Below are 72,089 nucleotides of genomic sequence, written 5' to 3' on the forward strand. Positions count from 1 at the left end.
ATTGCGTCCGATCTGGAGGAGAAACAGAAAGATGAGCTGATCCAATGCCTCCGAAGAAATCATGATGTCTTCATCTGGTCGACACATGAGCTGCCCGGAATTTCGCCGAGCATAGCGCAACACGAGTTGCATGTCCGACCGGACGCTCGGCCAGTGAAGCAAAGAAAAAGGGACTTCAGCGCCGAGCAGAATGCCATCATCCGGGCGGAGGTGGAAAAGCTTTTGAAAGCCGGCCATATACGCGAGGTGCAGTTCCCGATCTGGCTGGCTAACGTAGTGTTAGTCTCCAAGCCAGGCAACAAGTGGAGAGTGTGCATTGATTTTCGGGATCTCAACAAAGCTTGCCCGAAAGATTTTTATCCTCTGCCCCGGATAGATCAGCTGGTGGACTCTACGGTCGGCTGCGAATTAATCTATATGCTCGACGCCTACCAGGGCTATCACCAAGTGTCGCTCGCCCGTGAAGATCAAGAAAAGGTTAGCTTCGTAACGACCGACGGTACTTATTGCTATAATGTAATGCCGTTCGGATTGAAGAATGCGGGGGCCACGTATCAGCGCTTGATGAATAAAGTATTCAGAGAGCAGATCGGGCGGAATCTAGAAGTTTATGTGGACGACATTCTCATTAAGTCCGGCCGGGCGGCCGATCTCTTCAAAGACATGGAGGAAACCTTCCGAACGCTGCGCAAATATGGAGTCAAGCTAAATCCCCAGAAGTGCTTGTTCGGAGCAAAAGGAGGGCGCTTTCTGGGGTACATAGTGACCGAGCAGGGAATCGAAGCAAATCCCAGCAAGGTGAAAGCTCTACAAGATATGCCGCCTCCAAGAAATACAAGGGAAGTGCAGCGTTTGACCGGTCTGTCCAGGTTCATCTCCAAAACCGCCGACCGGAGCCTTCCTTTTTTCAAGATCTTACGCAAAGCTACAAAATTTTACTGGGACGAAGAATGCGACCGGGCGTTCAAAGATTTGAAGGCATTTCTGAATTCTCTCCCGATATTAGCCAAGCCGACTGCGGGTGAGCCACTTCATATGTACTTGTCTTCAACCGAGCATGCAATCGGCTCAGCTTTAGTGAGGTCGAGCGGAGAAGAGCCTGTATATTTCCTTAGTCACATTTTAAAAGATGCTGAATCTCGCTACATTGGGCTCGAGAAGCTGGCTTTCGCTTTGGTCCTGGCCGCTCGGCGCCTTCGTCCATACTTCCTGGTGCATACGATCATTGTCAAAACCAATAGCCCGCTCGGACGTGTACTACTAAATCCAGAGGCATCCGGACGGCTCATCAAATGGACGACGGAATTAAGTGAGTTCGACATCCAATACCAGCCCCGCTCAGCGATCAAAGCGCAATTCTTGGCCGATTTCATGACTGAGGTGCAAAGGCCGGAGCCGGAAGCTATGTGGAGAATATATGTGGATGGGTCGTCCACTCGGCTCGGAAGCGGGATTGGAATATTGTTGCTCTCCCCTCAAGAAGAAAAGATGCACTTATCCGTTTGGTTAGATTATAAAGCTACCAATAATGAAGCAGAATATGAGGCCCTCATAGCTGGCTTGCAGGCTGCCCGGCATGTAGGAGTCGGTCGGGTAACGCTTGATTCGGATTCGCAGTTGGCCGCTCAGCAGCTCTCTGGTACCTTCGAAATTAATAATGCTCGACTCAAGCTCTACGCTGAAGCCTTCGAAAAGCTCAAAGCCGATTTTAGAGAAGTTATTGTTCAGAAGATACCCAGAGCAGAAAATCAAGCGGCCGATGAGTTAGCCAAGCTCGCGAGCTCAATAACGTCGATCGCCATTCAGCAGCCAATTGAAAAAGTATTGTTGGTGGTGCATGTCGACCGGATGGCAGGCCTCACGATTCCGAGCGACTGGAGAACACCCATCATAGAGTTCCTCCGCTCGGGCGCCACACCATCCAATGAGTATGAAGCTCAGCTGCTAAGGAGAAGAGCCGGTCGGTTCACACTCATCGGCGATCAGCTTTACAAAAAGGCTTTCTCACGCCCATTGTTGAAATGCTTGAGCTCGGAGGACTCGGCTTACATCCTACAAGAAGTACATCAAGGATCGTGCGGAGGGCATCCGGGCGGACGATCGTTGGCCAAGAAGATCCTCCTGGCCGGGTACTTTTGGCCGACTTTACAAGCGGACGCCGCTCGGACCGTGTCGACGTGCCTTTCATGCCAGAAGTACAATAACTTCAACCACCGACCGGCAGAGGAAATGAAGGCATCTACAGTCTCGTGTCCGTTCGACCAGTGGGGAATGGATATCGTTGGTCTATTTCCTATGGCGACCGGACAGCGAAAATTTCTACTAGTGGCGGTAGATTATTTTTCCAAGTGGGTGGAGGCCGAGCCGCTAGCCAGGATCACCGAACAAATGGTCAAAAAGTTCATATGGCAACACATCATTTGTCGGTTCGGCATCCCTCGCCGACTGATTTCCGACAACGGACGACAATTCACAGGGAAGGTGCTGGAGGATTGGTGCAAGAGCTACGGCATCGAGCAACACTTCACGTCCGTGGCTTATCCCCAAAGCAACGGTCAAGCCGAAGTAGCCAATCGGGAAATTCTTCGTATTCTGCGCGCTCGGCTCGACCATTTGGGAGGAAGTTGGCCGGATGAAGTGCCGGGCGTCTTGTGGGCCATCCGGACGACTCCGAAGGAAGGGACGGGTGTCACACCATTCCATTTGGTGTATGGTGGCGAGGCAGTTATTCCGGTTGAAGTCGGCGTCGAGTCCGTCCGGATTCAGAGTTATGATGATGGCAACGCCGAACGGAGGAACATGGAGCTGGATTTGGTCGACGAGGAGCGAGCCAAGGCGTCCGTTCGGCTGATGGCGTACCGGCAGTGGATGAAGCAAAATTACAACCGCCGTGTAATCCCAAGATCATTCCAGGTCGGCGATCTTGTCTGGAAGAAAGTCAAGCCGGTCGGCGATATCGGCAAGTTAGAAGCTCCCTGGGCGGGCCCCTTCAAGGTTATTGAGAAGCTCTGATCGGGAGCATATTATTTGGAGGATGAAGATGGGCGGCAGCAGGATCGACCGTGGAGTGCGAATCATCTCCAGCCTTATCGAGCGGGGTGAAAGGTGCACGAATGTAAATCATTTTTGTATATGTTAGTCGCCCATGTCCTTGTAATGCAGGAAGCAAAATTAATGCAAAGGATGGCCAATGGATTCGCCGATTGGCAGCGTCAAAATTAACCTTGAAGACCGTCGAGCTCCGACGTTAAATATCGAGAGACGAGCCGGCGTCTATAAACGTCCGAGCGGAAGACCGTCGAGCTCCGACGTTAAATATCGAGAGACGAGCTGGCGTCTATAAACCCTCCGAGCTGAAGACCGTCGAGCTCCGACGTTAAATATCGAGGCAGCGGCGTCTATAAACATCCGGAAGGACGCCGAGCTCGGCGTTAAATATCGAGAGACGAGCTGCGTCTATAACGTCCGAGCGGAAGACCGTGAGCTCCGGCGTTAAATATCGAGGGACGAGTCTATAACCGTCCGGCGGAAGACCGTCGAGCCTCAACGTTAAATATCGAGGACAGCGGCGTCTATAAGCGTCCGGCGGAAGACCGTCGAGCTCGGCGTTAAATATCGAAAGCAGCGGCGTCTATAACCTCCGGCGGAAGACCGTCGAGCTCCGACGTTAAATATCGAGAGACGAGCCGGCGTCTATAAACGTCCGAGCGGAAGACCGTCGAGCTCCGACGTTAAATATCGAGAGACGAGCCGGCGTCTATAAACGTCCGAGCGGAAGACCGTCGAGCTCCGACGTTAAATATCGAGAGACGAGCCGGCGTCTATAAACGTCCGAGCGGATAGCCATTCACATGATACGATCAACGATAGCCTGGTCGTTAAGACCAACATACGGCTGAGCGGCTCGCTTATCAAATATGTACGGAAAACCCCTTTGGGGGTAAGGCACAAAGCAAAAGTTGGTCAGTAGAAGTTAAAAGATATTAGCGTGTAAACGCCGAGCGGCTTCGTTAGAACGCCGAGCGGCTGCTCAGTCGCATGATAAAAGACATTAAAGACAATCGACTTGTCTGGTAGAGCGTGGTGCCGAGCGGAAGAGTTTTAAAGAACACTTCAGTCGTGACGAGAGAAAAATTTCTTGCCAAAACAGAAGTTGAAGGAACAGAAAAGATTATCTATTATGCACTGGGTGAACCAAAAAAGTTACTACAAAAATAAGTTGGGCCGAACGGCTGGAATACAAAAAAGAAAAAACGCTTATCACGCGTCAAAGTCAAAAAGAGTGTCGGGGATGGCGCCCATCACGGTCGCAAGGTCCTCGGGGGGGATGGCCAACTCGGCGGGCAGATGGCCCTTGGTCTTCAGGTAATCCACCGCCGCCTTGATCGCTTCTTCGAAAGTGAGGGATATCTTGTCGGTAAACTTCTCTCCAAAATCTTCCGAGCGGAGATACGCCTTCCTCACTTCGTCAGAACGGGCCGACTCCCCCTCTTGATATTCTTTGAGCGCGGCGTGGGCAGCGTCGCTGGCGGCTTGGAGATCCTTCAAGTCTCCATCAAATCTTTGGAGATCGGCCGAGCGGCTCTCCTTCTCGGTAGCCAGCAGAGCATCCAGATCCTTGATGCGTTGCTCCAGCCCTCGGATCTCCACCTTCATCCGGTCCATATCATCGATGGCCTGGAGCTTCCGGGTGGTCGCCGTCTTGATCTCCTTATCTCGTTGCTTGATCATCGCCTCAAGCCGAACGACCTTGCTCGCCAGATCGGAAGCCCTTTTCCGTTCGGCTTCCAGTGATTTTTTGGCCTTCTCCAGAGCGGCCGTCGATTGTTGGTTGTCCCCGGCGGCTTTAAGTTTTCTCAGTTCGTCCTCCAGCTCGGCCAACCGATTGCTAATGGCAATCTGCTCCACCCAGTTCTACGAGCAAAGGTGAATAGGTTAAAAACTTAATTCAACTACACGAATAAAGAAGAAGAGCATACCCCGGTGGCCTGTTGGAGGTTGCTGTCGCCGAGCTGCCCAGGAGTCATCGCTTTTATGCGACGCCGAGCGTCCTCCCAAGCTTGTGCAAGGGGGCCCGTCAAGGTGATCTGCTGCTCGGGGACCACTGGCCGATCAGCAGCAGCCATGTATTTCTCTGAGGGGAGGCGCAGAACGGTCTTAATTAAATTCGAGCCGCTCGGCTCGCTCTGAGAGGCATCGGCCTTACCGGTGGACGAGGAGGGAAGGTCGCCCAAACGCCTGATACGGCGCAGAGTTCTAGAAGGGCTGGATGGCGGCACCTCAGAGCTGGCCCTCGGAGAGCCATGTGGGGTCGGAGTACTCTCGAGGGAAACCGTCCCGGACAACATCGGAGCATCCGCGCCCCGCTCGGGCGGTGGCTCATCAAGTGGAGTGGAGGCAGACGCAGATTCCGGTCGGCGGCGCTTCCGAGTGACTAGCGGAACATTGTCGGCCGAGCGGCCCTCCACCTTGGCTTGGGTAGGAGGAGGGGCGCCCACGGCTTCGGGGATAGTTTGAGTCCCCTCACTTGCTTCGCTGGCCGGATCAGCTGACCAAGCCCCGCTTGGCGACCTCTTTTCTTCACCGCCTCAATTTGGCGGCTTTCAACTTGAGCTTCTCAGTCGCCTTGGCGCGCCACATGACTTCAGCTGCAGAAGCAAAAAATAAATCAGTTAGAACAAAACAAACGGGAAGATAAGGGAACTTACTCATACTGCAGGGCAGATTGGCTGTGGTAGAGGACAAGCCAAATATGTGCATTACTCCCAGAAGGAGCAGCTTGTCAATATGATAACGCTGACCAACCAGCCGTTCGGCTGCATGAAGGTAGGTCGCGTCGCCTCTAAATTTGCCAAGCTCCGGCTGCGCTGGCATCGCCGTCTGCCACTTGGTACGAAAAGTTGGCCGCTCGGGAAAACGTATATATAAAAAGTGCTCCTTCCAATGTTTGTTGGAGCTCAGCATGCCGTCGAAGAGGACGAAACCTATCCTAGATTGAAAAACAAAGTTCCCCACTCAGCCTGCTTGGGATAGTAAAAGTAGTGGAAGATTTTTGGGTCTAAGGGGATGCCGTTCAGTTTGAACAAAACTATTACTCCGCTCAGCAGCCTAATAGAGTTGGGAACTACCTGGCCGAGCGGAATGCAGAAGTAATTGCAGACTTGCAGGAAAAATTTATGGGGTGGGAAGCGTAGTCCGGCCAGAAATTGGTCTCGGAAAAAAAGAACTGTGCCGATCGGCGGTTCATGAGGCCGATCGGCCGGTGTGGCTAATACTATTTGGTGGTCGGAAGGAATGTCGTAAGTCTGAGTGAGACGCAACGCATCCTCCTCGTCAAAACGGCTTTCCATGGTCGAGTACCATAGACCCGGAGCACCGCCGGTAGACTGCGAGGTGCTAGTCATGGTCGAAAGACAAGAATGCGGGACAAAAGGGGAAGGTTCAAGCAAGGAATGGGTGGAAACCGACTGAAGGAAACGATTAACAGAAAGAAGAAAACGTTGGGAGCAAGAAAAAGGGTCTTACGAGCAAGGAAGATGGTCTGAAGAAGCTGCAGGGTCGCCGGAAAGCCGAAACACAGGGTCGTCGGCGAAAGGAGGAGCAGCGGGATGTCTGGAAACGAGGAGGTCGAAATGCGGCGAAGAGCAGGGGTCAGGAGCTTTATATGGGCGGCCGCCATCAATTTCCACCGTCCGATTCAGGTCACCGATATCAAGGTCGTCATCCAGCTGTTCATTTCAAACGGCGGCTGTCCCATCGGAAGTGACGCCACCGCCATACGCTGACAAACGCACGATCGCCACGTGTCAGCAGGATACTGACCGCATTTAATGAACTCCCCTTACCGTGCACAGCGCACGTGATGGATAATAGGGGAGAGCATCGGACATGGATGCCAAGAAAACACAAGGCATGGACAAGATACCGCCGAACGGATGAGCATCCTTACGCCTGGCCGAGCGGCCCAATGCAGCAATCATTGCTCAGTCAGATCGGCAGTCCAGTCAGTCGGACTTCGCCTCCTTCGACTAGACTCGAGGGGGAGGCAAGTGATCCGGTGGTAAGAGCCCAGGACCCCCTAACGAGGGGTCAATGCCACGTGGAGGTCAGAGGGCCAGGTGGTCCGTCGAAGAAGGGTGAGCCGCCGGAAAAGGGCAAGCCGATCGGTCTGCCCGTAAACGTCTGATGAAAGATGCCCTGACAGGGTCGAGGTTCCGACGCTCAATGAAATAGTAAATAATGACCGGCGGAAGGCCTAAGAGAAGGCGAGGACATAATGGCACGCCGGTGGCAAGGAATTAAGGCCGTCGACGACGCTCTTGGCGGCCAGACGTCCGGCGGCGATGGGTGAAGGATAGGAACATCTTGACGGTAGTCAAGTCCTATGGCTAGGCCATACTCTAAGTCTGACAACAAGGTGTTCTGTTGTCCCATCGAAGACATGATTGAACTGTAGCAGTATGGTGTCAGGTAAGCTCTCTGACAGGTACATACCGAGGTATGGGCTGCGGACACGTATGCGCCTAGGTGGGCGTGCATTAGTTCTTCCACCGCTCTATATAAAAAGCCTCTTACTTCGCCGGAGGTACGCATTCTACAAGCTTTGGAGCCACTTTTTCCACCACTCGCTTACCTGACTTGAGCGTCGGAGGGTCGCCGCCGGGAACCCCTTCCCGGCCCGACTTCTGTGCAGGTTCGCCGGAGATTTGTGTGACCAGACGGAGGCCTACACCATCGACTAGGAGTGCGCCACGTGCCCAGCGTCCTTTGGTTCGGCGATTCGGACAGGATCAAAACTCAAACCGAGATCCCGTATTAAATCTAACTGGACTCGGAACTTAACAAAACTTTTCCCAAATTTAAAACATGACTTACCAAAGCCTATCTAACCCATTTAAATCAGGACCCATGCCCATATGAACTCCTTAAAACCTCCAGAATACTTGCTGCTCCCTAAACTAATCTCTCGCCTAACATGGGTCTCACGACCATGGACCATATTTGGTTCACTCCATACCTAACCCTAGCGAGCCTCGACCCCAACAGTCCTAGCCTACTTAGGGCTCCCTCTAGGACCCTTAAATGTCAACCCATGAATCTGGACGAAGTCATGCTCAGTCTCACTTAGAACTAACCCCTATGCACCATAGAACCTTCAAGAAGCCTAAAACCCACCGACCCTCACCCATACTTGTTCCAGATCTGTTTCAAGCACTTCTAAAACTCCCAAACATCATGTTGATCATGTCCATGAAAGACCTAACCCAGCAACCCCCTTATAACCATAGAGAACGTGAGGTTTTATGACCAACAACAAAAAAAAAAATAATAATAATAATAATAATAATAATAATAATAATAATCAAGTTTTCCATGCTATAAGCCATAAAAACGTGAATAAAATCCTATTATCACATTTTCATACATAAACATACAATCACACGTAATATGGCTTGAATGATGAGAAAAAGATGGTTTAGAGCATGCCTTTGTGTATGCCACGCACAAAACTTGATTCTAGACGCGAGGGGGTAACACCAGAGGGACAAGGAACGATTTTAACTTGAAAAACTCCTTGAAGACCTTGATAAACTTTCTATAGCTGCTGGGGAAGGGGGTGTTGCCGGAGAGGGTAGGGTTTAGAGACTTTAGGCGTGAGATTTTGTTAAGGTCGAATTAGGGATAAAACCTCTAAGTTTAATATATATAGATGTTATAAGTTAGGCCAAAAAAAAAACATCAAGCCCTAAGAGGTCTATTAGGCCCTTTAGCATGTGAGCAAAATAGTTCATTTAGATAAGTTCTCAAAAAAATGATAACCAGACCCTCAAAAAGTCTTCATCTTTGACAAGAATTGAATACCGGTTTAAAATAGACCTTGACATGTATAATAACCATAAAATATCATATACATATATATCATTTCATTTTATTTTTATCGAACTTTCATTTAAATTTATCACATATTAAATAATTAAGATTAATTATTTAATAAAAAATATTTTTCCATTAAATCTTGCTGATAGTATACCACTAATGCAATTAAAATCAATTAATTATCATGTTTTATTATTTCCTAAATTTACATGCATGTGGTTTACGTTAGTGGATTTTATTTTATTTTATTTAGATGTTACATTTCTTCCCCCCTTAAAAAAAATTTGTCCTCGAAATTAAAATTCACTGAATAACTCCGGATATCGACTTCTCATGTCAGTCTCGATCTCCCAAGTAACTTCTTCCTCTGAGTGATTCAGCCACTTGACTTTAACCATCTTTATGACCTTGTTTCACAGCTTTCTCTCTTGTCTAGCCAAGATCCGAGTAGGTCTCTCCTCATAAGACAGATTTGGTGTGAGCTGTAGTTGTTCGAAATTCAGCATGTGTGAAGGATTCGACATGTACTTGCGTAACATTGAAATGTGAAACACATTATGCACTCCTACAAGATTCGATGGTAATGCTACTCTATAAGCCAGGGCTCCAACTCTATCGAGAATCTCAAATGGTCCAATAAATCTCGGACTTAGTTTACCTCTTTTGCCAAATCTCATAACACCCTTCATAGGTGTTATTTTCACAAATACATGGTCACCGACTTCAAACTCGAGATCCCTCCTTCTTTTGTCAGCATAGCTTTTCTATCGGCTCTGAGCAGTCTTCATCCAGTCCCGGATTTTAACTACTAAGTCTATTGTATGCTTCACGATTTCTAGCCCTAATTCAGCTCTTTCCCCAACTTCATCCCAATGAATAGGTGATCTGCATTTCCTTCTATAGAGTGCCTCATAAGGAGTCATTCCTATAGTCAACTGATAGATGTTGTTATAGGTGAATTCCACTAGAGGTAACTTCAGTTCCCAGCTGCTCTGGAAATCAATCACACAAGCTCTTAGCAAATTTTCTAAAATTTGTATCACCCTCTCTGACTGACCGTCTGTCTGAGGATGAAATGCTGTATTGAATAATAGCTTAGTCCCCATAGCAGAATGCAAACTCTTCCAGAATGGTGATGTAAACCTTGGATCTCAGTCTGATACTATGGAGATTGGAATTCCATGCAATCTGACTATTTCTTGGATGTACAGCTCTGCATACTGAGTCATGGAGAAAGTCGTCTTCACTGGTAGAAAGTGTGCTGACTTAGTGAGATGGTCTACTATAACCTAAATGGAATTAAATCCCTTTATCATTTTAGGCAATCCTACTACGAAATTCATAGTAATGTTTTCCCACTTCCACTCTGGGATGGGAAGTGGTTTAAGCATCCCCACTAGCCTCTGATGTTCAGCTTTGACTTGCTGGCAAGTCAAGCATTCATATACAAAATGTATGATGTCTCGTTTCATACCCGACCACTAATATAGTAACTGTAGGTCTTTGTACATCTTCATACTCCCCAGATGAATAGAGTAAGGAGTATTATGAGCTTCAGTCATGATTTCAACTCTAAGCGAATTCCCACCAGGAACCCACAGTCACCATTGTATTTGACAATACCATCCTCAACTGAATATAACATCTGGCCCTTAGATTTATCCCTCTGCCTCCACTTCTGTAACTGCTCATCAGTAGTTTGTCCTACTCGAATTCGATCTCTCAAGGTAGAATGCACTATCAGAGCAGATAGATTAGGAGCCTTGCCCCTAGAATACATCTCAAAATTAAACTTTTGAATTTCTATCTGTAGAGGTTTTTGCACTGACAGTTGGGCAATGACTGCTGTCTTCCTGCTCAAGGCATCTGCAACTACATTAACCTTCCCGGGATGATAGTCATAATCTTTCACAAGCTCTAACCATCTCCGCTGTCTCATATTCAACTCTTTCTGTGTGAAGAAATACTTGAGGTTTCTATGATCGATAAAAATTTTGAACTTTTCGTCGTACAAGTAATGTCTCCAAATCTTCAGGGCAAAGACCACTACTGCTAGCTCAAGGTCATGAGTCAGATAATTCTTCTCATGCACCTTTAACTGTCTCGACGCATATGCGATAACTCGCCCATGTTGCATCAATACTGCGCCCAAACCTAGCTTCGAGACATCCGTATACAACACATACTCTCCTTGCCCTGATGGCATAGCTAGTATGGCCATTGTAGTAAGAGCTTGCTTCAACTTCTCAAAACTTTCCTAACAATCTGATTGTTGGAAATGGGGAGAGTGGGGATATGGGAACGTGGCCCATGTTCCTCACTACTCATAATGGAAAAGGTCCATTATGCCCCGGGTTAATTTCCCTATATAAAGGGGATGCGTCTAAGTATCAAGTAGGATAATCAGGGTGTGTTGGAGACGAGAGTAAGAGGTGAATATCCAAGGCGGTGGGATTTGCTTTGTGGAATTATGGAGGGTTTTCCGATCTTGTGATCGCTCTTCCGACAGCGAGTTTTCGCCACTGCCGATTGCGGATCTGCGGGAGATCGCTGTAAGTTTTTTACCGTTTTATTTTATTCGTATATCATGCATTTAGAATATAGATCTACATTGGTATCAGAGCTCGTAGTTATTTCTAAATGCTTAGAGATGAATTATAAAATCATTGTTCGGATGTTTTCTCGATTTGCCATTTCTCGTCACTGTTTTTTGCACGACTAATGTGTCGTAGCATACAACGTCGCTCACCGGCGACAGGGTCACTAGTAAGAGTCACCATCGACGTTAACGTCGCTGCTCAACAACGTACTGTACCAAGTTTAAAAAATTGTGACAGTATAGCAATTTCCATCAGAGCAGGGCTCGGGCCGCAAAGATATACCGGTGAAGTCATTCTGTGGCCTATGATGACGTCTTGGTTGGTCGACGGAGTGCTCATGGTTGCTGCCTCTCACAATTTCTGCGCAAGCAGAGACCGGCTACCTGCATTCGTCGTGGGTGAGGCAGTGAAGTGGTGGGCGGCGAACAGATCGTGGTGAAGAAAATGCCGGCAGCGTGCTCGAGGCGGCCTCAGCCTCTTGCAGTTTCTGTACCGTGTTTGTCGCTGGTGCGTGGCTGAGACGGCATGTGGCATGCGACGTAGGCATCGTGGCGGCGAAGAAAATGGCAAAAGATAAACATGAGGTTTCTGTTTTGAATTTTTCTCAAAACAAAAACGGAAATAAAAAAACGTGAAATGACGAAGCCCAGTGCTTCGTGAGTAATTTTCATTTAAGGAAAATTAAAAAAAATGAAACCTTCCTGTTTCGAATTGTTTTTCCATGCAAAATTTTTAAACTTATGTGTTTAAAAATTATTTATATATATTTATTAACATATATAAAATTATGCATGTTAAAATTAATTAAAATTATGATTGTTGGTCTAATTTTAATTAATTAGGTGGGTTTAAACTGGTTGGTCCAATTAAACCCGGTTTAGATTAAACCATTGAGTTTAATTAAACCAATTTGATTCAACCCCGAATTAATTTGGGTTGATTAATTAGACTTGGACCAAATATGATCAAATGACTAGATTTGTTCTAATGGGTCAAATTTGATCAAAACAATTAAATTTGTTCTAATTAGTCGGACTTAAACTAATGGGCATTGGTTTGATTAAATGGACCTAAGTTTGATCAAAAAGTCTGAAATTGGTTGAAATGGACTTAGAGAAAAAGTAACAGAACATAGGCACAAAATCCCTGTCCAATTAGATTAGTTCTAATTAAGGATAATGGATCAAGCTTAGGATCTGGATCCCTAATCAACCGATCTGATGGGTCTGACCAATTAGATTAGTTCTAATTGTTGACTTAACTCCTGAAAATCGAGAAGATTTATTTTTCTTGATTTATTATGTTGGTACTATGCCTGTATAAATTGAAATAAGCCGGTTTTATACTGGTTAGTTGGTTTTGTACTGACTTATTTATTTTTCAATTTTTCAGATGGCACGGACGATTACCACATTGACTCATCGTGAAGTGCGACGAAATCAGCTCAGGGAGGAGATTCAGGAGATAGAATACAACTCTGCTTATGGAGTCGACGGACACATTGGACGGCTTGATGATCTGTTTTCGAAACTTGAGCGAGAAGAGTTTCCAGTCCTGGACAGTTATAGGATTTGGGCTTTGATGCAATCATTGCCAAAAAATCCTAGGATTATAACGGACTATATTTGGGGGCGTCATCAAGGACGCGTCACATATTCTGTACTATGTGAGGAGTTGCTTCATCATATGACTGAAGAGGATCCGGAAGAGTTCGAAGAGGACCCGGAAATGATCGAGGAGGAACCAGAAGAGGATTCAATTGTGGATCCAATAGAGAACCTTGAAGCTGTCCTGCCTGGGATTACCCCAAATGAGTCCAGGCTAAGAGGGATTATTTTGGCCACTGCACTAGTGTCTGTCCTAGTGGGAGTGGTAGTTGCCTATCTAGTTTATTAGAGTTCTGTTATTTTTATTGTCGTTTTGTATGAACAATAGTTAGTCCATTTCATTCATGTCAGTTAGTTATATGTTAACAATATGCAGCATAATTTTATATTAATGATATGCTCATTAATTTATGTTGTTTGCTTGACATGATGCATGATTAGTTCATGATGTATTAAATGATTAGTTCATTTAATTTTAAAAAAAAACATGATATATTAAATGATTAGTTCATTTAATTAATGAATTCATGATATTATGATTAGTTCATTTGTTGGGATGTATGTAATAGAATTGATTAATATTAATTTGATTAGTCCTACGGATGATGAGTGAAAACATAGTTGTCACTTGATTGTATAAATCAACTCAAAGTAATATTAAGTCAATCATAAATTGCATACATATGATATACACTGAATACTAAATAATGTGTTTATTTATGATAGATTATGACAACCAAAAACATAATAGCTAAACTCAACAAAGGTGAAAAACTTAATGGGGATAACTACAAGATCTGGCACCTTAGGATACAATATGTACTTAAGGAACAAGAAGTTCTAGAGGCTGTAAATCAGGTTATGGAAGTACCTGTAGATAGTCTCACTGTACAACATAGACGAGATCTTGATGCCTATAAGGCATGGAAGAAAAAGGACTCCACTGCAAAGGGTATATTGATTAGTTCAATGGTAGACGACCTAGCTTTTGAGTATGAGTCATATCTTACGGCTCATGCAGTCTGGGTAGCCTTTAAAGAAAAATACAGTGGAGTAAGTCTGAGCAAGCTTCGACAGCTGACAATTAAATTTGACAGCTACAAAAAGCGTCCGAATGTGTCAATGGTTCGACACCTCAGGGAGATGTCGAACATGATTCGGGAGCTTAAAACTGCTGGTCATGAGTTGACTGATGAACAACAGGTTCAAGCAGTTATTCGTTCACTTCCAGATTCTTGGGAAACCATGAAGCAGACCTTAACTCACAGTGAGAGTATCAAGACTTTCACTGACGTCTCACGCCATGTAGAATTGGAGGCAGAGAGAGTTGAATCCGCAAGGATTTCTGGACAAGCCTATGTGGCTGTAGGTTCTGTAGGATCATATGGATCCAAGAAAAAGAAATGGTTCAAGAAAGGGAAGGGAAAGAAGAAGGAAACTACTATTGTGGGACAGGGCCCAATCAAGAAGATAGTAAAGAAGACTAGAAAGAAACCTAAAAACAAGTTGACTTGTTTTAACTGTGGCAAAAAGGGCCACTATGCTCGTGAGTGCACTAAGCCGAAAAAGGTAAATCCAAGTGTGTCTTCTTTTCAAGAGCATTTTGTTGCTAGTTCAGTGTTGTTAGCTGATTCTTATCCTTTGTGGATTATAGATTCGAGAGCAACCAACCATGTAGCTTGGGAACGAGTTACATTTGTTGAGTACCGTCGGGTACCAGCTGGCAACAAGTGGATCTATGTGGGAAATAATGCAAGAGTTGAAGTCAAAGGAGTCGTCACTTGCAAACTCAACCTACATGGTGGTAGAGTTTTATTTTTACATGATGTCCTGTATGCTCCTGAAATTCGACGGAATCTTGTTTCTGTTATGTGTCTTCTTGATTTAGGATATTGTATTAATTTTTACAGTCGGTCTGTTGAACTTAAGATTGACTCAGTGTCAATCGGATATGATTTTTTAACAAATGATTTTATGGTTCTTGATGTAGAACCAGATGTCAATTATGCTATTATGGTTGTTTTTCAAACATTGCTTTAACTAGTGATGCAGATATAACTGATGAGGTTTGGCATGCTAGATTAGGACACATAGGACAAGAACGTATGAATCAGTTAGCTAGAGAGGGTTTATTGGGCACTCGAGCTAAGATTCAATTGTCTATATGTGAGCATTGTCTTGCTGGAAAAGCAACTAGGAAACCATTTGGTAAGTCTATTAGATCTGAATCAACGTTGCAGTTAATTCATTCGGATATTTGTGGTCCAATGAATGTGAAGGCTAGACATGGAGCTTTCTATTTCATTACATTTATTGATGATTTCTCTAGGTTCGGTCATGTGTATTTGATTTCTCACAAATCTGAAGCATTAGATTGCTTCATTCGTTATATGAACGAAGTTGAGAATCAAACGGAACGTAAAGTTAAGGCTTTACGCACTGACCGTGGAGGGGAGTATTTGTCTGATATGTTCAAGACAATATGTAATGATAGAGGGATTATTAGACAGTTGACAATCCCTGGAACTCCACAGCAAAATGGGGTAGCTGAAAGAAGAAATAGGACTCTTCTTGAAATGGTTAGGTCTATGATGGCGCAAGCTAATTTGCCAATCTCCTATTGGGGAGATACATTATTAACTGCAACCTATATACTTAACAAAGTGCCTTCAAAGTCAGTTCCATCTACCCCATATGAACGTTGGACAGGCAGAAAACTATATTTGAGTAATCTGAGACCCTGGGGGTCAGCTGCTTATATTCATGACAGTTCTCACAAGTATGAAAAACTAGGGCCTAGGGGTAAGAAATGTATCTTTATAAGATATCATGAGATCTCCAAAGGTTATGTTTTCATAGGTGAGCAACTAGATGGAACCATCTCCGAAATAGACTCGAGAGATGCGACTTTTCTCGAAACAGAGTTCCCAATCAGAGGTAATGTTGATAAAAATGTTCCTCTATTTGAGGAGGATGAGATATTATCAACGAGAGAGGTGTCAAAAGGGATACCTGAGTCTAGTCAACCGAGTGGGAGTGATATGCCGAGTCATGAGTTGACTTCTCAACAGCCCAACTTACGGAGAAGTGTTCGTAAGATCAAACTTAAGAAGAGGTTTGATATTGAGAATGAGGCATTAGTTACACTTCCAATTGATGATGACGAACCTCAATCCATTGAGGAAGCATTGGGATGTAGAGTTAGAGAAAAATGGAAAGCTGCAATGGTTGAAGAGATGGAGTCCATGATTCAAAATCATGTTTGGGACTTAGTCGATCTTCCTCTGGGCCGAAGGGCTATTGGGAATAAGTGGATTCTCAAAGTAAAGAGGAGAGCAGATGGATCGATTAATAGATACAAAGCTCGTTTAGTTGCAAAAGAATATACCCAAATGGAGGGTATTGACTTTGAAGAGACATTTTCGCCTGTAGTGAAATTTGTATCAATAAGAGTTATTTTGACCTTTGTGGCACATTGTGAATTGGAATTACATCAAATGGATGTAAAAACCTCTTTCCTTAATGGTGATCTTGACGAAGAAATCTATATGGTTCAACCAGAAGGTTTCATTGCTGAAGGCCAAGAGCAAAAAGTATGTAGACTTAGAAAGTCTATATATGAGCTAAAACAAGCGTCAAGACAATGGAACATAAGATTTAACGAAGTCGTTTTATCTTATGGTTTTGAGATGATCAATGAGGATCATTGTGTTTTCCTGAAAAGGGAAAAAGGAAAGTATGTCATTTTATCATTATATGTTGATGATATGCTAATAGCTGGAAATGACATAGGATATGTGAATGAAGTTAAGAAGTGGTTGTCATCATAGTTTGATACAACAGATATGGGAGAAGATGAATACATCTTAGGAGTGAAGATCATAAGAGATCGTCATAAAAGACTTTTGGTTCTGTCACAAGCGTCTTATATAAATAAGATGTTACATCATTTCAGCATGTCTAATTGCAACATAGAACATACACCGATTGTGAAAGGTACTGTGTTGATCAAGAGTATGTGTCCTAAAACTCCAGAGGAAATAGCTGAGATAAATAAAAAATCATATGTCAGTGTTATTGGTAGTTTGATGTACACTATGTTGTGTACACGTCCCGATATCAGCTATGTTATGGGTTTGGTCAGTCGCTTCCAGTCAAACCCAGGACCGAGACACTGGAAGGCAGTAAAAAGGATATTCAGATATCTAAAGGCGACAACAGATTATTGTCTCTGTTTTTCAAGGATCAGATATGAGTCTGAAAGGTTATTCAGATCAGATTGGGCTGGAGACCTGGATGATAGAAAATCCACATCAGGCTATGCATTCTTCCTGAATGGTGGCGCCATCTCCTGGAACAGCAAGAAACAAGCTTGTGTAGCTTTGTCGACTATGGAAGCTGAATATGTGGCATGTTCAACAGCTGTGCAAGAAGAAGTTTGGTTGAGAAGGTTTTTGAAGCATCTGAAAATTGCTGAGGATAGTGGGAGTCCAGTAACTGTCTATTGTGACAGTCAAGCTGCAATAGCTTTTTCCAAGGATCCCAAATATCATAGCAAAGGCAAGCATATAGAAATTAAATATAATTTTGTAAGGGATATTGTGGCTAAAAGAAAAGTCATCCTTGAGTATGTCCCTACACGTGTTATGCTTGCAGATCCTTTTACTAAGCCAATGACTAAAGAGTCATTTAAAGAACATGTAAAGTCTTTGGGACCTCGTAGAATGTAACAATATCGAAATAACAATCAGACTTTGTGTTATGATTGTGTAATTTGCCATAATTTATTCAGTGTATATGTTGTATTTGTTACATTCATGTAAGATCTCGGTGAGCATGTTGGCAGGTGGAGATTGGTCCACTCACATGGACAATCATCTCTGTTTGTTAAGTACAAATAGGGGTAAGACCGTTACTTATGAAACAGCTTACGTAGCTAAAATTATGAAATTAGAGACAGATTCATAAGTTGAGGTCGCCTTGATAATTGTGTCAAGATGAGATCATTTATGTGTAAATAATGATCTAAGTAAATGAACCCACAATTTACTGAACCTGTTGAAGGCCAGATTAGAATTCATATGTTGAATTCTGGATTAGATGTTAAGTATGTCTAGATCAAAATCTGTACGATGTTAAATTTGAAGACAACATGCGCTCTTTTTAGTAAAGAGAATAACATCGTAGCATGTGATTCATATCAGATGTGCTATTGCGACAATAAAGGTAGTAGGAGAATGAATCTCTGTTTCTCTACTATGTGAGACCTTTGAGATTATATGTTAATCTCAATTTTTGCCTTAGTGACTATTTAGCTGTTTACTTGAAGTTTTAATCAGTGTCTGCTACTTTAGCGTGTATCCTATGGCTATGGATGATTCGGTCTATGGAGCATAACTAGGAAAGCGACTGATTAAAATGAATTGACTCTAGCTAAAAAGGAAGATTAAATATATTTACATCTTTTGTTGTTATTCACTGGTCGACCCATTTCTGTTATGTACGGAAATGAATGTGAATATAGGATATGGAACATGCTCATGACATAGTGGTCATTATAAGGGATTAGAGATGTTCATATCAATGTAAATGAAAATTATTTAATCTGGGTAAATAGCAAGACATGGATATCTTCAAGATAATGGTTGTGTGTCACTTGAAGATTAGATGGATCCTGGATAAAGGCTATGTGCCACCAGGAAAGTGGCTAAGTGCCATGAAGAGTGTGTCTCTAATTTATTTGAGCAGCTAAGCAAAGTGTAACAACTTTATTAGCATTGATTGCTCAACGAGCGACTAAGTCAAGGTGTAACAATCTTCTTAGCAACTATCGCTCAGTGTGCTTGCTGTCGCACGAACCATTTTCTCTAAGTATGAATTGGATGTTCTCATATGGTCTATGTGACCAAACTCTCTAATAGTCTATGTGACTCATTAAGTCTTTGTGACTTACCTGAATGAATTAGTCTTAGTGACTTACCTTGGACGAGTGGGAGATGTTGAAAATGGGGAGAGTGGGGATATGGGAATGTGGCCCATGTTCCCCACTACTCATAATGGAAAAGGTCCATTATGCCCCTGGTTAATTTCCCTATATAAAGGGGATGCGCCCAAGGATCAAGTAGGATAATCAGGGTGTGTTGGAGACGAGAGTAAGAGGTGAATATCCAAGGTGGTGGGATTTGGTTTGTGGAATTGCGGAGGGTTTTTCGATCTTGTGATCGCTCTTCCGACAGCGAGTTTTCGCCACTGCCGATTGCGGATCTGCGGGAGATCGCTGTAAGTTTTTTACCGTTTTATTTTATTCATCTATCATGCATTTAGAATATAGATCTACACTGATCCCCAAATAAATTTGGCATTCTTCTTCATCAGGGACGTCAAGGGTACTGCAATGGAAGCGAATCCTTGGATAAATTTTCGATAGTAGCCAGCTAAGCCTAAGAAACTACGTATCTCAGTTGCACTCTTAGGCACTGACCATTCTCTGACAGTTTCGACTTTAGAGGGATCGACCTCTACCCCATTCCTCGAAATAGCATGGCTTAAGAATGCCACCTTCTCTAGCCAGAACTCGCACTTGTTGAATTTTGCAAATAATTTCCGGTCCTGTAATAACTGTAAAGCAATTCTCAAGTGTTGACTATGCTCCTCTTTGTTCTTCGAATAGACCAGGACATCATCTATGAATATGATAATGAACTAGTCAAGATACGGCTGAAATATGCGATTCATGATATCCATGAACATTGTTGGGGCGTTTGTCAACCCGAATGACATCACCATAAACTCATAATGCCCATATCGAGTCCTGAAGGTCGTCTTATAAACGTCTGCCTCCTTTACTTTCAACTGATGGTATCCGGATCGAAGATCTATCTTTGAGAAAATCGACGCTCCTTGCAGTTGATCGAATAAATCTTCAATCCTCGGCAACGGATACTTATTCTTCACTGTGACTCTGTTCATCTCTCGATAATCGATGCATAGTCGTATACTCTCATCCTTTTTCTTCACAAACAATACTGGCACGTCCCATGGAGAGAAACTAGGGCGAATGAATCCTTTATCTAGCAATTCTTGATTTGATCCTTTAGCTCTTTCATTTTTGCAGGTGCCAGTCGATATGGTGCCTTAGAAATCGGCACTGTACCAGGCATTAGTTAATAGAAAACTCCACCTCTCTCTCGGATGGAATGCCAGCAACATCATCAGGGAATACGTCAGAAAACTCCCTGACAACCTCAACATTCTCAATCTTCTGAGTGACTGAAACAGCCGCCGAGACAATACTAGCTAGAAATCCTTGGCAGCCGCATTTCAAAAGCTTCCTTGCACTAACACTAGAGATAATGGGTGGTATCTGTTTGTTTGAAGCTGCCTCAAAGATAAAAGGCTTCCCGTTGGGTGGTCGAACAGATATTTACCTTTGTCAGAAATCTATCGAAACTTCATTCTGAGTTAACCAATCCATGCCAAGAATGATGTCAAATTCGGGCATCGGAAGCACGATGAGGTCTGCCTGAACCACATTCTTCTGCAAATGAAGCTCCAAATTCTTCACTATCTTGGTAGAGATCATCTGATCACCCGAAGGAATCGTAACTTTAAAACCCGAATCAATAACCTCCGGTAAAATCTTTAGTCGCTTCAAGAAAGTCGCAGATACGAAAGAGTGTGTAGTTCCTGAATCTAGTAATGCGTATCATAAACACCATTCATGCCTAATTAATTAACTCAAGAAATTTCTATCTTTTTAGTCCCTAAATCCCCCCCCTTTTTTTAAATTCAATTTAATCCTTTATCCAACTAACTTAGATCATGCAATCCTAATTCACTAGGTTCCATGCTCCTCAAATCATACTACTAATCATACTTGACATTTCATGTGGTACAACAATAAAATGTTAAAACAACTAGATTACCTGTGATAAGCGTAGTGTCTAGCTTTGCCTCCTCGGCATGCATCACGTAAGCTCGGCCTATCTCAGGTTGTCACTTCTTTGGGCACTCCTTAGCTTTATGCCCATCTTCTCCACAGATAAAGCACTTGTAAGTACCCCACATGCATTCACCATAGTGTTGGCGGTTACAGTTCTGGCACAATGGCCTCCCCTCGATCTTTGGGGCAGCTGCTTTCTGTTGTGGCCTTGGTTACCCCTGAGGCCTCTGCTGTCCTTTCTGTGGCCCTCAGTACGACTTCTTATTCTGTTGTTGTTACTGTGGTGGTGGTGGCCTCTTCCTCTGCATCTCCCATGCTATATCTTTTAGAGGTTGCTCTGCTTGATAGGCTCTAGTAACTACATCATTATAATCAGTAGGATCAGCCAGTAGAACGTCTCGTCGAATGGCAGGCCTGAGTCCATCTAAAAAATGTATCATCTTCTCAGCAACATCATTGGCGATTAGGGGCACGAAGTGGCACCCCCTATCGTACTTCTTGACGAACTCAGCAACTGCCATGTCTCCCTGTCGGAGACTCATGAACTCTCTCTTCAGTCTTGACCTCACATCAGCTGTGAAATACTTCTCATAGAAGATCCTCTTGAAGTCTTCCCAAGTCAAGGTATTCAGGTTAACCCCTCTTTCAGCTCCCTCCCACAATAAGGAGGCATCATCCCTTAGCAAAAAAATGGCACAATGAATCTTGTCAGCATCTGCCATGTTCATATACCGAAAGATCGCTTCCAACGATCGGATCCATCCTTCAGCGACGAATGGATCGGTAGTACCAGGGAAGTCTTTGGGGTACATCCTCCTAAATTGTATGTAGACATCCTATGGTTGCCCCCTATTAGCATTACTCGCATGTTGCTGCCAAAACTGAGTCATTCCCTCAAGAACTCGAGTAGCAACATCCGGAGGCGGCGGAACATCTCGCATGTCTCTCTCACCTCTATTTCTATCCTGATCCTCCTCTTGACAGCCTTCTGGCTCACACCTCTGCATAATACGTTTTGGTGCCATATCTGCATACGACGCCCCAATCCAGTATGTAACTAACATGCACTTATATTCCTACAGGTCATGTCATAAAGCATTTAAATCTAGCATTTATCCATCTATCATCTGAAATGTTATAAACATACGTGTTTTAACATAAATATCAGTTACCTTCTAAAATCATATAGACATGCAATTTAAGCATACAGTGTGTATAAGCATGCAGTGATATCATGAAATCGATTAAAGCATCCCACTTACAAACTTGAGGCTTGATGACTTGAGCTTTCTGGAACTGGCAGTAGGCACAACCTTTTACAAGAAACCTGGCTCAAATACCAACTGAAACATCCTAATAATTTTTTTTGCTTATTTATATATATGTATATATACTTAAAAATACTCATCCATGCATACTCATAATTAACAAAACGTTTAAGTAAAAAAAAAAATCATCCTTGAATAGAATCAACTGCAATCAAAGATCATGAATAATTAGAAATTCCAATTTAAACCTAGCATCCTAAAGTAGCATACTAAAAAAACTCTTAACCCCTCAGAAACAACTCAGAGTATAAATATCTTAAAATCTTTTAACTTTAGTCATAAATGTTTATCATAATATTACAGAAAGCTCACAAGATCCTTGGGTGTGTACTGCCTGCCCAGTCCAATCAAGTACCAAGTCCTTCAGGCTCATCATTATTCTCACCTGCATCATTCAAACCCAATGAGTCTAATGACTCAGCATGCTCTAACCATTATGTCAAATATTATATAAGCATACACATGCAACAGAAAGAATACTTGTAATGAAATACCTTTAACAAGAAAAAGTGCAGCTTCCTTAAATCATGAGCATCGAATAGCTTAACCATAAGTCTTTTAAAATCATGAGCATATGCCTATATCCTTAATCATTAGAAATTGTGAATATCAGAATCTTTGTTGTAAATCATTATCATATCGTAATCATCATCATAGCTTAATCATCATCTTCGCATCATCATCATCATGAATCATCTATCATAAAATTATTGCTATTTAGGTGAAGTTTGATCCTTGTTTGTGACCATCTTATATCATTAGTCGATTGATCAATCTAGCATTAAGAAATCGTAGTACTCGGCGGTGGGGGCATCAACAACCCTTTTGTCACTGAGCCCTAGCCTATATAAATCTGGTATTGGGGTCCCTCTGGAGCCTTGTCTCATAAACAGAATTCCTCTTGGGCCTTGACCCTCACAGTATCATTATTTATCACAAACAATTCACATTCCTCAAAATAAATTTTAGCTTATCATCACTATGAAATTATCATACTTCATAACATTTTTTTTCCTTAAGACATGCATGCAATTTACATCATTAAATTTTCATAAATTAACATATTATTTATGCATGCATAATATTACATAAATTCCATGCAACATGTATTCCATAAAATTACATGCATGAAATAATTAGATTCCCTAAATTATCATAAAATAATCATTTTTATTTTTATCATATATTAATGTTATTAGGACGCTGCTGGGACTTTTAAAATACTAAGGTGCAAAATGACCATTTCTTCTTTGAAACCCTAATCTTCCCACTTAATCCTTTGACCATAAAACTTTGACCCGAATGTAATCAAACTGATCATAAGACCCAAAAATAGATCTTTAATCATTCCTCAAACATAAACGCGAGCCCCTCGACTATGTTTCGTAATTCTTTTAAAATTTGAACTAGAGTCTCGATTTTAATCTGAATCGACCCGAAATTTAACTGAATTTTTTTTCCAAACCCAACCATAATTTATCATAACATATTTAAACCATTTATCACCTAATTACAGTAACTCCCAAAATTCCATAATACTCCAAAAAAATCCCCTGTAATACTTCATAGTTAAGACTCAAACCTTAGATTCTTGATTACTCCTTAGAGAATCTAAACCCATTTTCACAATTTGACTTAAAACTCAAACCGAGATCCTGTATTAAATCTAACTGGGCTTGGAACTTAACAAAACTTTTCCCAAATTTAAAACATGACTTACCAAGGCCTATCTAACCCATTTAAATCAGGACCCATGCACATATGAACTCCTTAAAACGTCCAGAATACTTGCTGCTCTCTAAACTAATCTCTCGCCTAACATGGGTCTCACGGCCATGGACCATATTTGGTTCACTCCATACCTTACCCTAACGAGCCTCGACCCAAACAGTCCTAGCCTACTTAGGGCTCCCTCTAGGACCCTTAAATGTCAACCCATGAATCTGGACGAAGTCATGCTCAGTCTCCCTTAGAACTAACCCCTATGCACCCTAGAACCTTCAAGAACCTTGAAACCCGTCGACCCTCACCCGTACTTGTTTCAGATCTATTTCAAGCACTTCTAGAACTCCCAACCATCATGTAGATCATGTCCATGAAAGACCTAACCCAACAACCCCCTTATAACCATAGAGAACGTGAGGTTTTATGACCAAACAATAAAAAATAATAATAATAATCAAGTTTTCCATGCTATAAGCCATAAAAACGTGAATAAAATCCTATTATCATATTTTTCATGCATAAACATACAATCACACGTAATATGGCTTGAATGATGAGAAAAAGATGGTTTAGAGCATGCCTTTGTGTATTACACGCACAGAACTTGATTCTAGACGTGAGGGGGTAACACCAGAGGGATAAGGAACGATTTTAACTTGAAAAACTCCTTGAAGACCTTGATAAACTTTCTATAGCTGCTGGGGAAGGGGGTGTTGCCGGAGAGGGTAGGGTTTAGAGACTTTAGGCGTGAGATTTTGTTAAGGTCGAATTAGGGATAAAACCTCTAAGTTTAATATATATAGATGTTATAAGTTAGGCCAAAAAAAAAAAAACATCAAGCCCTAAGAGGCCTATTAGGCCCTTTAGCATGTGAGCAAAATAGCTCATTTAGATAAGTTCTCAAAAAAATGATAACAAGGCCCTCAAAAAGTCTTCATCTTTGACAAAAATTGAATACCGGTTTAAAATAGACCTCGACATGTATAATAACCATAAAATATCATATACATATATATAATTTCATTTTATTTTATTTTTATCGAACTTTCATTTAAATTTATCACATATTAAATAATTAAGATTAATTATTTAATAAAAAATACTTTTCCATTAAATCTTGCTGATAGTATACCACTAATGCAATTAAAATCAATTAATTATCATGTTTTATTATTTCTTAAATTTACATGCATGTGGTTTACGTTAGTGGATTTTATTTTATTTTTTTTAAATGTTACAGTGTCATTGCTGATCAAACACTTGGTATGGAAAGTCTTGATAAGTGAAGCTAGTTAGTTGTAAAGCCTTAGTGAGTGATGCTAGGCAGAAGGAAAATTCTAGTGAGTGCAGTTAGGTGAAAGCCCCGGTGAGTGAAGCCAGGTAGTTGAAAGTTCTGGTGAGTGAACTCAGATAGTTGAAAATCCTGGTGAGTGAAACCAAGTAAAAGTCTTGGTGAGTGAAGACAGGCATGTGAAAATTTAGGTTGGTCAAGGTTGATCAAACACCTGGTGATTGAAAGTCCAAGTAGGTCAAAGGATTAATCGAATACTTGGCACAAGGAGAAAAATCTAAGTGGGTCAAAGGATTGACTAGATGCTGGGCAAAGAGGATTTCCAATAGGTCAAAGTTGACCGGATGTTGGGTAAAAGAATCCTAGACCTCAGTTTGGGAAGTTAGGGTTTGGTGATCGATTAAGGTAGTCTATTACCATAGCTTAAGTGACTAAGGTAATCACTTAAGCTTGGAATCATGAGAAAGGTCCTTTAATCGATTGGTGTAATGGATTAAGACATCGTAAGCAATTAGGGTAATCACTTACGGTGACTTATGCTTCGAACACAATGGTTCTGTTCGAAGCTTAAGTGATCAAGCTGATCGCTTAAGCTATTTCTCGCGATTAACTAGACTATTGTTAAATCGATCTAGCTAATCAATTTAGCAATGCTTAATCGACTAGGGTAGTCGATTAAGGTTGAAATTATAGCCATTTATGTAGGTTGCTGATGTGGTAATCGATTAAGGGGATTCTTAATCGATTAAGGCGCCAACGATAACTCTATAAAAGGATTTTTCGAGCTCGATTCTCAACATCGCTCACAAGTTTTCTTCTCCACTCTCTTCACTGAGCTCACCAATTCTTGAAGCTTCTTTGAGAAAAGTGTTGCTGCACTTCCAAGGTTAAGAGGTATTCCCAAACAAGAAGAAGAAGCTAGCTAGGGTTTCATTTGTGTAAATCTTGTAAGATTGTGTATTTGCTTCTTTCTTCCTCTTGTTACTGTCGTCGTTGGTGTAGCCCAGCGTCGTAGCTACCCGAGGGCAAGCCTACCACGATCTCCCCCTTCCGATTGCCGCTTGTGCCCTAGATCTGAACTCTCGCTGCCGCACCTCTGCATATCGTAGTTCTAACCAGGATGTGCTTGCATCCAATTTGCGAATCGTGTGGTATTTTCTCTTTTGATTTTTAGCCTAGATGATCTCTTCTGTTGTATCTCTGGCAGGGAGTTGTTATTCATAGATGTTGCCACCTAATCCTTTGCTCTGGCTGGTTCCCTAGCTCTAGGGTCTGTGTTGGACTTCTCTTTTGGTTCGACATGAAGCCTTGGCCAAATTCCTAAATTGCACTATTAGGCCAGCATCCTTGCCAGCAGCAACAATTCCAAATAGAGATCAATGGTAACAGGAAGGTAAGATCTCTAGATTAAGAGGTTAATCATCAATGATTAAGCCTAATGCAGATATGGATGTGTTGAATTTAATTTTAGAGTGTTTGGGTTAGGGATCAGCGGCTCCACTTAGCTTCCGCCATGATTTTGGCAGCAAGGTCTTCAGCTGAGTCAACAGTGGAGTCTTCAGATTTGGGTAAGTTGTGGAGGTAATTTCATATACGAACTTAATTTGATTCTAGTCAAGGAATGATTAGAGTGTCCTAATTCTATTTAGTTGTGATTTGTTGCTTGAGCGGATTTAAGTTTGTGATTGATTATCATGTGGATCGATTGTTATTAATATGAATGTTTTTGGCTGAATGGAGGATTGATTCATTCTGAAAACGGAGGAGAAATCCAATTAGTGTAAGTTGGCTTTGGGTACTAGATTTGGTGGATTTGATGATTACACTGATTGATTGATAGATATAAGTTGATGGAATTTGTGATCGATGGTGGTTTGTTGTAGATGATTACATGGTTGTTATTCAAGTTCATTGGATTGATATTGGGATGTGTTGGGATGGATTTGGATTCATGATGGGTAAACTTGGTGGTAATGGATTGTTACATGTATCAATTAAGGAGTTAGTTATAATGAGTTAAATCTAATTCAACTAAAGGAAGTGGGTGAATCAAGGTTGATCTTTCGATTAGGTTTTCCTAAGGGTTTTTGGGTTTAGCTAGTTGTTGCTTATATGATTAGCTAAGCTGAACATTATATGATTTGCAGGATGTTGATTCGAGATGAGCGTCTCGACATGGGATTGGATTAGCACGATCTTCTTTTTGAGGCGGGTACCTTGACTTATCTTTTGATATTGTCATCTGATATGCTTAGTAGGCTATAACTTGCAGTAATAGTTATGTTTGTTTTTGTTTGGTATGTTACTACTTGATACCTGTAACATGTCTTATTTGTTGTTTGCTATATTTCCATGCTTATACCCTCTTGATTATTGTCATGTGTATTATGTTCATAGAGGTAGTGATGTACCATGCCTTATTGTGTATTGGACTAGTTATTTGCCATACCTGTCAAGTGTGCCTAGATCATTTTATTGGATCCATTTACTTTTTGGTACATACTTTATGGATATGGACATGGTCAGGATTTTCATGTTTAGTGTCATGCATCATTTTGCATGATTGTATGCTCAGCGATTGTCAGCTCCATTATTATTGAGTGCATCACTTCAGTTACATGGATCTGTACACACAACCACTCATGGGTTAGTGGTATATCAGGCAGGGTGTGTTGTGTTGGTTGCTACTCGGAAAACCTAGAGGTTCCACTGTACAAAAATTTTGTATAAAGGTCTGAACCTTTTCCTAGCTACCATGTGTTCTTTTAAATTAAATTTTGGATCGCCTGCGGAACTTAACACGTTTGATCCAAAACTTAATCTATTTGTTCTTTTAGGTTTTGACTTGGATCTCCTGCGGAACTTAACACGTTCGACCCAAATCACCTTAAGTTATTAATTCCATTAAATATTAATTTCCATAATTAGTTCCCAGTACTGACGTGGCGAGGCACATGTGTAGGATCGAAAATAATTTAGATATCTCCACAATTGCATGATATTGTCCACTTTGGGCCTAAGCCCTCATGGTTTTGCTCTTGAGCTCTCCCCAAAAGGCCTCATGCCAATGGAGATATCTTTCTCTTATAAACCTATGATCTTTTTTCCATGTGTTTTCAATATGGGACTATGTTTGCAACCTTGCAACCCCAACAATCCCCCCTCAAACAAAGGACCATGGGCTTCCCACGTCCGATCCTTGACTCACCAGGTCTTCCTGCCCCTCGGTCTACCCGACCTACTAGGACTTCCTGCCCCTCGGTCCACCCGACCTACTAGGACTTCCTTGCCTAGCCGCAACTAGGACTTCCTGCCTGGTGTCTGGTCCTCTTGATCCGAACATAGGAGCCCCCACTTTCTTTGTTCGAGGTCAATATTGTACTCACATGGTTCAATCAGACCATAGCTCTTGTGCACAGTCGGCGGTTAAACCTTTTGGCAATCCGGGCTCTGATACCAATTGTAGGATCGAAAAGAATTTAGATATCTCCACAATTGCATGATATTGTCCACTTTGGGCCTAAGCCCTCATGGTTTTGCTCTTGGGCTCTCCCCAAAAGGCCTCATGCCAATGGAGATATCTTTCTCTTATAAACCTATGATCTTTTTTTCATGTGTTTTCAATATGGGACTATGTTTGCAACCTTGCAACCCCAACAACATGGCCTTCTTGGATATGGGAGCAACCACCACCGACTAGACAAAACCTTTTATGGAAAGCTAATATTTAATTTCCTAAAATAACTTTAGGTTAACTGAAAAGAACAATCAAATCACAAGGAAAAATAAAACAAAAGAACACATCATCGAAAAACATATTCGAAATACTAGAATCGTAAGCCTCTTGTATTTGGTATTATTTCCATAAATAACTAGCATGATGCGGAAAGGAAAAATTACTAGTTATACCTTCTAGAAAGACCTCTTGATCTTCTACCGTATTCCTCTTCTAACCTCGGACGTTGTGTGGGCAACATTCTTCCGAGATGAGAAACCATCAATCACCTTCTTCTTCCTTGCAAGTTTCGGCCATCAAAACATCTTCTAGAATGAAGAGGTTCGACCACCACCACCATGCTCCAAGGGATGCTAGAAACGAGGCTTGCTTTCTCTCCTTCTTCTCCTTCCTTGATCCGGCCACTAACAAAAGCTCCACCAAGAGATAAGTTTCAGCCAACAAGAGGAGAGGAGAGAAATAGGGCCGACCACACCACCAAGGAAAAGAGGGAGAAAAATAGAATAGAATTGTTAGCCTTGAAGCCTCCTCTACCCCCTCTTTTATAATCCTTGATCCTGACAAATAAGGAAAATTTAATAAAAATTTTCTTAATTCTTTTTCCATTGAAAAGGAAAAAATATTTAATTAAAATAATTTTCTTTCTCAATTTTATTTGGTCGGCCACATAAAAGCTACAAACAAGGAGAGTTTTAATTAATTAAAACTTCCTAATTTGTCTCCAGAAATTTATAAAATTTCTCCAATAATTTAATCCCTTCATGATTGGTTTATAAAAAGGAAATTTAATAAATTAAAATCTTTCTTTTAAACATGTGGATAAAAAGAAAGTTATCTCTAAAAATTAAAATCTCTTTTAATTTACAAATAAGGAATGATATCAAATCTTTTCTCAATCTTTTGTAGAAACTAATAAAAGAGAATTATTAATTTTTAAACTTTCTTTTAAATCATGAACATGGTTAAAAAAGAAAGTTTTCTTAAAATTTAAAATCCTCCTTTAATCAACAAATAAGGAAAGATTTCAAATTTTAAACTCTCTTTTAAACATGTAGATGATTTACAAATAAGGAAAGTTTTTACCAAAAATTAAAACCATCCTTTTAAACTACAAATAAGGAAAGAGATTAATCTCTTCTCTTAATCTTTTGTAGAAAACTATAAAAGGAAATTTTTTTAATTTTTAAACTCTCTTTTAAAATCAAGATATCCACATAAGAAATAATTTTAATAAAAATCCTTTTTAATATTCTAGTGGTACCTAAGCTTGGGACCCAAGCTTTGGCCGCCATATGGCTCATCCACTTGGTCTTGGCGGCCCTAGCTTGGGTTCCAAGCTAGCTTGGCCCCATTGGATGGGTAAGAAGGTGGTATATAAATCTCTATATACTAGAGGCTACGATAGGGACCGAGATGAGGAATTGGTTTTGGTATCCCGATGAAATTAAGCATCCCGTGTTCGCCCGAACACACAACTTAATTTCAATAATAATTCATTCCACTAAAGAACTATTATTGAACTACGCACCAATCCCAAATTACATTTTGGGCTCCTTCTTATTATGAGTGTGTTAGTCTCCCTGTGTTTAAGATAACAAATGTCCACTAATTAACTAAGTTACTGACAACTCACTTAATTAATATCTAGCTCCAAGAGTAGTACCACTCAACTTCATCGTCATGTCGGACTAAGTCTACCTGCAGGGTTAACATGACAATCCTTATGAGCTCCTCTTGGGGACATTCTCAACCTAGATCACTAGGACACAGTTTCCTTCTATAATCAACAACACACACTATAAGTGATATCATTTCCCAACTTATCGGGCTTATTGATTTATCGAACTAAATCTCACCCATTGATAAATTAAAGAAATAAATATCAAATATATGTGCTTGTTATTATATTAGGATTAAGAGCACACACTTCCATAATAACTGAGGTCTTTGTTCCTTTATAAAGTCAGTATAAAAGGAACGACCTCAAATGGTCCTACTCAATACACTCTAAGTGTACTAGTGTAATTATATAGTTAAGATAAACTAATACCTAATTACACTACGACCTTCCAATGGTTTGTTCCTTTCCATCTTGGTCGTGAGCTACTGTTTATAATTTATAAGGAACCGATAACATGATCTTCTGTATATGACACCACACACCATGTTATCTACAATATAAATTAATTGAGCAACTACATTTATCATAAATGTAGACATTTGACCAATGTGATTCTTATTTCTAGATAAATGTTTATACCAAAAGCTAGGCTTTTAGTATACACTCTAACAATCTCCCACTTATACTAAAAGACTAAGCTGCCATATCTGCTGCCATACATCTGATTCCCAACCCTTCAACATGCCCATCAAAAGCTCTTGCCTTAAGGACCTTAGTGAAAGGATCTATAGGTCATCACCTGATGCAATCTAGGCAGCAACAACTTCTCCTCGTTTATACGATTTCTCGTATTGGGTGGTACTTGCACTCTATTGTGTTTACTTGCCTTATAGACTTATGGTTTCTTCGAGTTTGCTACTACACCAACATTATTACAATAAATTGTAACAATTTTTGGACAAACCAGAAATCATATCTAAGTCTATCTTGAGGTTATTGAGTCATTCAGCTTTTATGGCTACCTCAGAGGCTTGCCATATACTAAGCTTCTATGGTGGAGTCCAGAAAAACACCTATGCTTATCACTCTTCCATAGTTATGACTTTACCTCCTAAAGTAAACACAAAACCCCGAGGTTGACTTATTATTATCCCTATCCAATTGGAAGCCAAAATCCATGCAACCCACTAGGACCAAATTAACTGCCTTGTAAGCTAGCATATAATCTCTAGTGGCTCTAAGGTACTTCAATATATGCTTTACTGCAGTCCACTGTCCTTGTCCTGCTAACTATGCCCTTGGCAAAACAGATTTCTGATCTCGTGCATAGCATATATTAGGCTTCCGATAGCCGAAGCATAAAGAACTGCCTTTATTTCCTTTATCTCCTTTGATGTCTACAGAGACATATCTTTAGATAAAGTTACTCCATCCTAAAAAAGTAAGAAACCTTTCTTGGAGTTTTGCATGCTTAAAACGAGGAAGGATTTTTCCGATGTATGAAGCTTGGAATAAGTAAAATATTCTTTTTTTTTTTAGATCCCTTATTACTTTGATCTCAAGAATATATACATTCTCCCAAGTCCTTTATATCGAATTGTTTGGACAACCATACCCTTACTTCTGACAACATTTTGATATTATTTCCAACTACCAAAAATGTTATCTATGTATAGTGCAAGAAATACCACCACGCTTCCATGACACCTTTTGTATACACAAGACTTATCCAGTTACTAAATGAATCCAAAGGTCTGGATTACTTTGATAAACTGAATGTTCCAAGACCTTGAAGCTTTGTATCAGTCCATAGACTGATTGAGCTTGCACACAAGATGCTCTTAGCCTTGCAATGAACCCTCCGTTGCTTTATATGGATGCTTTCAAGACTTCCATTAAAGAATCTTGTCTCGACATCCACTTACCAAATAGATAAAAGAATCCGGATAGACTTAAGCATGGCTACCAGTGAAAAATTTTCCTCTTCATCGCCTTTGAAAGTTTCTACCTTCCTGCTCATCCCTCTTTTCCTATTATAGACCTTTTTATACCCAAAGGCTTTTACACCATTTGGTGGTTCTACAAGCTTCCAGTTTTATTAGAATACATATATTCTAGTATTCTATTACTACTCTTCCAAGATATTGCATCTTTATCTTGGAGTGCTTCATTATATGTCGGAGATCGGGTTCATGTCCTCGTGGATCGAGTCCAAAAACTCTCCCAAAACATGAATCTTTTAGGTTGCCTAACAACCCTCCCACTACGACAAGGCACTTTCGCAATTGTGTATCATTTGTGATACGTGTTGCGTCTTGTGTATCTCATCTTGTACAATTGGTACTAGATTAGACATGTCTTTATTATTTCCTTAAGAACAAGTTTTCTTATGGGCACATGGTTTATTACATAGTCCTTTTCTAAAATTGGTCATTGATGCTATCAATGACCTTCTGATTTTTAAGACTATAAACCTACTTTCATTTCTCTAGGATAACCCACAAACAAGTGAATTCCGTCCAACTTATCATTGTCTCTTCACATATATGTGGACTACAATCGAATCCAAATATGCTTTAAAATAAGCTTTATTAGAATTCTATATGAGTAGAGAGTTCGACTTTGGAAGGTACTATGTTCACTCGCTTCCAGTATATCCTTAAAATGAATTTGGTAAAATAACTCATCATCAATCTACTTATTTCCATAAGAGTCTTATACCTTCTTTCTACTACACCATTCTGAGGTGTACCTGTGCTTAGTTTGGATTGAATCCCTACTTCTGATAAGTGACTCCTAAATTCTCCCAAGAGGTACTTGCCACTATGATTTCACCATAGTGTCTTTTTACTTTGTTGTTTCTCCACATCAGCCTAGTACTCTTTGAACTAATCAAAGTACTTAGTCTTGCGGTACATTAAGTAAATTTATTTGTATCTTGAATAGTTGTCTATAAAATAGACAAAATATTCAATACTACCTCTTGTCATAGGATCACACAAATCAGAATGAACCAATTTCAACATATCTTTGATTCCATACCCCTTAGACTTGAAAGCTTCTTGGTTATTTTTCCTTCCAAGTAAGACTCGCAGGTTAGAAAGATTTCCACTACTAATGAACCCAAAAGTTCATCAGCTACCAATGAATCATACTCAAGTTAATATAACCTAGCCTTAGATGCCAAAGATATAATTGGTTCATTTCCGAAGGTTACTTTCTCTTAAAGTTAGAAGATGTGTTACTAATTTCCATTTGTTGCATCGTGAGAGTTATTGGATTTATAAATTGCCAACCAACGTACCAGAACAGATAACTTCCCTCTTTTTCTTAATAACAACTTTGTTATTAAAAGAGGTAGAATATCAAGTTCTTTGAATAGTTTAGAAACTGAAAACTAGTTCTTTCTAAACTTGGTGCGTAAAGACAATTACTCAAAAATCCATATTTTATTCTTATCAAAAGATAAACATCTCCCACTGCAACAGCTGCCATTTTTACAATAGTGCCCATGTGGACGGTGTTTTAATTTTCATTTAGTTGCCTGGTTTCCTGGAACCCTGCAATGAATTGCGGACATGATTAATGGCATCTGTATCTACACTCCAGGTTCTGGTAGATAACACCACTAAACATGTTTCAACTAATGAATTAAATACACCTATGTTGTTCTTAGTTTTAAGAAGACAGTCTACCTTAATGTCCAAGTCCTATTTCCAATCATTACAATTGAGACTACTAAGCCTTTTCTATAGTATGACTACTAGGGGATTGACAAATATTTAAATCCTAAGAATCACAAAAATATTTGGTCAAGATCAACTCCTTAAAAATCCCCATGAATTTTGTATGTCACGATAGTGTGGACGTATACAAAATCGAAGAGGAGATTTTATTCATTAATTTTATTATCTCGTCAACTTTACTTTATGACGAATAAAATTAATAGTTGATCTGTCTTTGATCAAATATTTGGTCAAAAACTTTTGAATTTAAAAAAAATATTGATTCCTCCAACAATATTATTTAAATTCACCAACACCTCAAACACCGTGAATTTTGCATGGACGTATACAAATTCAACATTTGTAAAAGGAGGGTTTTAACCCATTAATTTTATTATCTTGTCAACCTAACTTTTTGACAAATAAAATTAATAGTTGGTATCATTTGGTCACACAAATAATAGCAGTGACTCCGATGGGGAGGATACTATTAGATGTGTCTAAGTGTATACCATTACTTGACACTAAGTCTATTAATAAGATTATGCCCCTTCCGTTGGGGAAGATCACACGCTCTTAATTAACTTCCTATAGTCATCCAAAAATGGAAGTCTGTTCTAGTGATCCACAAACAAGCTCATCCGTTATGGAGGAAGGCACTCAGAGCCAACGCGCAAGCTTGTTTGCATCACTTACAAACCAGTAATGGAGACCATGAGATTTACTTAAAAATCCCTCTCCCACTTAGTTATTTATAAATGAGGAATTTTAACTATGCTAGCATACTAAATATGTAAACTAACATGCACACACAGCACAATATAAAAGCAATAAATAGAAAATCTAATTTTCAACTATTATGGCTTTTATCTCTAGTTGTCCTCCGTGTGTTGTCATCCCAACCGCCATATTTGTTACTCGCCATCGGGTCTACTTCGCATCCATCTTGCTCCTAGTTCCACTGCGCCTCGGTCCTTAGAAGGTTCCTTGCAAGATTCGATCCATGACATAAATAGAATTTTACATTTTGATCCTATATTCCATAAAAGGAATGTACATGTATCTAGATCAAAAATAAAACCTAATAAAACTAAATACGGCTCCTGCTGTATTTTATAATACAATCATGCACACAATAAAATGCCCTTGACATGTCCAAGGGTCCAATCACACACATAATAACTATAAGCCATAATAGTTGGATCCTGCGTCCACAAAGTTAGCACATCCTACTATTATCCCTAAATTATGTATGACATGTGCATAATTAAACTAATACCAAATACACGAGGCAAACCCTAGCTCGATACCAATTGTTGGTTGCTACTCGGAAAACCTAGAGGTTCCTGTATAAAAATTTTGTACAAAAGTCTGAACCTTTCCTAGCTAAGTGTTCTTTTAAATTAAATTTTGGATGGCTGCGGAACTTAACACGTTTGATCCAAAACTTAATCTATTTGTTCTTTTAGGTTTTGACTTGGATCTCTGCGGAACTGAACACGTTCGACCCAAATCACAATAAGTTATTAATTCCATTAAATATTAATTTTCATAATTAATTCCCAGTATCGACGCGATGAGGCACATGGCCTTCTTGGATATGGGAGCAACCACCACCGACTAGACAAAACCTTTTATGGAAAGCTAATATTTAATTTCCTAAAATAACTTTAGGTTAACTGAAAAGAACAATCAAATCACAAGGAAAAATAAAACAAAAGAACACATCATCGAAAACATATTCGAAATACTAGAATCGTAAGCCTCTTGTATTTGGTATTATTTCCATAAATAACTAGCATGATACGGAAAGGAAAAATTACTAGTTATACCTTCTAGAAAGACCTCTTGATCTTCTACCGTAATCCTCTTCTAACCTCGGACGTTGTGTGGGCAACGTTCTTCCGAGATGAGAAACCACCAATCACCTTCTTCTTCCTTGCAAGTTTCGGCCATCAAAACATCTTCTAGGATGAAGAGGTTCGGCCACCACCACCATGCTCCAAGGGATGCTAGAAACGAGGCTTGCTTTCTCTCCTTCTTCTCCTTCCTTGATCCGGCCACTAACAAAAGCACCACCAAGAGATAAGTTTCGGCCAACAAGAGGAGAGGAGAGAAATAGGGCCGGCCACACCACCAAGGAAAAGAGGAGAGGAAGAAAAAGAATAGAGATTATTAACCATGAAGCCTTCTCTACCCCCTCTTTTATAATCCTTGGTCTTGGCAAATAAGGAAAATTTAATAAAAATTTCCTTAATTCTTTTTCCATTGAAAAGGAAAAATTATTTAATTAAAATAATTTTCTTTCTCAATTTTATTTGGCCGGCCACATAAAAGCTACAAACAAGGAGAGTTTTAATTAATTAAAACTTCCTAATTTGTCTCTAGAAATTTATAAAATTTCTCCAATAATTTAATCCCTTCATGATTGGTTTATAAAAAGGAAATTTAATAAATTAAAATCTTTCTTTTAAACATGTGGATAAAAAGAAAGTTATCTCTAAAAATTAAAATCTCTTTTAATCTACAAATAAGGAAAGATATCAAATCTTTTCTCAATCTTTTGTAGAAACTAATAAAAGAGAATTATTAATTTTTAAACTTTCTTTTAAATCATGAACATGGTTAAAAAAGAAAGTTTTCTTAAAATTTAAAATCCTCCTTTAATCAACAAATAAGGAAAGATTTCAAATTTTAAACTCTCTTTTAAACATGTAGATGATTTACAAATAAGGAAAGTTTTTACCAAAAATTAAAACCATCCTTTTAAACTACAAATAAGGAAAGAGATTAATCTCTTCTCTTAATCTTTTGTAGAAAACTATAAAAGGAAATTTTTAATTTTTTAAACTCTCTTTTAAAATCATGATATCCACATAAGAAATAATTTTAATAAAATCCTTTTAATATTCTAGTGGTCGGCCACCCAAGCTTGGGACCCAAGCTTTGGGCCACCTACATGGCTCATCCACTTGGTCTTGGTGGCCGGCCTAGCTTGGGTTCCAAGCTAGCTTGGCGGCCCATTGGATGGGTAAGAAGGTGGGTATGGTGGGTATAAATCTCTATATACTAGAGGCTACGATAGGGACCGAGAGGAGGGATTGGTTTTGGTATCCCGATGAAATTAAGCATCCCGTGTTCGCCCCGAACACACAACTTAATTTCATCAATAATAATTCATTCCACTAAAGAACTATTATTGAACTACCGCACCAATCCCAAATTACATTTTGGGCTCCTTCTTATTATGAGTGTGTTAGTCTCCCTGTGTTTAAGATAACAAATGTCCACTAATTAAGTAAGTTACTGACAACTCGCTTAATTAATATCTAGCTCCAAGAGTAGTACCACTCAACTTCATCGTCATGTCGGACTAAGTCCACCTGCAAGGTTTAACATGACAATCCTTATGAGCTCCTCTTGGGAACATTCTCAACCTAGATCACTAGGACACAGTTTCCTTCTATAATCAACAACACACACTATAAGTGATATCATTTCCCAACTTATCGGGCTTATTGATTTATCGAACTAAATCTCACCCATTGATAAATTAAAGAAAATAAATATCAAATATATGTGCTTGTTATTATATTAGGATTAAGAGCACACACTTCCATAATAACTGAGGTCTTTGTTCCTTTATAAAGTCAGTATAAAAGGAACGACCTCAAATGGTCCTACTCAATACACTCTAAGTGTACTAGTGTAATTATATAGTTAAGATAAACTAATACCTAATTACACTACGACCTTCTAATGGTTTGTTCCTTTCCATCTTGGTCGTGAGCTACTGTTTATAATTTATAAGGAACCGATAACATGATCTTCTGTATGTGACACCACACACCATGTTATCTACAATATAAATTAATTGAGCAACTACATTTATCATAAATGTAGACATTTGACCAATGTGATTCTTATTTCTAGATAAATGTTTATACCAAAAGCTAGGCTTTTAGTATACACTCTAACATGTTGCAGCAGGTTGCTCTGTCAAGGGCTCCACTGGCTTGCTCATGGGTAGTGGTGGCATAGCGTGGTAGCAGGATAGGGATCCCTCCTCTGGACCGTCTCAGAGAGATGAGAGCATTGAGCTCTCCCACTTATGATTTGGGGTAGGAGGATATGTAACGCCCCACCCTCCACTCTACTAGTCTGTGAGGGAGGGACGTTACTAGACTATAAACTTTACTTAACATAATGTTGCTCACATGTTGACAATTATACTTATAACTCTTAACAAACTCGTAGCATGCAATAAGTAACAGTTGGAAACATAAATAACTCATCTAATACATTCTACTCAATTAGTTGTTCTCAACTAAAACTATATATATTAATCTGAACATGCTAAATCTATATATTAATCTGAACATGCATGCAACAATAATACAACTCAGATAGCGGAACTAATATGCATAGCAAATAAAAGGAAGAATTCTAAAACTTAAAATATTCAATGAACAAATCCAGCAATATGAAAGAATAATCCCAACAGTCTAAATACAAAATCTTAATGAATTCTTAAGCAAAATCTCAAGGCTTCCATAGTCCAGACATCACACATCCATCCACACCTCCTTGTTGCCTTCCTTCACTATAGATTTCCTTTTTCCTTTATCTGCAGTAAGAGGAAATATAACTATAAGCAGATGCTTAGTAAGTGCTATCTAACTCACAAAACACGAATATGCATGTGAACAAGAAGGAATGTAAAAATTGAATACTTTAAAAAAAAATACTACTCATGCTCATCTAATAGCAAGGAAATCAAAACAGACTGAAATGCTAAACATGTAAAGCTGCTCATGCTCATCTAACAGCAATAAGAAAGTCTAAACATGTAAGAATAAAAGAGCTAAGCTTGCTTATTTTAAAACTTATGGGAAGCTTATTCCATTTGTTCAAAACTTATACTTTTATACTTCAAAATAATAATCTCCTGGGCCCAGGCTTAGTACCATTGCGCGCTCCCTAATAGAAACTGAGGTAGCGAGCCACCAGTCCTACAAGGGTAAAGACCTTGGTCTTACCAGGGCCGAGACCTCGGAACCGATCACCTCGATTTGTTTAACGACAACCTCGGAAGTCGGGTACTAGCCTCTTCAAGTAAAATACTTGTTACTTGTTAATACTTCTAATAAGAAGAATGCCTCGGCAATTAAACAGCAAGCTAAAAAAAACTGTTCATATTCATTTCATATATATAAAAAACTAAAACTAAACCATTTCATGTTCACTGCCTAACCACCAAATCTGAAGCCTGCAAGACTCAAAATGATCCAGTCATGCCCTTTGAGGTAACAACATGTAGAAATCTAAACAGGAAAAAAATTTGAACTGCACACTAAAGAGGAACTGTACATGCTTATCAATTCAGCAAAAGAATAAATATGCACTTCTACTACGAGCTGTTCATGCCTAGTTACTAGTAACGAAACAAAAGAAATTCTGGTTGAATACTAAAGAAACTGTTCATGCCCCTTGATGATACAATCGACCTAGGTTTGATCGGTACGATCATGGCTTTGATGTGTGTGTCAAAGAGTTTAAGTTAGACTTTCATATGTGTTTGATATGCGTGGTTGAGTCTTGCAGGACTTGGTGAAACACACATAAGGAGCTTGGTGTAATTAAGCTTGGGAAGCTCATCCTAGGGCTCGGATCCTTGAGTCGGTGAAGGATGGTGTGGAAGCCATCTGAGGGACTGTCGGACGAGGAGCAACGGAGTGGAGCCAAGGGAAGTGGACTTCAAGGCAACATGAAGGATGGCACGGAAAGGAGCTGCGGGCTCGGGTGCATCTGAGGGACGAAGGCCAAAGAAGATGACTTCAAGGGTGACTCCGGAGAGGATGAGTGAGAGTGTATAACAAGGTGCAGTCCAGTTGGTTGCAACTTTTAGCAGTCAACTGCACCAGTCGACTGCATGTTTTAGCAGTCGACTGACAGCGAACAGAAGCATTCTGTTCGCTCAGAAAATAGCTACCAGTCGACTGCTAGTTTTAGTAGTCGATTGGTAAATGACCGTTGGTGCTGGAAAGTAGCCGTTGGCTACCTCTAACGGTAACACCAGTCGACTGATGGTTTTGTCAGTCGACTGGTGTCGGGGTTTGAGTTGATTGTTGATCAACTCTCTCCTCTTATTTAAGGGATGCTTTGGGGGCTTGAAGAAGGTTATCGATGCTAATTGTAAACCTTCTTAGTCTTGCCCAAAGCTTCCAAGTTCTCCTCTCTTCCTCCCAATCTAAACTCCATCTTGTAAAGAGGAAGAGATCATTTTGTGAGAGGTTTCCTCCACCGAGAAAGAGAAGCTTTAGCCGGAGATTGCCGGGGACTGATCCACCGAAGGATCAAGGGCTCGTCCACCTCAAGGACACGTCGTGGAGTAGGAGCATCATCTCCGAACCACGTTACATCGAGCGTGTTAGCATTTGTATTTTTCCTTGATTGCTTTCATTGTTTTGTTTAGTGTATTTTGCTGTGTACTAACCTTCTTATAGAGAAGAAATCGATTTGGGGTGGCCTAGCTATCCAACCCCCCTTCTTGCCGGTCATCGATCCCTTACAAGTGGTATCAGAGCGAGGTTGCCCTTCAATAGACTAATCGCCAAGAAGAGCACTCATCAAAATGGTCGGCTCAAACATTCATCCACCCAAATTTGAAGGCGACTTCTCTTGGTGGAAGAAGAGAATGGAGGTATTTTTTAATACCGATTTTGACATTATGCTAATCATGAGAAGTGGTTTTGAAGAGCCCAAGGATTAACACAATGAGACAATCGACATAACAAGATGGACCAAAAGGCAAAAAGAAGAGCATCTAGCAAATGCCAAGGCAATCCATCATCTATACAATGTTCTTCCCCAACAAGAAATAACAAGGGTTGGAACCTACTCAAGTGCCAAGGAGTTATGGTAAAAGCTAGTGGAGCTTCATAAAGGGACATCGGAAGCAAAATTGGCAAGAAGAGACCTCCTTCGAACTCAACTCAACAATATCAAGCTTGAGAAAGGAGAAAAGGTATCAATTTTACATTCTAGAATTAAGGAAATTATTAATGGACTAACAAGTGTAGGTGAGACACTCTCAAATCGAGACATGATGATGAAAGCCCTAAATGCTTTCCCAAGAACCACAACTTGGAGCTCCATTGTAGATTCATACTACATATCAAAGGACCTAGAGAAATCCTCTCTAGATGAACTCTTCTCAAGAATGGAGCTCCACGAAACAAGAGTTGAAGGATTAGATGAAGAAGCACATAGATCAAGAGGAGTAGCCCTTGTGGCAAACAAGGGAAAGGGTAAGAAGAAGAAGTCTTCATCCCCACCATCCTCCGACTCCGAAGAATCAAGCGCCTCAATGGATAGTGATCAAGAGGCGTATATGGTGAGAAAAATGAGAAGGGCATTTAAAAGGTTTTCTACTAACAAATCTCATGCTAGGAAAAGCTCAAGAAGCAAAAGTAGAACAAGGAGGATAATTTGCTACAATTGCCAAGGAGAGGGACACATAAGAGATGATTGCCCTCTCTTGAAGAAGAAGGAAGGGAAGAAGAGGGAGGAGAAGAAGACAAAAGAAAAGGGGAAGAAGGCTCAAAACCTAAAGGCAACATGGGATGATCCTTCATCATCATCGGAGGAAGAAGAGCACCATGTAGTCAATTTTGTTCTAATGGAAATTGATGATGTAGCCTCCACCTCATCCGAAAATGAAGAAGGAAAGAGCTCAAGTGAAGACAAAGAAGGGAGATCAAGTGAAGGGGGAGGTCAAACATCGGATTCGGACGTCTCGGTAAGTGAGGTACATAATCTTCCTCCTCATATTTTAATTAAATTATTTCAAGCAAAAATGATGACTTGTTCAAGGTAAAAAGGAAAAACAAGTCTTTGAAACATGATATTAGCATGCTTGAAGAAAAATTAGAATCCATGTCTTCTAAGGACAATGATATGCATGCTTCTTCTTCTTCAAGTTCAAATGAATCATGCTTAGAAGAAGAAAATAGGAAGTTAAGGGAAAAGGTAGAATACCTTACCAATGCCCTTAGGAAATTTGAAATTGGCTCTAAAACCCTAAATATGATCATTGGGAACCAAAGGGCAAGTTTTAAGAAAAATGGGATAGGATACAATGAACCAAATAATGACAAGACCTACCATTGTCTACTTGCTAGGGGACAATCAAAATCCAAGACCATAGATCGAAAATGGATCCCCAAGGAATATTTGGTTAACCCAATTAGAAAGAATTTCTATTGGGTGCCAAAATCAATCCTCAAGGGTTAGAGGATTTTGGGTTTAGTCAACCAATGAAATCATAGTTCAAATCCTTGAAAAATGGTTGACTTGAGACCTTAAGGGGGGAGCACATAGCCTTAATAGAAATTCATGATCAAGGGGGCTAAGTAGAGGTTACCATTATACCTTATCTCACAATGACTTGTATGATTTTCCAACCATAAATGTGAGATAATAGGATGATACTAATAAGTCACTTATGCTTATGGCATTTTGATGAGTTATGTGATGTATCAATTTTTAGTGATCATAGGCCAACTATGGGGAAAGCAATTGTTTAATTAATGGACATCTTGCCCATAGATCATAGTTGGACATTTCAAATGTTCTGAAAATAATTCTATGTTTCATTTACAGTGCGTAGTTATTTTGAAACATATGAATTCAAAACTAAGGTTTAATTTGATATAAACTTGAGTGTTTTTCAAGGTGTTTGAGTTTTTATCAAAACTTCAAAAATATGATGAATTTTCATGAAAACATATTTTTCCTTGGTAAAGAACATTATAAGAAATGTGTGTTCAAAATTTCATGATTTTTAGAATTTTCTAGAATTTTCTATGCATTTCTGAAGTTGGTTGTAAAATGCTAAAATTCGATTTGGTTTGTGCCAGTCGACTGAGACAGTTAGCAGTCGACTGGTAGCTGTTTTCCAGCACTTTCAAGAGCTGGTTTTGGGAAATTTTAAGTCCACATTGATACCTTGAAATGTGTACATATTTGGTATAATTTTTGATGGTGTCAAAGGGGGAGAAATGGGGTTTAAGTTAGAAACCTAATTATGTGCAAAACTTGAAAATTAAGGTTGAAGAGCATATGTCAAGGGGGAGCTTGGGAATTATGCTTCATGTTTACATATTTCTTTTAATTTTCATGTTGTTATTAATGCCTAACTTAAACATATTGTCACACATCAAAAAGGGGGAGATTGTAGATACAACGACCTAGGTTTGATCGGTACGATCATGGTTTTGATGTGTGTGTCAAAGAGTTTAAGTTAGGCTTTCATATATGTTTGATATGCGTGGTTGAGTCTTGCAGGACTTGGTGAAACACACATAAGGAGCTTGGTGTAATTAAGCTTGGGAAGCTCATCCTAGGGCTCGGATCCTTGAGTCGGTGAAGGATGGTATGGAAGGCACCCGAGGGACCGTCGGACGAGGAGCAATGGAGTGGAGCCAAGGGAAGTGGACTTCAAGGAAACGTGAAGGATGGCACGGAAAGGAGCCGCGGGCTCGGGTGCATCTGAGGGACGAAGGCCAAAGAAGAGGACTTCAAGGGCGACTTCGGAGAGGATGAGTGAGAGTGTGTAACAAGGTGGAGTTCAGTCGGTTGCAACTTTTAGCAGTCAACTGCACCAGTCGACTGCATATTTTAGCAGTCGACTGGCAGCGAACAGAAGCATTCTGTTCGCTCAGAAAATAGCTACCAGTCAGTAGCCGTTGGCTACCTCTAACGGTAACACCAGTCGACTGATGGTTTTGCCAGTCGATTGGTGTCGGGGTTTGAGTTGATTGTTGATCAACTCTCTCCTCTTATTTAAGGGATGCTTTGGGGGCTTGAAGAAGGTTACCGGTGCTAATTGTAAACCTTCTTAGTCTTGCCCAAAGCTTCCAAGTTCTCCTCTCTTCCTCCCAATCTAAACTCCATCTTGTAAAGAGGAAGAGATCATTTTGTGAGAGGTTTGCTCCACCGAGAAAGAGAAGTTTTAGCCGGAGATTGCCGGGGACTGATCCACCGAAGGATCAAGGGCTCGTCCACCTCAAGGACACGTCGTGGAGTAGGAGCATCATCTCCGAACCACGTTACATCGAGCGTGTTAGCGTTTGTATTTTTCCTTGATTGCTTTCATTGTTTTGTTTAGTGTATTTCGCTGCGTACTAACCTTCTTATAGAGAAGAAATCGATTTGGGGTGGCCTAGCTATCCAACCCCCCTTCTACCCGGCCACCGATCCCTAAGACCCCTTTCATGGCACTAACCTGTACTGTACAGCAACTCAAAAGGGCTATCCTAACACCTCTAAAGAGTTTAATAGAACACCTATATTCCACATACGAGCAGATTCCAGTCTCTTTATTATAGAGCAACAGAATTCCTTAAGCTAACTACAGCAAAAATGAAAAGAAAAGATAAATCTCGGAATTACTCTTAATCCTCTAATAATCTCAATTCTGTACAACATGTTCCGAAGCCAAGAGGAAAACTAAATCGAAATCTGAAAATACTAGTTCATAAAACAGCATATTCTGAAATCTGAAGAAATCCAAACCATGTGCCTACCCTATACAATTCATTTCCTTTCTTCGAGCTTCACGACAGTGACTAAAAAAAATAGCACCCTTCACAGCATACCTCGGGAATCAAGAAGAACAAGAATCCGAAACTACTACTACTGCAGGTGAGAAGCACTTACCGGAATCCCTTGACTCACAACCAAGATCTACTTCTAGGGCTTCGGAGAAAATTGAAATCTCCGCAACTTCTTCACGTCCACGCGTTCTCCTCGACGAGGTGTTCACGACGGTGTGGAAGACTCTCGGATTTGGTCCTTGACCGGCCACCGGAGACAAACCCTAGCTTCCTCTTTAGTTCCGCCCAAGCAGAGACGCCGTCGCACGTGAGAGAGAGAAGAGAAAGGGTTTAGAACACAGGCAATTAAAAGCCTAAGCTCCTCTCTTATCTCCCTTTATAATACCTAGATATTTCTGTTATCTATTACTGATTAAATTAATTTCGCCCTCTCTTTGATTAGCATGGCCCTACTGGGTTCCTGGTCATCCGAAACAACTTAAGACTTTGCTTAACTAAAGGTCTCCGGTTCGATCCTCGGCCCAACCTCTTTTTGCCTCAAATTCATTTCTTTTGGTAAAAATACCAAATGAACTCTGAAAATTACATAAAAATACTCTAAAAATTTCTAAAAAACTCTAAAATATTTCTAAAGCATTTCTAAATATTTTTAAGTACTATTAGGACTCGCAATGAGGAAATTTGGGTTGTTACAATTCCCAATACCTTATAAAAAGTTCGTCCTCGAACTTAGAATAATTCTGGATACCTCTGTCTCATACTGTCCTCACGCTCCCACGTAGTTCCTCGTGCTTCTGATTTTTCCAAATGACCTTCACTAGTGGTACTTCTTTGTTCCTTAGTCTCTTAACTTTTTTGTCCACTATCCGTATAGGTCTGCTCTCATAGCTAACATCCTCCTGAATCTACACCGACTGAGGCTGAATCACTTGGCTAGAGTCATGGAGACACTTCTTTAGCATGGAGACATGAAATACATTGTGTATTACTGACATATCTTGTGGTAAGTCCAGCTTGTAAGCTACTTTCCCAATCCTCTCTGTGATCGGGTAGGGTCCTACGTAGCAAGGACTTAACTTGCCCTTTTTTCCAAATCTCATCACTCCCTTCATAGGAGCAATTTTGAGAAAGACTGAATCCCCTACTTGAAATTCAAGTGGCCTACGGCGTGTGTCTGCATAACTTTTCCGTCTGCTCTGGGCAGTCTCAATTCTCTATCTGATCTTCTGGATAGCATGAGTAGTCTCATCTATCATCTCTGTCTGAATACCCAGCTCCACTTTCATTTCTTTCCTTTCACCTGCTTCTTGCCAGCAAATGGGTGATCTGCACTTTTCGACCAAACAGTGTCTCGTAAGGTACCATTTTGATAGTGGCCTGGTAGCTATTGTTATAGGCGAATTCAGCTAAGTACAAATACCTGCACCAACTACCCTTAAAATCTAATGCACAAGCCCTGAGCATGTCTTCTAAAATCTGATTTACTCGTTCTATTTGTCCATCAGTCTGGGGATGGAAGGCTATGCTGAACTTGAGTTTGGTGCCTAATGCATTCTGGACACACTCCCAAAAATGGGAGGTGAAGCGCCCATCCCTATCGGAAACAATCGACTTCGGGACTCCATGAAGTCTGATCACTTCCTTTACATATAGCTGTGTCAACTGCTCTATAGAGTGAGACACCTTGATAGCTAGAAAATGGGCAGACTTTGTCAACCTGTCCACTATCACCCATATCGCATCATATCCATTAGTAGTTCTTGGAAGACATATTATAAAGTCCATGGATATTTCTTCCCACTTCCACTCTGGTATTGGGAGGGGTTGTAGAACTCCTCCTGGTCTCTGGTGCTCTGCTTTGACTCTCTAGCGTGTCAAGCAGGTACTGACATATTTTGCAACATCTCTCTTGAGTCTAGACCACCAGAATCTCTGCTTCAAATCTTGATACATCTTGGCGGAACCAGGATGCATGGAGTATGGTGTACTATGAGCTTCTTCTAGAATCTTCCTTCTCAATTCCTCATCATTGGGGGCACAAAGGTGACTCCCCTGATAGAGAATTTCACTATCTGACACCCGAAACTCTGAATTTTCTTCTTTTTGTATCCCTTGCTTGATCTTCTGGATATCTGGATCTTCACTTTGCTTTCTCTGTATATCCTCAAGCAAGGTTGACTCTAAGGTCAATGCATACAGTTGCCCATAAATAATTTCAACTCCAAAATCTAACAGTTCCTTCTGTAGTGACAATGCTAATGATGACAAGTGCATCAGAGTTGCACTAGACTTTCGACTTAGTGCATCCGCCACTTTGTTATCTTTACCTGGGTGGTAGAGGATTTCACAGTCATAATCTTTAACTAACTCTAGCCACCTGCGTTGTCTCATGTTTAAGTCTTTCTGGGTAAAGAAATACTTCAAGCTCTGATGGTCTGTGAAGATTCTGCACTGGACTCCTTACAAATAATGCCGCCAGAGTTTTAGTGCAAAGACCACAGCTGCCAGCTCAAGATCATGAGTGGGGTAGTTCTTCTCATAGTCTTTGAGTTGCCTGGAAGCATAAGCTATAACCTTCCCCTCTTGCATGAGAACAGCTCCAAGGCCCATCTTGGAAGCATCACTGTATATGTCAAAACTCTTGTCACTCTCTGGAATAGTCAAAATGGGAGCACTGGTCAGTCTTTTCTTCAATGGCTAGAAACTTTGCTCACATTTGTCTGACCATTCAAACTTCTTGTTCTTTCTAGTTAGGGCTGTTAGTGGAGAGGCTATCTTGGAAAAGTCTTCCATGAATTTCCTGTAATACCTAGCTAAACCAAGGAAGCTTCTGATCTCCCTAGCGTTCTTGGGTCTACACCAGTTGTTGACCGCTTCTATTTTGGCAGGATCCACCTGGATACCTTCTTTAGAGATGATGTGACCTAGAAACGCTACCTGCTCTAACCAGAACTCGCACTTTGAGAATTTGGCATAAAGCTGGTTTTGCTGAAGGGTCTGCAGTACTATTCTCAAGTGCGTGTCATGTTCCTCTGGGGTTCTTGAATAGATCAGAATGTCGTCGATGAACACGATGACAAACTTGTCAAGGTATTCTCTGAACACTCTGTTCATTAAGTCCATGAAAACCACAGGTGCATTAGTCACTCCAAAAGGCATGACTATAAACTCGTAGTGTCCATATCTGGTCCTGAAAGCTGTTCTGGGTATATCACTTTCTTTCACTTTCAACTGATGGTATCCAGAGCGCAGGTCTATCTTAGAGAACACTGTTGCCCCCCTTAACTGATCAAATAGATCATCTATTCTGGAAAGAGGGTACTTGTTCTTAATTGTCACTTTGTTCAGCGCTCTATAATCTATGCACATCCGCATAGATCCATCTTTCTTCTTAACAAACAACACTGGAGCCCCCCATGGTGAATGCCTAGGGCAGATGAAACCTTTGTCAAGCAGCTCCTGGAGTTGTTCTTGTAGCTCTTTCAGCTCTGCTGGAGACATCCGATACGGAGCTTTGGAAATTGGACTGGTGCTAGGAACCAACTCAATTTCAAACTCCACTTCTCGGTTGGGAGGTAGTCCAGGTAGCTCTTTTGGAAATACCTTCGGATACTCACAGACTACCCGAACATCTTCCTGCTTGGGTCCTTTTTATTCTTCTGTATTCACAATGTGTGCAAGAAAACCAGCACACCCTTTAGCTAACATTTGCTGAGCTGTTAGGGAAGAGAGGAATTCTGGGTCTTCTTCTTTGGCACTCCCGTAAACTCAAAGGACGGTTCACCTTCTGGGCTGAAAATCACTTTCCTTCTGCGGCAGTCCACCGAAGTGTTGTACTTACTGAGGAAATCCATACCTAGAATAACGTTGAAATCCTGCATCGCAAGGACTACTAAATTAACATATAGCTCTCGGTCTGAAATTTTGACTGGTACAGCCCGAAGCCACTGGTTGGACTCCATGACTTCCTCGGAAGGTAGGGTTGTCAAGAACTTGGAGTTCATGCTCTCTGTAGGCACCTGAAATTCCTTGGCAAAGGGTACTGATACAAAAGAATGGGTCGCCCCAGTATCAAATAGTACAGTAGCTACATGATAAAAAATAACTACTTGACCTGTTACGACCGTGGAGGCACTAGCAGCTTCCTCTTTAGTGAGGGAGAACACTCTGGCACTGGCTAAAATTGGTGGGGCTTCCAACCTTCCTTGACTGAGCTAAGGTCCGTCTAGAGTTACAGGCATGTAGTGTAACTGAGGCTTGTTCCCATATTGCGCTATCTGTTGTTGAGGTGCTTTAAGCTTGTTAGGACATGCCTTAGGAAGAGTCTCTTCTTGACCACACGAATAACATCCAGTCATACCCAAAAGACATGCTCCTGGATGTACTCTCCCACATTTAGGACAGGGAGGGAACTTGGCCTGCTTGTTTGTTGGACCTCCCTTTTGGTTGCCTCCTGTATTCCATTGTTTCCTTTTGTTATCTTTGCCCTTCCAGTTCTGCTTGCTTGCCTGGGGTTTCTGACTCCCTACTGTCATGTCCTCTATCTTGACTGGCTTGGGTTGCGTTTGTTGTGCCTTGATGCTATTCAGATAGTGCTCAGCGACTAATGCTCTGCTGACCAGCTCTTCACCAGTTTGTGGTCGGTGAGTTCCACTACTTTCGTTAAGTGCTATTTCTGGCCTCAGCATTCGGAGCATCAGTCTGACTCGTTCTTTCTCTGTACTTACTAGCTCTGGGCAGAGACGAGCTAGTCTGTTGAATCTCTTGACTGCTTCTTCCACTGACAGGTCACCTTGTCTGAATTCTATAAACTCCTCATAATGTTTATTGGTGATCCGTTGGTGGAAGAATTCTTCGTAAAACTCTATCTCGAAGTCAGCCCAGCTCATCTGGTTGGCTGCTCTCTTGCTCTTCACCCTCTCCCACCACATACGGGCATCTCCAGATAGGCAGAAAGAGGCACACTTGACCTTCTCGACTTCTGGTCAGTCAAGAAGCTCCATTATGCTCTCTAGTGTCTTGAACCAAGCCTGGGCATCCCAGGGCTCAGTCGTGCTTGAGAAACTTTCTGGCTTCAGCTTCAGCCACTGTATCAGATATGCTTCTTGTCTTTTAGGTGCTGTGGCGACTTCCAGGGCAGCTGGCGGAACTTCAGTCACCACTGGGGTCTCCACATTGATAGTTGGGGGAGTGGGAGGGATTGGCTGCCGATAAGCCATCAAATTGACGATCACTTGTTGCTGCTCTGCCACTTATCTCTGGAGTTGAGCAACAACTTCAGAGAGATTTGATTCAGTTGCTCTGGGCTCTTCGTTCTCCTGTGCTTGCTCCTCAGTACGAGCGGTATGGGGGCATTCTCTTCTTGACATCTAGTCATGTAGAGAGAGAAAACCTAAAATCTTCTCTATACTCTCTAGACATATATATATATATATATAATCATAGAAAACAAAACAAGAACTTTTATCTTACTTAAGCACATATAATTAAATACTTCTAAGGATTTCTCTATACTGCAAATAATAAAGGGAAAGCATAAAAGAAAGTATAAATATATTCTTACTTGAAGACGGCAAGGCTGATGCTGATGTGTGTGTGATGCTGGAGAATGGGGACTGCTCTGATACCAACTTGTAACGCCCCACCCTCCACTCTACTAGTCTGTGAGGGTGGGACGTCACTAGACTATAAACTTTACTTAACATAATGTTGCTCACATGTTGACAATTATACTTATAACTCTTTACAAACTCATAGCATGCAATAAGTAATAGCTGAAAACATAAATAACTCATATAATACATTCTACTCAATTAGTTGTTTTCAACTAAAACTATATATATTAATCTGAACATGCTAAATCTATATATTAATATGAACATGCATGCAACAATAATACAACTCAGATAGCGGAACTAATGTGCATAGCAAATAAAAGGAAGAATTCTAAAACTTAAAATATTCAATGAACAAATCCAACAACATGAAAGAATAATCCCAACAGTCTAAATACAAAATCTTAATGAATTCTTAAGCAAAATCCCAAGGCTTCCATAGTCCAGACATCACACATCCATCCACACCTCCTTGTCGCCTTCCTTTACTATAGCTTTCTTTTTTTCCTTTATCTGCAGTAAGAGGAAATGCAACTATAAGAAGATGCTTAGTAAGCGTTATCTAACTCACAAACTCGAATATGCATGTGAACAAGAAGGAATGTAAAAACTGAATACTTTAAAAAAAAATACTACTCATGCTCATCTAATAGCAAGGAAATCAAAACAGAATAAAATGCTAAACATGTAAAGCTGCTCATGCTCATCTAACAACAATAAGAAAGTCTAAACATGTAAGAATAAAAGAGCTAAGCTTGCTTATTTTAAAACTTATGGGAAGCTTATTCCATTTGTTTAAAACTTATACTTTTATACTTCAAAATAATAATCTCTTGGGCTCAGGCTTAGTACCATTGCGCGCTCCCTAATAGAAACTGAGGTAGCGAGCCACCAGTCCTACAAGGGTAAAGACCTTGGTCTTACCAGGGCTGAGACCTCGGAACCGGTCACCTGGATTTGTTTAACCACAACCTCGGAAGTCGGGTACTAGCCTCTTCAAGTAAAATACTTGTTACTTGTTAATACTTCTAATAAGAAGAATGCCTCGGCAATTAAACAGCAAGCTAAAAAAAACTGTTCATATTCATTTCATATATATAGAAAACTAAAACTAAACCATTTCATGTTCACTGCCTAACCACCAAATCTGAAGCCTACAAGACTCAAAATGATCCAGTCATGCCCTTTGAGGTAACAACATGTAGAAATCTAAACAAGAAAAAAAACTGAACTGCACACTAAAGAGGAACTGTACATGCTTATCAATTCAGCAAAAGAATAAATATGCACTTCTACTACGAGCTGTTCATGCCTAGTTACTAGTAATGAAACAAAAGAAATTCTGGTTGCATACTAAAGAAATTGTTCGTGCCCCTTTCATGGCATAAACCTGTACTGCACAGCAGCTCAAAAGGGTTGTCCATACACCTCTAAAGAGTTTAATAGAACACCTATATTCCACATACGAGCAGATTCCAGTCTCTTTATTATAGAGCAACAGAATTTCTTAAGCTAACTACAGCAGAAATGAAAAGAAAAAACAAATCTCAGAATTACTCTTAATCCTCTAATAATCTCAATTCTGTACAACATGTTCCGAAGCCAAGAGGAAAACTAAATCGAAATCTGAAAATACTAGTTCATAAAACAGCATATTCTGAAATATGAAGAAATCCAAACCATATGCCTACCCTATACAATTCATTTCCTTTCTTCGAGCTTCACGGCAGTAACTAAAAAAAACAGCACCCTTCACAGCATACCTTGGGAATCAAGAAGAACAAGAATCTGAAACTACTACTGCAGGTGAGAAGCACTTACCGGAATCCCTTGACTCACAACCGAGATCTACTTCTAGGGCTTCGAAGAAACTCGAAATCTCCGCAACTTCTTCACGTCCACGTGTTCTCCTCGACGAGGTGATCACGACGGTGTGGAAGACTCTCGGATTTGGTCCTTAACCGGCCGCCGGAGACAAACCCTAGCTTCCTCTTCGGTTCCGCCCAAGCAGAGACGTCGTCGCACGCGAGAGAGAGAAGAGAAAGGGTTCAGGTCACGGGCAATTAAAAGCCTAAGCTCCTCTCTTATCTCCCTTTATAATACCTAGATATTTCTGTTATCTATTACTGCTTAAATTAATTTCACCCTCTCTTTGATCAACACGACCATGTTGGGTTCCTGGTCATCCGAAACAACTTAAGACTTTGCTTAACTAGAGATCTCCGGTTCAATCCTCGGCTCGACCTCTTTTTGTCTCAAATTTGTTTCTTTTGGTAAAAATACCAAACAAACTCCGAATATTACATAAAAATACTCTAAAAATCTCTAGAATATTTCTAAAGCATTTCTAAATATTTTTAAGTACTATTAGGACTCGCAATGAGGAAATTTGGGTTGTCACAGGATAGGTGTACTCCGATAGCATCCTATCCACTCGGTCACTCAGGAGCAGTGATGGCAAAGTGCACAGTTGTCATAGCTCTACCCACTCGATCTCACCATCGTGTGTGAGATGGTTGACTGGCGTCAAGGATGACTATGTCATTTTTGCATACTATGCATGGATTGCATTTATTGTTTGTGATTCCTGCATTTTAGATGTTGCATTTGTTTGGGTTGCATATGATTGACATGCATACAAGAGACATGAGGTATCTGGTTTGATGACCCTTATGTCAGGATAAGAGGCCTTGGTGAGTACAGTTCTTCTTTGCTTGTTCAGTTTTTGCATTTTCTGTTATTGATCAGGAGACTGTACTCCATGATTATTACTGGTAGATATATCTTACTACGTATGTCAGTTCGATACCCGCTGAGTTCTTGAACTCACTCCGTTGCTTTGTTCCTATTACAGGTAGATAATTGAGCTGTTGCTTGGAGGTTCCTGGCTGTCAGCCCCACGTCACATCTGAGAATGATTTTCATTCCATTTTTTTGTATTATGCTTTCGGTACTTTGTAATTGGTCTTGATATTATGTTATGTTATCTTGTTTGTGGTTTTGAGTCTTGTGGCCATGTTTATTTGTTTTGGGTTTTGTATTGTGGTATAAGTCATGTCGGCATGCAATCAATGTATTATCTTGTGTGATTTATGTTTGTACCAACTGTGTAGGCTGAGTATTATATTTTTGTTGTCTTCCGCTGTGATTTTAGTCAGCCGTGTGGGTTGTTTAATATATTTAACTGTGTGGTTGTGTATATATTCCAGCCGTGTTGGCTGATATATTCTTGTGAATGTAGATATGATTCAGATTGTCATTGGTAGAGGGGAGATGTTGTCGGATTTTCCTCTGGCAGGGGATTCCCCCGGGGCGTGACAATCAACCTATAGTTGTGTGAGATAATTTTAATGTCGTATTAAGTTAATTAAGTTAAGTTTAATTAGTTAATGATTAAGGATTAAGGATTAATAATTGATTGAGTTAGATTTCAGTTAAATTTGGTTTGAGTTAATTTCATATTAACTTTTAAATTCATTGTTAATTGATTAAATTATTGTTTTGATTTTACTCTTAAAATTATTAGTTTTAATTGATTCAAATTATAAAGTTGATTAAAGATTGATTAAGTTACTTGATTTAGGATTTAAATTCATAATTTATTGATAAAGAAATTAGTTTATTATTATCTTTAGTAAATGATAATATTATTTTGAATTAAAGTAATTAATTGATTATTTTTTAAGTCAATGTTAAATAATTTATTAATTAGTTTCTAACTATTTCTTTAGGCTTAGAATTGAATATTTATTTTGTTTTATTATTCTCTGAATTAATTATTATTTTGTTTAATTAATTTTGGTGACTTTTTAACTTAGATTCAAATGTAATTATTTGATTAAAGTTTATTATTGTTTTGAGGGATTTAATTAAGTGTTTAGTATTAAGTTAAAATTTAAAGTTAATTAGTTTAAAGTAATTGGTTAATTTATCAATTAATTTTAAATCTAATTAATTAAGGTGGGTTTTATATTCAGTATTACTTTTGAATATCAAGTGATTTATCAATTAATTTTAATTAATTTATTAATTGAATGGGTTAAATAGTTGATTTATTTAGAATTGATTATTAGTTTTATTAATTTTCTTTGTTAGCTTTTTATATTAATTTAATTTAGATTGGTTTGGAATATTAGGAATTCTTGAAAAATGTCAGTTAACTGTTAGATTAAAATTTAGCTTTTAGTTTTTTTACGAACAAATTTATAGGATAAGTTTCTAAACTATGGTGAGTCACAATGCACATCATTAGAGTAATTATATTTGAGATAACTTTTTAAAAAAGATTAATCCAAACAACTTAATACTAGGTTTTGGTCAAACTAGCTCATGTTTGATTGGGATAACTTCTGTCAGATCCAATAGATCTAGTGCACTAGATTGAACACATAATTCAATTTAGACATGTCTTAAATAAAAATTATTTAACGTATTATTATCTCAATTCATTCTGATATTATGTTATTAAGATTTGTTAAACATTTGACAAACTTTCGTAGACCGTTTTAAAATTAAAGTTTGATGAAACTAATATATTCGGACGTATATGGATTGTTTACTACGACATCTTAGAATGCACATATGTATTTTTATCATATTCGATTTGGTGGTGAGTACTATAGCCAATATAATGGATTAGACAAATAAGGTTTTAATTTTTTTACGAATTACCTTCCGCGTGTGGTGAGTGCTATGTCTTGCATAGCACGCCTAATCAAAATAGTGTAGCTATGCGGTGACATCAAATTTTTAAAGACGTAATAAGAAATATGACTGTCTTCTTTTGTTTTTCTATAGGAGTGTTTTTAGGATGGGACACTCAAAACTAAAGTATAACTATTTAATTAGAATGTCTAATAAAACAATGTCTAAAACCAGTTAAACAACTTCAAAGGGGCAATTTTGTATATGGACTTAGTTCACAAACATACATATGAACACAAGGATCCCATCTTTACTCTCATTGTAGCTCTTTCCTAGTCAGACCTCACTCACTAATCCAAAATACCTACCAAACATACAGCACTATCCAACTTGTTGAGATGCCTCACAAAGTGTGTTGCCCACTCTATTTCATCACCTTTTACTTTTATTTCCTTTTAATCTCATCCACCAAATATTCATGTGTGGCAGTGGCACTCATATCGAATGTAAAATTATTATCAATCGTCATACAAACTTAAACTCCTCACAATTCAATTAGCTAGAGATCTTGATCTAAATCGAATTCACTTATCACTAAACTAAACATTAACATATGCTTGGTAGCTAATGAGCATTTTGTGCAACTTGTCTTTACTCATGGCAAAAGTTCATTATTCTTTTAGCATCTCCATTATCAAAAGCACAAGCAACTCACGAAGAAAAACTAACGCGAAGGGAAGCTTCACACACAAATCACGTAAAGTAGGTCACGAAGGATTGAGAATTAAGTAGGTCATGAAGGAATAATTGGATTAATAAACTGTGATTAACTTGTAATGAATAATTATTAGTCAATGGATCCGTTGTTATTTAAATATATTTTTTTGGAAGTAATTAATTAATGATTATTTTATTTGCCCTGTCTAAATTTATGAAAATGTCAGTAAAAAAATAACTGCAAGTACAGGGTCAATATCGTCCCAAAAAAAAGTCCAGCGCAGGAAGGGGACAAATTTTGTTTATATTAGAACACATAAACGACGCCTTGTTTTTTCTCAATTCCCTCTGCGTCCTCTTCGCTGCTGCTGCTGCTGCTGCTGCAGCCGCCTCCGCCGCCGTCGCCCGCCCGCCGCCTGTCGAAGCATGACCAGCTCCTCCGCCGCATCGCGCAAGGTACTTCCTTTTTTTTCTGTCTCCCTCCGTTCCTCCATCGCTGGTTAGATTCCTTTTCCGATGGTTGATTTTCGATCGCAGGTCCTGGGCAAGATCGCCTGCAACAGGCTCCAGAAAGAGCTGGTGGAGTGGCAAGTCAGCCCTCCGGCGGGATTCAAGCACAAGGTCTCCGATAACCTCCAAAGGTTGTTGCCGCTTGGTCTTCGCATCCCTTTCGCTTCTGATTTTTGGTAGTTGACTTGATGTCTGCCTTCTTTTTTCTCCCCCAAAGGTGGGTGGTTGATGTGATCGGAGCGCCCGGGACGCTGTACACGAACGAGAAGTACCAGCTGCAGGTTGATTTCCCGGAGCATTATCCCATGGAATCACCGCAAGTGAGACGCATTTGGGGGGCAAAACTTCTTTCTGAGATAGGTTAATTAGGGTTTTGATTGATTGGGGTTTAATTTCAGGTCATATTTTTGCACCCTGCGCCTCTTCATCCGCACATCTACAGCAACGGCCATATTTGTTTAGGTAATTCACATTGCTTGAGTCAAAACAATAGTGATCTTAACTCATACAACACCAACAAGTTGGCTATATGAATCCTCTTACGCGGTTCCTTTATATTTAAATAAATTTTATCATTTTTCATAGTTGCTAATAAGTCTTCTTTAATCTTACTCTTATTTAAAGGGTGTGTTGGTTATAGTTTCGCATTGCTTATCCATACCATCTTATGATTTACTGTAATCATAAAGTTTACCGGATACTATTCCATTGCAAATTGCAAGACTAGTGTTTTACCTTCCAAATTGTGTGATAGATATTAGGTTGTCTCTATGCTAGCTTTTCGATACTCTTTCAGAGTTATTTTATATTTGGTTCTTGTTATGATAGCTATTTTTGGTTCTTGTTATGATAGCGTTCTATATGGCCATCAACTGAATTTAGATTGTCCTTTAATCAGTATCCTTTTTCTTGCTTGAATTCTCTGTCACAAAACCGGCTCCTTAATTTTTTTGTTCTACTCTGTTCAATGTTTCCTTTCTCATAGTCCTGGCTCATGCTTGTAAAATCGTGATCTTGGATTGTAGGTAGGATCCAGAAGGACAAATCGACCTAGGATCGTGCAGAATCAATTTTTGTAGTAGGATCGGTAGGATTGGTAGAATCGGAACAAAATTAGTAGGATCGTAATAGGATCGGAGCATAATCGGAATAGGATCGGTGGAAGCGTTGAGAGGTCAACTTTTGACTCGGATTGAACCACGGGGCCTATAATATATCAAATCAAAGCTCGTTCAGAGATCTTTAATAAATTTCAAAGTTTATCCTTAACCACCTTATTTCAAACAACAAAAATATCATTTAAATCCTTTTCGGAGACCCAGAAGATTTTATCTTTTTTTATTATCTTTTTTTCATCTTATTAGGGTTTTAAATTATTTAAACATATATTTAATTATGTTTGAGTTAGTTTTTGATCAATAATATTCTGTCATTTCTTTTCTCCAAAATGATAGTTTTTGGATGCCTATTGTGTATTGTGTGGCATCAACAAGTCTTTAGAAGATTATTTTCGACGTTCATATTTGAATCAAAAGATTCAATAGCTTCTGTTATGTACGTTAGGTGCTTTGTTGACCTTTAAATTAGATCATCTTATAAACTAAGGAAATATTTTTGAGGTTGAATGTGTTATTATTATTATGTTAATAGAAATTTTATATTATTTCATTTTATGATATGAAAATATAAATATCACTACTGTGCGAGAATGGTAGTTAAATTACTAGTTAATTTAAATTTGTACATATAGTAATGTAATATGAGGTGTTGAGTGTAAATGATTGCATATATATGCAAAATTAGTTATCTATTTATATGTAAATGAGTTTTTAGGTATTTTTTCTAATTATTGATTATGTATGATAAGATTTTAAGGGTTTTTGGTAGGATCATACGATTCTACGATCCGATCTTGACCGATCCTGACCCTCAATCAATTCTGCGTAGGATCGCGATTCTACAAACTATTTGGATTAGAAGACTATATAGTGACATCAACTGAAAACAATATCATGAATATCATCAAGTCGTGTTTACTCCCAACTATTTGTAGTCTACTACAGGACTCTTATGCTTTTATTGAACTCTATTCAAGGCTATATCAGTTACTAAAACTACACCAATTTATATAACTAACTAAAAATCACTTGACGTCCTATCCAATCCGCTATTTTTGGTATCATCTTCATCTTCATCTTCATCTTCTTATTGCTAGTTCATATAGTTGTTTTCAGTAAAGAAAACCTGCATGGCGATAAATAATCTTAATATATAGCAAGTGATGGTGTGAGTGATCTTAGTCTAACTTACGAAACAGCCTAGTTTTCTCAAGCAAGATGTACACACAAAGAACTTATTCTTTATCAAGTTAGAAATAAGAACTACAAGAATATGTATGTTCGTAAAGATCCACTTGTTGATCTACAAGACGAGTATATTGAAAATGCATGGTTCCTTCACTCTACAGATGCATATTGCATTACTAAAATGAAGTATCTGCTTGGTATCTAAACTTCACAAGAAATCTAAAAATCTCAGTTCTTTTTCTTACCAAACCAAAATCAAATTCCATTGGAATAACAATGGAATTGTTTCATAATAGACTGAATTCTGAGGCCTTGCTGTATTTTTTTCCCCATAAATCCTTGGGTTAATATCATTTGTTCACATTTGCGAATGGGAGAAGAACATCATGAGATAGTTTCCGAAAGTTGTATTCTGTTAACATTCTCATTTGGTGCCTTTAACAGACATCTTGTATGACTCCTGGTCTCCGGCAATGACTGTAAGCTCCGTGTGCGTCAGCATTTTGTCCATGTTATCCAGTTCAACCGTGAAGGTCTCTCTACACACACTCTTGCACATTAAATTACTAAGCATTCACATGTTTCATGACATTGATACTGAAATCTGTCCTGTGGCTGCAGCAACGACCGCCTGATAACGATCGGTATGTGAAGACCTGTCGGAATGGCCGATCTCCCAAGGAGACCAGGTGGTGGTTCCATGACGACAAAGTGTGATGTTTACTGAAAAATATCATGTGTCGTTCTCCTTCAATCTGTGTTTTGGGAGGATGATTTGCTTTAAAATGTTTTTAATCTTAATCATACTCTTTTTTTTCCATGTAATTATAAAGGAAAGATTTTAGCTTGACTTGAATGGATATATTATGATGGCAGTGTGGAATTGGAATTACTCACAGTTTTGGTGCCCATGAGTTTTCCGCACGCCCAAGAGCCGCCTGGCAAGAAGGTTCCCCTGTCGATGCCTGTGGCATCGCCAATGCTCCTTGCATCACCCCACGGAGCTCGCCTCTGTCGATGCCTGTTTACTTGCTGTTTTCCTTATTTTTATTTCACATTTTCGTTAATCTTTAAATGCATTAACAGTAGCTTCTGCTTCTTGAACAATAATTGTGACTAAACAAGTTTTTTTTAAAAAAAAAAAAGTTCCATACAAGTGAGCGACTATACACAATCAGGAAATCAGACAAGCTGAAAGAACAAGCTAGTTGGATATCGAACTCATACTAACATTTCCATTCTCATGATTTGTAAATACCAATCAAGAGTTTGAGGTGAATGCATTGTCATGGTTATTGAAAAAAAATGATTTGCAAGAAAAAAATATAGCATTTACATTTAATAAGAAGACAAAAGGGGGAAATGAAGAGTAATTTATGGAACCGACTCGACATTGGAGACCATGTAAACCTGAAACTAAACTCCACCTCAAGCCAAGCTTGATTTGAGTCCCATAGAAGCAGCAACTTCTTTGGCAGCATCTCTGTCTGCTTGTTCCTATACATTAGAGAGGAATTTAGAAGTTTATTTGTAAAGACTACACCGACATGCTATTAACACAGCACAGCAAGAAGATATTGTCGAGGAAACAAGAATGAATATGGAGCGGGTGTTCCAACCTGAAGGTGATGCAACAAGTACATCAAGAAGAGATGCACAAATACCTGCAAAAATTCCATTGTGCCAAATGCATTAGATGTTTTTGAGTCGTGCACAATTAAATTTCATTTAGAAAGGCATATATGACAATCCTGACCAGATAGCATAGCAGGATGACTCGAGCAGTTGGATACCGCCACAAAAATCTTGTGGCACGGACAGCTCCTGAATCTAAAATTTTTGCAGCTCTTTGCAACTGAGAGCATATTTGCACATTAGGAAAAGGTATCTAGTGGGGGGAAGGAGATGAGGAAAGGATATGAAATAGGAGATTCACCTGTTTGTGTGCACCAATCATGTGTCGATGGTACAAGGGAAGAGGCCTGCAAAACACCCATTAGTTGCAACAGTTTGGTGGAGCTTCAACCATTACGAACAATGAAGGAAATGGAACGACATGTTGAAGGACCTTTACAGAAATAGCAATAGCAATTTCTTTGGTTAAAGTAAACCTTACATTTACATATGCTACAAGTTGAAGTACACAAAATAAATACTTCTTGTGAGGTAGTACTGGATATCATTTTGTAGGGGTACCATTCTTCCCGCTAAGTCAGGTAGATAACATAAAATTGTCACAACTATTCTAGCATTTTGATGCAGAATTTATTGTCAATTACAGACATCAAGATTACCGTTTGGTGTATTAGGAAAAGAAAAGGATCATAAAATGAAGTTATCTTACTCCAAAGCTTTTATGTCAGTATCTTCTTCCCATGATGTAGAAGCTCTGTTGGCAACCCGACTCCTTTCTGCTTCTATCTATCGAATAGAGATCATTATTACATGTGAGGTGATAATGAACTTTCTAAGGAGACTAGTAGTTTTTAACAGAAAGATGTTAGTATGTGAATTATGACCTGTAATTCTTGAAGGTGTTTTTGTTCCTTTATTAATTGGAACTCCAAAGCTGCTTTTTCACTCGTCATGGTTTCTAATTGTGTTTGCTTATGATACTGCAGAAACATTCATGAGATGGAAATACCCACAAGCAAAGAACTAATGCAGCCTGTATCCCTATTAGTATGTAACGAGTAACTTACCAGCAAATCAGTCAATTCACGATATCGTTTCTCAAGTTCCATATGTTCCTGCAAAATATATGCCAGAACAATTTTAGAAGCAATCAGCAGGAGCACATAATTTGTTAACTAAAGTAAAGAAAGATATTTTGCACGGAGAGAATGACAAAGTATCTAAGACCATTGTAGCTTATTTGTTCTTTGTAATCCAAGTGTGACACAACAAGATGAAGATGACTATTTCTTCAAAAGAAACTAAGGTGATAAATCTGGTTGCAATGAGATATTCAACGCTGAGATAGGTCACAAATCGGGTTATCTTGCTTATAATCCTTAAGTTACCACTATGAGGATTAAGTGGCTTGGCCAAGATTAACAATCCACATATACGCGAATGGAAAAGGAAACGATCAAAGACATGAAGCGAGAAAACAAAATCTACAAACCTGTCTTGAATAGTGTTCTGAGTCCCTTTTTATCCCAGCCATCTCTACTCTCATCTTCTGTAACTCAGCCTGTCAAACCATAATTACCATGATAATGTTGCATTGGAAATTCAGGTGATAGACAAGAATAGAGTTCCACTTATATAAGCCTTAACATCTTGGAGTTGTGAAGCATGGTAATGCTGTGTCTAGAGTAGTAGCAACAAAGTCAAGAATCGGGAAAGCACCTCTAAGTAGCTAATCTTGTTCTCTGCGTCTCTTTGTCCTCGACGTGCACGGTCCACTTCTTCCTGCCATGCCTGCATCTTAAGTTTGAAAAACACGAGACGAAGATTATTTAACCTTCATCAGTAGCTTTACTACTTCTGTAGTAACCTCAATGCTAAACTTGTACTGCTATTACTATAACTAAAAGAAAGTGAAAATAAACAATTTCTTTTAATATTGAATTTGTTGATTAAGGGTGTAAATAATATGGTCAAAAGCTCATTTTTACAAGAAACTTAACGGTTTTGCACAATGAAGACTGAAGAATCCTGAAAACAAGCCATGAATTCCAACTATTTAAGATATGCTACGAGGATCTTATCCTGCTAAATAAACTGAAGAATCTTGAATGCCACCTATAAAGGATCCTACATAAATTTAACCATGGAGAAAAATAAAGGTTAAGGTGGATGAAACTGCGTGAAGGTATTGACCTCTTCTGAGACTAATGGATAGTGCTTAAAAGGTGGCCAATGAGCAAAGGGCAAGTCATCTGACAAGTCTTACAAAGATATAAACCATATGTAGGAATTCTTGAGAATTGAAAATTGTGACCTTCTACAAATCTGTGAATGCTCACTGTGCAAACAACATAGCCAGAGGCCAGAAAAGTATATGTGATCTTCAATTAAACCTATTCCTTATGTACTACATACACATTCATTGGTAGCAAAGGTGAAACTGTCAACTTGGCGGCCTTCCAAGGTGACCCCTACGGTCTAGAAAGGAGATAAATCACGGGGGCTTCACCCAACACATGCAAGGAGGGGTTGAGGTAACCAGTGGGGCATTCTGCACCCGCTGGGAATCAACCCCCGTACATACACATTCATGAATAAATGGAAAATGGATAAAGCAATCTCAGGCATTGTTTAGAATTAATCTTTTCTAGTTTCTACTGATACATCAACTGTAGTTAGTTTTATGCATGAAGTCAACTGATTGAAAAAGGAATATATATATATATATTACTTGAAGGATTTGATTAGCTTCTTCAGAAGACTTCTTTTGCTCGCGTCGGTTACGAGCTTCAAGATCTTGTAGCTCTTGGTTCAGAGAAGAATTTTCTACCTGTTAAAAGTGTATTATATATATTATTTGATTTTTTTTTCCAAGTCAAAACCATCTAAATTTAGCAACGGTCTATCTCACCTCAAGCAAAGCTAATTTATGCTCCAGCTCTGCAGCTCTTGATGTACTTTCCTCAGCTGCTCTCTAAATATTAACAAATAAAATAAGATTAAACAAAGTGAAAACATCAGATTTCTAATACATTGAAATAAGAAGACTTTGGTTAATCAATAGAATGTTTATGCTGAAGCTTGAATAACTTTTTTGTATACGTTAGTCAACTGAGATTTTCTTCAGAAACATGAATCATTTAGGAGTAAAAAGTGATATTTGCTTTCACTGACTCAACAATGAGACCCAAAATGTGTTAGATTGTGAGAGCAATTGGTGGAACATTACTCTCGAGTAAAACCATATATTTTAGAAAATAAATTTAGAGCTCACATGCCGAATTCTAGAGTCTGAAAAAGATAAATACTCCATGTCATTTTAAGAAATATGATGTCAATACTTTGTTAATGCTGCATTCTGACAGGTGGCACAGTAAGGAAAATGTCATTCGTGAAATTTAGTAGAAAAAGGAACAAGAAAGATACTAAGGTGTAGATAATCGGCAAAACAGATGTATAGCGCATAAAAACTACCTGGATTCTAGCTAGAGCATTAGATGACTCAACAGCTCGATGCTCTAGTTCTACTTCTCTTTCTACCGCTGCCTGTTCATTTTGACAACAGTCAGAAGCAAGATAAAAAGGACCTGTAAAAGATACCTCTAGGTTGTACTACTCTACCATTTTAGTAGCATTGTGTGCAGCACGCTCTTCTTCAGCTCGACGTTCAGCAGAAGCAATCTCTTCACGCAAAGCCTGTCAAACAAAAGTTTTCACAGCTGAGTTTGAGAGTGTAATAATCTAAAATTATGAGACAGCAATGCCAATTCATAGAAGAGCAATACCATTCAGTATCCAATATTACCTGTATGACGCGAGTCTCAGTTAATTCACGGCCCCTTCTCATAGTATCCATGTCATTCTGCTACAAATAAAAAGGACATGTAATTTCTTGCAAACAAACTTGTGTCTTGAGCAATAACAAAACCAATATGAATTCAATTGTGTATGTCAGTTCCTGGGTTAAGAAGTAGAACTACATTTGGTCCTACAGTAAGGAAAACATCTAATAAATTACTAGGAACTAAAGTTGAGATGGTTGTGCAGGATACCTGGAGAGATAAAACAAGAAAAGTATCATTATATACGAGCAACAAAATCTAGTTCTAATAGCTGAATAAAAATAATCAAATTTCGAAGTTATATAAGTTCAATAAACTAAAGTTAACGGTATGAAGAACAAAAGGAAGACCAAACAACATAACTAAAAGAATATTAAATGATGAAGATATTAGAATTATAAGAAATTATAGAGTTCGATGGCAGATAAAACCAACAAGGAAAACTAAATAAACTCTACCTAACATATGATCTGGGTATTAGAAATGAGAGGACTACACAAGTTAAATGGAGGGTAGATGTGAACACATAACAATTGAAGTTTCAAAGTTGATATCTTCAGTAACTTTCTTTAAAGTCGTTGATGCACTCATGGCTCATACAGCTCTGACAGGATGCAACTGTCATATAGACAATCAGATTCGTAACTTTGCTTTAAGAAATGGAGTGTGATTTTATTTTTTACCTGCAAGGATGCCAATGTTCCTTCGGAAGCAGCAGCTTCTTTCTTTAGAGCATCCAGTGAATTCACAAGAGTCTCAATTTCAGAATTTTTTGCAGCTAGAGCATCTGACATATTTGCTTCAACTCTTGCCGCTTCCGTTTTTGATAATGATAAATCTTGCTGCAGTTGCTTTATGTGAGCTTCATAAGAACTATTCAATTCCCTCTGATCAACATATAAAATTGTGGTTAAAAGTGAGAAATGCCAGATAATTGGTAGAACAAAAAGCTTGATTACTACAACTGTATAATATATAATATATAAGGGGCATAAAAACGTAGCTTACCTCAGAAACAAGAAGTTCTTCCAGCTGCTTGTTCTCAGCCTTGTACTCTTGAAGGCGGGTCGAAAGACCAGCACAAACCTGTAATCAAGTAAAATGGTCCAATCAACCAGAAGGTAAAATCTAGCTAGCTTAAGAAGAAATAAGCAAAGATAGGATGATGCCTCATATTATTTGTACCAAAGATGTCACTTGAAGCATTATGCCCTACTCCAGATATGAAAATTTCCCACTCTCAATCCTAACACCAGATTGCCAGAATCATATTGCCTAATCTTCTGTCAGAAAAGGGCCTAATTTCAACTTTGGACATTATTTTTTAACCAGAACCCTTAGCTTATTTACCAGTTTAGCTGTTCCAATTAAAAACATTGTCTTCCCACTTGACAATTGATTTTGCATTAAAATTATCTTTTCTTAGAAGTATTCTGGCAGGAAAGGCCAGTATTACCAAGAACATATATATATATCTTAATTCATGTCATGCAGATTCTTATAAGCATTGTAGCTTATTCATATAGATGACGAGAAATTATTGTCACTGCCAGTAGCAAGCTCATTCTCAATGGTGGGCTTCTGTTAAAGGGGCAAATAGGTTTTCCTAGTTGGCTTATTGACTACATCAGAAGCAGTAACAAAGGTACTTAAGCTTATTTATACTCTGCTTACAAGTACTTGTAGATATTCATGTGGAACTTCCTGTTTCTCGAGTACAAACACAACTGACATGATTAATTACAAGCACTGAGTCATTGACATATACAGCGACAATTCTGTAAAGCAACTAAAACTATCAGGTACCAAAATAATGTACTAAACTAGTTTTCCTTGATGCCTGCTGTTTTATAATGCATTCAAATAAGCTCTGCACTTTCTGCAATATTTTATATAGTGTTCCTTTTTTAACAAATTAATAATGGTAAGCTAGTCAAAATCATTCTTACCCTAGCTAATCGAGCCTCTTTTGATTGACCAGTTTTAACTGCACTTTTGAGCAGTCCTTGAGCCTGTAAACAAACCAAGAAGGAAATGAAATGAAAAGTCTAAAGAGGAAGAAAACAGGAAACAAAGAGTAGGCAATCAATCAGGAAAGCATACATATGATATGCCAGTGTCAAATATGTACCTCATCTAGCTGGTCTTGAACCTTTACATGAGAATCACTTAGATTCTCTTGCTGCTTGTTCATGCTTGGAGTAGACTTTGAAATTTCTCTCTCATTTTCTGCAGCATTAACAGCATTTTCTCTTTCAAGTTTTTCAGATCCTGATCTCTCTTTTTCAGGAGTCAAAGATGTCTCCTCATTTACCATGTTGTTGGCATTTGAATTATCATCTAAAGCATGACCATTGCTGATAGATTCAATCTCCTTGTCTTCTAACAAAGGGGAGGAAGACAATTCAATGCTATTTTTCATAATTGAAGTGGCAACGTCTTCATTCACAAAGGAAGCTGAAGATTCCATATTATCTTCATTGGGTTGAACTTCCACCATATTATCATCATTCTGTCCCTCCTGACCAGTTTTTATCTCCAAAACAAGAGGATCCTTACTGGTCTCTGAAAGAGATTCTTTGCTTGATTCAGCCTTGTCATTAACTCCAACATCTATAGGATGCTCAGATTGATGGTTTGTTGGTTCATCAGACTCTGCATATGATGCTGGTTTATCGTTACTTTCCTGTTGATTATCAACCCTAGCATTTGTAGGATTTTCAATGATGGATGGTTTTGACTGGCCCTGCATAGAGCACAGTGACCTTGTCTGATACACAAATTACAATTAGAAAACGTAAAAAGTAAAGGACTGCACGCCAACCTTATCTTTTGATTTTCTCCGATTCGAATAAACACCTTCAGCATTTAATGCTTTCTGCTCACGTGTCACTCCTAAAAATGAAAATAAAAGAAGTGCATCAACCTCAGTTCAAAAGATTGCAAGAAACAAGAAAAGAAAAATGAAAAAAGAAAAGAAAAAAGTATGAGCACCAAACATATTGCTCCAGAGGTTAAGGATAAAAAGAATTACTACCTAAACCTTGAGAGCTAGATTGTTCATCGGCCAACTCGCTAACAACAAGTTTTGCTCTTCTATCCACAACTTCAAACAAATCTGTTTAAATGTGTTAGCACACTTCACATTAGGATGGAACAATATGACTTGCAAAGTGAATTTTAATAAGAAAAATGACAAAGAACAAATTGTATAGTCTACGAAACAGGAGAGTTGGCTTAACAGTGATGATTTGGAAGAAAAAGTAATAATTTGTTTATGTAATCCTTGAAGCTTAAATCATCTAATATTACTTAGTGTCTTTTCAAAATTTAGTATCACAACAGCAAAATCTTTCTTTCAGTAGTAACAATTTCTCGTGTATCAAAAATTGCAATTTGTTAGGTGATTTTTTTGTCACTACATTCATTTGCGGACTCAAATTTCAGCTCTACTAATAGTTGGCTTTTGAATTTTTCAGCATTCTTATGTTACTAATGATCCATCCTAACTGTTTGAGTTTGTGACCCAAATTTTGTTGTGTCGGGTGCAAAGGACTCACAAAGCGGCGTGAGAGCTTATAACCCAAAATCTATTGTTCCTGCCCCGAAAAACTCATGATGTGATGTATGTGGTACAACTTTAAATTACAAGAATCTTTGAGAGATTTGTGGTGGCAACGGAGGAATTGGGTCATTATGCATAATCCCAGAGCCCACCATTGACTCCAAACGGACTTTTATTATTATTTTCACACACCTATTTATTATTTCAACTGCCCTACCCTGTTTTTTTACCCGTCAAAGGTTTGTCCATGTAAATCTATGTATTACTTGGTTTATGGTGGTTGAATATTTTTGTTATTTTTTGCTACCCTAGTTATGAAAGTTCAAAGTGGAAGTAGAAAATGCCACATACAAGTATACAATCTCTCTCTCAGCAACTTTGTATCAGACCATTGCCTCAGTACTAAGGTATTCTCATAACAATATAAATAAAGAAAGACAATACAATTCAAATCAATCCTTTGAATCGCAATAAAAATTAAATTTCATTTACGCTGTAACAAATTCCAACTTCGGATGACTGGTCTCACATTTCTGGATGGAAGAAGAATTTTCAGCGCCTAAATGAGAAAATACGGTTGCAAGTATACGAAAAAACACAAAATAAACATAGAATCGCTCTTATATCTTGTGTTCCCAAACGGAGTTGTTAACGCGGTAACACCCAATGCAGATACGCAAAACAAAGCGATGATACCTCAGATTCAATGGGGCTTCGATCGGTACTCACAAGAAAATAACATGTAAATAAGTGATCCAGTGCAAGGCAACAAAACCTTGCTACAAAGAAACAGATCTCGGGGAAATAAAAGGCAGGAAACAGAGAAAAGGGTAGGCGTACCTTCGGCGACCTTGAGCCAGGACGCCATGAGGAGAAGGGCTCGTCGATCGGAGAAACGGCTAAAATGAGGAAGCAGAAGGGCCTGGGCGCATTGGAATGGGCGGAGATCCGATGGGGAGACGAGATCCTGGCGAGTCGCCGAGGCTGTAGCAGGGGGGATTTGTGTTGCGTTAGTTGCTTTGATTTGAAGGCTTTACTCTTATTTGTTTTCCTTTGATGATGTGTGTTTACTTGGATAGAAATTAGGGAGGAATTCTTTGTTCTTTACTTAGGAAGGATGAAAATTGCGTCGAAATGGGAGCACCTTATTATTATTATTTTTTAATTTATTTTTTAAAATTTTTTAATTAATATCCAACACTTTAAATTCGTAAATTTTCCATCAATTAATAGAATAAATTTAAAAGCACTCATAAAGATTATCAAAAATATCAACTTAGATTCTGATACGATGATAATGAAGGTGCCCCATCCCGCTGTCACGATAGAGGTCAAAGTCAAGGCGGTCAACGCGTTGATGGCATCGGCCGGTCGAGAGAAGCATACCCCGATCGGGGAGAAGGCTCCAATCCACCGTTGCCTTCGACACAGGTAGAAGTCAAACGACCGACGTTCAATGAAGACAAGGTACAGAAGTCGTCCGAGCGGCTTCCCCACTTGGCAAGGCACCAGGATTCGGCATTTGCAGATGAAACTTCGGCCGAGTGGCTACCCCGCTCGGCCTGGCAGCAGGTCTCAGTAGTGGTAGAGTGGAACTTCGGTCGAGTGGACACACACAGGAGTAGCAAGGTTTTGGCCGACCAGAAGGGACACCAAAGTGGTGAAAGTCTGGCCGAGCGGCCAACCCGTTCGGCCTAGCAGTACAGTACGCTGATATCCATCGACATCCTTTTGGGAGTTGGTGCCGCCAACACCAGGCATGGACAGCCAGAAGATTGTACGGCTGAAGCTTCCATTGTCACTTCAGAGATATGCTCGGCCCGTTAAGGTACTGTGTTAATGATACTTTACTGACAAGTCTTTTCAGGGACAACTTTGAGAGCGTGCATGCACGCTACCGGAGCTCTATATAAAGGGGGGTCCAAGCATCGATGGAGATATGCAATATTCACTGTTTGCGCTACAGTCTTCTTGCTCTGCCTTATACTTCATCGTCGATGACTGACTTGAGCGTCGGAGAGCCAACGCCGGGGACCCCTTCCCTGGCTCGGCACTAACGTAGTTTGTATTGCAGGTCTGAGCGGAGTCAACAGGCGAGTCAGTGGGAGCACCACATCTCCGGCTTTCCATCTCATAAACTTTTGGACAAGATCATATTTGGTGTCGTTTGTGGGAACGTAGCCTGCATCCGAGCCTAGAAGATGGAGGACGTTGGACGACTCACCACCGTGACGCTCACCCAAGAAGAGCTCGACATGCTCGTTCAAGCTCGAGCGGCCAAAATGATTGAGCAGTAGCAACAACAGGCGTTAGTCGATCGGCAAGCGTCACAACCTGCAACATCGGTGGCCAGGAGACGAGCGGGGCAGGAAGATCGAACGAAGCAAATCTCTGTATGGGGGCAAAATAGAAGGCCGACTGGCACACAAGAGGAAGCGCCGCCCGCTCCGATCCCCTTCCATCGCGCCTTATTCCAAACCCCCTCAGAAATAGCTCAGACGAATCAAGAACAGGATTCGTCTTCGGATGATGCTCCCATTCGGGATGCATGAAAGGGCAAGGCGACCCGAAGCAACGCGTCGCCTAAACGAATCAATCGATTGTTCTTTGTGGAGATCTTACAAGACCCTCTACCTAGACACTATAGCCCACTGGTGATCGGGGCATACAACGGATCGACCGAGCCAGACGATCATCTGGATAGGTTCGATAATGAAGCCACACTGCACTAGTATACGAATGGAGTGAAGTACCGAGTCTTTCTCACTACTCTTTCCGGCTTAGCGCAGCATTGGTTTAAACGATTGCCGGATGAATCTATACACAACTTCAAGGACTTTCGAGCTGCATTCTTACATCACTTCGCCAGCAGCTAACGCTATTAAAAGACGAGTGTCAATCTCTTCTCTCTAAAGCAAGGATCGAAAGAAATGCTCTGGGCCTACATATAGCATTTTAATCAAGTAGTCATAGACATACCCTCGATCTCATCCGAGACAATTGTCGAGGGAGATTTCTTCCGATCGCTCATCAAGAAGCCGCCCAGGGACTTCGACCACATGCTAAAGAAGGCCAACGAGTACATAAATGTGGAAGAAGCCCAAGAGGCCAGAAGAAATGAGGCGCTGACCGAACCCTTGGCGTTGACCGAGCGCCGACCATCAAGTAGCCATCAGCCGACCATCAAGCAGCCATCAGCCGCCCAAGGGGCCGAGGGTCGAAGGGGCACAACTGCACTAGGAGAGCAAGACACATGCCGTGCAGCATATGGCTTTCGGCTAGCATAAGGCGACAAAAGGTAAAATGCGGGCACTGATGTTTTGTTCTTTCCATCAATCGGCGACCCACAATACGGGTGATTGCCGCTGTCTGACACCAATCGTCAGCTGACCGGCTCCAAGAGGGTACTGTTGGTTGCTACTCGGAAAACCTAGAGGTTCCACTGTACAAAAATTTTGTACAAAGGTCTGAACATTTTCCTAGCTACCATGTGTTCTTTTAAATTAAATTTTGGATCGCCTGCGGAACTTAACACGTTTGATCCAAAACTTAATTTATTTGTTCTTTTAGGTTTAGACTTGGATCTCCTGCGGAACTTAACACGTTTGATCCAAATCACCTAAGTTATTAATTCCATTAAATATTAATTTCCATAATTGGTTCCCAGTACTGACGTAGCGAGGCACATGACCTTCTTGGATATGGGAGCAACTACCACCGACTAGACAAAACCTTTTATGGAAAGCTAATATTTAATTTCCTAAAATAACTTTAGGTTAACCGAAAGGAACAATCAAATCACAAGGAAAAGAAATAAACATAAGAACACTACATCGAAAATAAATTCAAAATACTAGAATCGTAAGCCTCTTGTATTTGGTATTATTTCCAAAAATAACTAGTATGATGCGGAAGGGAAAAATTACTAGTTTTACCTTCTAGAAAGGCCTCTTGATCTTCTACCGTATTCCTCTTCTAACCTCGGACGTTGTGTGGGCAACGATTGATAAAGAAACCTTGTAAATGGATCGCCTTGAAATTCAGCTTAGGGAAGGGTATTGACGCCACACTCAAGCAAGATGAGAAGGTGAGTGATAAGTCATGGAGTTTTGATCGCCACAAGTTGCCTTGAAAAGATCGAAATTAGTTCTTTGCCTAAGAACAAGAAGGAAGCTCTCACAAAA

General features: G+C 39.7%; 3 protein-coding genes across 5 annotated transcripts; 1 reads left to right on the forward strand and 2 right to left on the reverse strand.

Moving 5' to 3' along the window:
- Window positions 1-21,301: 21,301 nt before the first annotated feature.
- LOC121999430 lies at window positions 21,302-21,838 on the reverse strand. Its single transcript, XM_042554114.1, has one exon. The coding sequence runs from the start codon at window positions 21,836-21,838 to the stop codon at window positions 21,302-21,304; it is 537 nt and encodes a 178-aa protein (XP_042410048.1).
- Window positions 21,839-56,346: 34,508 nt separating this feature from the next.
- On the forward strand, window positions 56,347-59,755 carry LOC122001532 (probable ubiquitin-conjugating enzyme E2 16). Its single transcript, XM_042556319.1, has 6 exons — window positions 56,347-56,503; window positions 56,585-56,688; window positions 56,775-56,877; window positions 56,956-57,019; window positions 59,308-59,396; window positions 59,485-59,755. The coding sequence occupies exons 1-6, from the start codon at window positions 56,474-56,476 to the stop codon at window positions 59,578-59,580; spliced, it is 486 nt and encodes a 161-aa protein (XP_042412253.1). The 5' UTR covers window positions 56,347-56,473; the 3' UTR covers window positions 59,581-59,755.
- Window positions 59,306-68,944, reverse strand: LOC122001530 (golgin-84-like). 3 transcript variants are annotated; one of them, XM_042556318.1, is made up of 21 exons: window positions 68,746-68,943; window positions 67,378-67,458; window positions 67,165-67,235; window positions 66,472-67,086; window positions 66,290-66,352; window positions 65,349-65,426; window positions 65,024-65,227; window positions 64,304-64,360; window positions 64,120-64,194; window positions 63,973-64,044; window positions 63,410-63,472; window positions 63,230-63,328; window positions 62,218-62,295; window positions 61,991-62,059; window positions 61,566-61,613; window positions 61,383-61,478; window positions 61,208-61,284; window positions 60,800-60,845; window positions 60,620-60,718; window positions 60,483-60,527; window positions 59,306-60,360 (listed from the first exon to the last, which is right to left on the reverse strand). In XM_042556318.1, the coding sequence occupies exons 1-21, from the start codon at window positions 68,771-68,773 to the stop codon at window positions 60,292-60,294; spliced, it is 2,133 nt and encodes a 710-aa protein (XP_042412252.1). In that variant the 5' UTR covers window positions 68,774-68,943; the 3' UTR covers window positions 59,306-60,291. The 3 variants fall into 3 exon arrangements, 2 of the variants coding, with proteins under 2 accessions (XP_042412252.1, XP_042412251.1); XM_042556317.1 differs by having other exon boundaries at window positions 64,304-64,363; XR_006117396.1 differs by lacking the exons at window positions 59,306-60,360; window positions 60,483-60,527 and having other exon boundaries at window positions 60,624-60,718; window positions 61,208-61,280; window positions 64,304-64,363; window positions 68,746-68,944.
- Window positions 68,945-72,089: the final 3,145 nt, after the last annotated feature.

This window comes from Zingiber officinale, chromosome 7A (assembly GCF_018446385.1).
Source record: "Zingiber officinale cultivar Zhangliang chromosome 7A, Zo_v1.1, whole genome shotgun sequence".
Classification (NCBI taxonomy): Eukaryota; Viridiplantae; Streptophyta; class Magnoliopsida; order Zingiberales; family Zingiberaceae; genus Zingiber; species Zingiber officinale.

Coding starts and splice junctions, on each gene's coding strand:
- LOC122001532 (XM_042556319.1), top strand. CDS start 56,474: ATGACCAGCTCCTCCGCCGCATCGCGCAAG. Junction 56,504..56,584: donor CCTCCGCCGCATCGCGCAAG/GTACTTCCTTTT, acceptor TTTCGATCGCAG/GTCCTGGGCAAGATCGCCTG. Junction 57,020..59,307: donor CAACGGCCATATTTGTTTAG/GTAATTCACATT, acceptor TGCCTTTAACAG/ACATCTTGTATGACTCCTGG.
- LOC121999430 (XM_042554114.1), bottom strand. CDS start 21,838: ATGTACCCCAAAGACTTCCCTGGTACTACCGATCCATTCGTCGCTGAA.
- LOC122001530 (XM_042556317.1), bottom strand. CDS start 68,773: ATGGCGTCCTGGCTCAAGGTCGCCGAAG. Junction 62,296..63,229: donor AAGCTAATCAAATCCTTCAA/GTAATATATATA, acceptor TTCAAACTTAAG/ATGCAGGCATGGCAGGAAGA. Junction 60,528..60,619: donor TCATCCTGCTATGCTATCTG/GTCAGGATTGTC, acceptor GAATTTTTGCAG/GTATTTGTGCATCTCTTCTT.